This window comes from Channa argus, chromosome 6 (assembly GCF_033026475.1).
Source record: "Channa argus isolate prfri chromosome 6, Channa argus male v1.0, whole genome shotgun sequence".
Taxonomy (NCBI): domain Eukaryota; kingdom Metazoa; phylum Chordata; class Actinopteri; order Anabantiformes; family Channidae; genus Channa; species Channa argus.
The window spans coordinates 22,749,077-22,804,303 of record NC_090202.1 but is presented as its reverse complement, the minus strand read 5'-3'; the positions used below and the strand labels follow the sequence as shown (position 1 = coordinate 22,804,303).

At 40.8% G+C, this 55,227-nt stretch overlaps 1 protein-coding gene across 6 annotated transcripts; it reads right to left on the bottom strand.

Moving 5' to 3' along the window:
* Window positions 1-846: 846 nt before the first annotated feature.
* Window positions 847-44,699, bottom strand: frya (furry homolog a (Drosophila)). 6 transcript variants are annotated; one of them, XM_067507171.1, is made up of 62 exons: window positions 43,797-44,699; window positions 35,117-35,316; window positions 31,220-31,273; window positions 30,274-30,413; window positions 30,044-30,134; window positions 29,828-29,907; window positions 29,656-29,736; window positions 28,547-28,715; window positions 28,040-28,132; window positions 27,826-27,924; window positions 27,069-27,170; window positions 26,684-26,787; window positions 25,773-25,881; window positions 25,569-25,655; window positions 24,971-25,142; window positions 24,676-24,808; window positions 24,431-24,538; window positions 23,646-23,901; window positions 23,247-23,429; window positions 23,069-23,155; window positions 22,358-22,617; window positions 21,957-22,146; window positions 21,567-21,691; window positions 21,065-21,122; window positions 20,849-20,940; window positions 20,476-20,648; window positions 19,843-20,003; window positions 19,116-19,226; window positions 18,522-18,676; window positions 18,015-18,117; window positions 17,758-17,929; window positions 17,061-17,317; window positions 16,824-16,970; window positions 16,576-16,744; window positions 16,239-16,344; window positions 16,069-16,151; window positions 15,442-15,592; window positions 15,172-15,275; window positions 14,775-14,960; window positions 13,806-14,004; window positions 13,233-13,354; window positions 11,800-11,987; window positions 11,390-11,484; window positions 10,732-11,312; window positions 10,422-10,519; window positions 10,176-10,346; window positions 9,934-10,074; window positions 9,257-9,436; window positions 8,293-8,454; window positions 7,967-8,041; window positions 7,668-7,838; window positions 5,680-5,880; window positions 5,044-5,187; window positions 4,055-4,218; window positions 3,721-3,928; window positions 3,387-3,536; window positions 3,190-3,288; window positions 3,019-3,102; window positions 2,343-2,360; window positions 1,973-2,083; window positions 1,647-1,852; window positions 847-1,562 (listed from the first exon to the last, which is right to left on the bottom strand). In XM_067507171.1, the coding sequence occupies exons 1-62, from the start codon at window positions 44,011-44,013 to the stop codon at window positions 1,304-1,306; spliced, it is 9,195 nt and encodes a 3,064-aa protein (XP_067363272.1). In that variant the 5' UTR covers window positions 44,014-44,699; the 3' UTR covers window positions 847-1,303. The 6 variants fall into 6 exon arrangements, with proteins under 6 accessions (XP_067363272.1, XP_067363273.1, XP_067363274.1 ...); XM_067507172.1 differs by having other exon boundaries at window positions 16,251-16,344; window positions 43,797-44,698; XM_067507173.1 differs by having other exon boundaries at window positions 16,251-16,344; window positions 18,015-18,114; window positions 43,797-44,698.
* Window positions 44,700-55,227: the final 10,528 nt, after the last annotated feature.

Here is a 55,227-nt window from a genome sequence, read left to right as displayed (position 1 = left end):
TTGATTTGAGAAATTATTTTATTATTTTGAATATAATGAAGTTGTTGGTGTAGGATGGTTATTAATTAGTTTAATAAGTAGGCTTCAGCGTGCTTTTTTTCGTATGTAAGAGGACATAAACTTTAGCTTACTGAAGGATGTAAGGAAAAAAAAAATCACAAGAGAAACCTGTAGTTATAAATGTAAGTTTTATTTCCATTGTTACATAATTGTAGGGAACACCAAAGTACAGTACATGGCAAAGGCAGTAGTATTTACAAGGCCAGAGGCTACGCCACCATTTTTTTTTTTTTTTTGACGCTTACAAGTAAGCGTCCAGTAAGTTTTCCTTTTTGCTCTACTTTCCTTTCTAATTGCGAAATTCATAAAAATACAATCTTATGAGTCTGAACAAAGTTCCCATTGCACTATGTACAATTATTCAGGTAAAATAATTTTTTTCCCCCATTACTATTACACTTTATTGTACATAGATTTTGCAGCTTGGCAGGTTTAAAAGATTAAACTAAAATTTTTCTGTAAATCTAGCCTGATAAAAACATGTTCCTCCTGTAAATAATATAAATAATTCTCCTCCTAAAAGCTGCACAGTTAAAAGGTACAGTAAGGTTGGTTTATTAAGTAACAGATAACCCACATAGCTGGATATGGGTCTGGGAGACAGTAGATTTGCAGCATGTCAGAGTAGTTTAATGTGAACAACTTATTCAATCAATATCCAGAATTCCATCTATGATGGTCGTCATGTTTATATTCAGACTCAAGCACCCACACACAACACGCTCACACACAAACGCACAGACCGACTACATCAACAATGAAGCCTCCCTTTTTCTTTGCTAATAATGTTTATGTTTTCCAATGTTATATTTAAATACATTCTTTTACAGTAAATGTCTTCCACTTCTGTGAAGGATTGCACATTTTCCCTTGATAATTTAAACAACATAAAGAGAATCACTTAGCTTTGGTATGTAATTTTTAAATTTGAAAGTTGTTGACCTCAGTAGCAAGTGGTTGCTTTGTGACAGTTTCTATTATTAGTGCAATTAAAGCCTAGGTTTCTTTGCAATGGAAACATCTCTCATCCGTTAGTTAATACAACAGTATTGCTTCATTTCTGAGGATCTGACTTCCTGATGTACTTAAGAACAAGAAGCATGAACATGAGGTTTGGTTATTCCCAGGAGAGAGAAGAGTGCTTGTTAATAACTGATTTGTAAGCAACCCCAGGCAGGACCAAAGATTAAGCACGGCACTGGATGCTGCACAGGTACAGGTGTCACATGCTACCAGACCAACATCAGAGGGTTGAGCCTGAAACCCTGGAGTCTGGTAGAAAAGCTGTGATAGCTTGGTAGCACTGGGCTTGCCGGATCATGTTCCGAATCTCTCCGTTAACTTCCATCAGCTTGACAGAAATTTCTGTCAGGTCCTGCTTTGAGCCCACCAGAGCAAACGTTCCTGTTTGACCCAAAGTTTGATGTCTAAAGTAAATATTCAATAAAGTCTGGGTCTCATCCTCTGGATGGCTGCCAAAAATGTCATTAGGCCACATTATTCTGCAATAAAAGAACAGATTATTCATTAATACAAATAAATTTCACTCCCTATATACAGGGAAACAAGAATTTAGTTTTTCTCACCTGCACTCACGAATATAGCGGATGGCCACTAGAAACTCATTATTCTTCAGACCCTCCAGGATGGCCTGCACAGCAGCCTCAGAGGAGCAGAAGGTGGGCTCAGAACAGGAGCTCTTATCAGCAGCAATCTTATCATTTGCCACTGAGGCTGCTGCTGCCCTCAGGTTGCTCTTCAACTCATTTAGCTCGCTGGACATATTTGTTAGCTAAAGGTTGAGAGGGATTAATATTATTATCATTATTAAACAGGGGTATGGATTAGACAGTGGGTATGATGGTATGTCCAAAATGAGGTGACAAGCAAATGCATGATGTGCTGTACCTACCTCAGGAACAGAGCTTATTGCATGGACCTGTTCAATCAGTTTACAGTAGGACTGAAAAAGCAGCAGCAGCTGAAAGTGGAGTTTGTAGAGTCTTTGACAGAGCTCCAGTTGCTAAAAGTAAAAAGAAAAAAAGAAAAAACGTATTTAAGAAAGGTATTTGAATTGGCTAGGTTTCTTTTACTTAAACAGATAAATTGTTATTTTTGAGCTCGACATTTGGCTAATAATAGACTCAGAGTTTTGTTACTGACTAGAACTATTTGTAAATAGATGCCAAATTCTTTCGTGCTTCTACAAAAGGCTTATGTAATATCTAAAACAAATAGAAGATACATTTATTACAACAAAGAAAAAGCCTATTGCAACTTACAGCCAGATATTCCATTTGCTACAAAGCAAGCATGTTACAGGACAGAAGAGAAGTGAGGAAAGCAGACAGTCAAAAAGGCATGCAATTTACCATTGTTTCCTTTTAGAAGTGGGTGAAAAGCATTAGCAAAGGTGATTTATTGGCATGCACAGAGGAGCAAAAGTGAGGCTCGATGCATGTGTAAATTAGAATTGAAAGAAGGCTCGGTAGTGCCTATGAATTAATTAAAAAATCAAATAAAACAAGCCAAGCAAATTAACTATTTTGCCTGTTAATTAGCACAAATGCACTCACTTAAGCTATGAATTACCAAGATTTAACAGTAAATCTTTCTAACTTTGAGGTGAGTGTATTGTTCACTGCTAGATTAAGGAAACTTGCTCACATGCCCAACAGAGCTGAAAGTGACCACAATGTCCATTGCACATTAGTTAATTAACAAGACATGCAACTCAAGGTAATCAGAAACTTGACATTTATATAGTGGGAGAAAATTAGAGGTAACACTCACAGAGCTACAGTATCACACAGTAATGGCAAGGCAGGAAGTACAGTATGAAAGGTCAGTTGTAAAGAATTTCTTAGTATTATCAGTGATTTCTGTAAATAACCATGCTCACAGAATTAATACAGTTTTATTTACAGCAAATCATGTGTTATTGGTCAAAGTTTTTACCTTCTCATCATGCTCTGCTGGTTGGCATGTTATCACGTTGCCCCCAGCACTCCTAGGAAAGGTGATCTTACAGTTGCTTAACCACTGTGGATAACAGAGACAGTATAATTTCAAAACAGAGTGTCAATAGACAAGAAACATTTAGACAGGAAAGTATAATATTTTAGTTACAGTGAGAGCTGCCTCTTTTCTGTTGTTGTAAGTATCAAGATATTCCTGAAGCTCCAAAACGCTGAATTTCATTTTTTCCAGGAGTCCGTAACACATAATCTGGAAAAATAGAGTTATGTTACTGAATTAGTTCAACAACTACTAATGAGTCATCCCGTTAAAAACTACAAGAAACTGGAAAATGTCATATCACTCACGGTGTCTGCATCAATAAATAGTGTTGGGCACTCGGAGCAGGATGTAAGCATCTGAGAAGACGTCAGAAACTTTGATCCTAATCCCCTTAGTCCATCCCCCAGATAACTCACAGCATCACTGGTCAAGGAACAAAATTTAGTCTGGATACTCTGCAAAGCAAATGAAGAGATGGGCTGTGACTCCTCTGAAATAACCCAACTGTTGATATCAGACTGAGTCTGTAAATGCTTTAACATAGAGCACATGAGCATCTTATTCTTTGCCCCCAGGAGTTAATTCATTCTCTCTACCTTTCACACACTCTCTCCTGTTTTCTAATTGTTCTAATTGTACCTGAAACAGTGAAGAAAAAACATGGAAAGTGTAGACTGCACAGGATCCGTCTGAGTCAGACACAAGCTGGTTGATGTGACATCGCCAAGCCTCCTCTGCATCATCGCATACAGCTGGTTGAAAAGCTGCGAGGATGGCGGAGAAGAAGGGCAATGGTGGTGGGGAAGAACGTGAGTCCAGCGTGTCATCTCTGTCCTCCTCAGCCAGACTGAGCGCACATAAAGCCACGTTATTAGTTTTTTTATTTATTTTTTTGTCCTTATACCATGAGCCACCTTATTAGTAAAGTGATGTAAATGTAACTTTGTTAATGAGAAGCGACGTGAGCACATACCTGGGTAAGCAGCTGTCCAAGTCCAGTTCTCCTTTATAGACACTGTGAACCATGTCCACTGTCAAATGGTCGCCACAGTGAAATTCAGGGGGCAGTTCACTGATGGAAAGAGAGAGCTCGTCTTCGTGGACATAGGAGTCATCGTCTTCTTGTGACACCTCATGCTGTGCATGCAAGAAAACAAGACAGACAAATGCTTTTATTTAAACATTTGGCCAAAGTCAATACACACTGAGGCAACATGCAGTAAAGATTATTATTAACCAACATTTCTTCCCATTGTTATTGTTAATTGTCAAACATAATTTTGTACTGTAGGTAAAATGGATACAACTAACCTTGCCACGGGGCCCTATGGAAATTCCTTGTGGTGTTTTCTTTTATATGGCAAATTTAGTGTGCACAAATTGGGCCAATTCATTTTGAATAAAAATGATTTCTTTCAGCCATCACTGTGGCTCTGCACACTCATGTTTTGGGACAGGCAATGTGTAAACCGTCCTTGAAATCCCACATGCCGAGAGTTTTTATTTGTTGCTTAGAGCCACCCACACAGTAGCAACAGGTATACACATTGCCTTAAACAGACAGACACAGAAAGAGAGAGGCTTTTTTTTCTGCTGCTGACTACCACCCTCTAACACCCCCAGACAATCTGTGGCATCATCAAAGTGAGGCACCAACTAGCACATAGCCCAAAGCAGGTTGTATGCCGTTCTCCTTTAGCAAACCACTACTGAAATTGATTAGTAATTATTATAAAAAAAAACATCATGCTTTATTCTGAAGCAAGGAAATATAGAAAAGTCACAGCACCACGAAATAATACTTAACTACACCCAAAGCAAATATAACTTCCCAGACATTTTTCAAGGCAAAATACAACAGAGCAGCTCCTATTTGGCAAAGTTAGTAAAGAACTCAAGTATGGAATTGCGATAGGAGTTAGTAGTCCCCAGAATCTCAGACACTCTGAAGCCCTTATTCACCCGTTGCTTCGAGTCCTCTGGCAGTTGGACCTCGAAACTAGGATTTTTGGTGTTCACAGGAGTTGAATCAGCTGAAGTTGTGTCATAAAAGGTGGTGGAGGAGTCCATGTTAGTGATCTCAGCTGTTGGAGAGAGGGTGACAATCTGGAAAGAGACAGAGTGAAGACTAGTTGGAGTCCTCTCTAGGGAGGTACATGTGTTTTGTTTTTTTCTAAAGACACTGACAAAAATCATTGCTCGAGATGGTGGTTGAAAAGCTGTAAGACTGCAAAATCCACAACATTCCTGAAGTGCCTGTAAGCACAAGTCAGTAACTAGAGAGGAGTGGGGATGACAGCTGTAGGCACATGGGCTTTCTATCAGCTGCCATATTTACCACAAACTTTAGATGATACTGTTTGAGGACAACTGGTCAGTAGGATGATGCAAACAAGACACAGTTTTGTGCAAATATCTCAATGCAAAGAGTAGTGAATTTTAAGAAAAAAACTTGTTGGAATGAACAGCAAACAACAGCCACTTATAATTATGGGACATCATATTTGACCATTTTTGGTAAAATTATGGTTGAACGTCCAATGCTAATGGGCTAATAAGCTAAGTTTCCCCTACTGTACATCAAGCTGTTAAACTTACAAGCTGAGAGTGAGAGAGTATCTGGCTGGCGGTGAGGGAATCCTCCTCGGATGACTCGTCTGAGTCTTCACGGGCGATCTTGCTGAGGCTGGGCATGCTGCTGGACAGCTGACTCTCCTCCAGAGGCTGCAGGTCACTTCGGTCCAGACTATCTACAGAGCGTCTACGCACACCCCAGTTAAAGTTGTCTATAGTCTCCCCCTGCAACAGAGAATGGTCTTATTTACCAAGCCCCAAGAGGTAAACCACAATCACATCTCTAATGCAAACACATGCACACACACAGACCCATTCGCACAACCATGCGGCACAGGTTGAGGGAGGGGGTGGTCTCCAGCAGAGTTCTTCTCCACAAAGCCAAGAATGGAAAGAATACTGAAACTTCACAGTGTAACTACGCATAGAGACTTTACTCAAGCTCCTACCAAACTAGTCAAAGTGTAAGTGAAACTAGCAGAACAGAAAGGTTGTGGTTTGGCTGATATTTGGATTTAGTTTTAGTTATTCCATTTCTGCTGTTTTTTTTTCTTTAGGATGGAGAGTTTCTCTTCAGCTGAACATGATCTGGACATGTCGGCAGACTTCTACATTCCCCCAAAGCTCCACAGCAGCAGATCAAACAAGTAAAGAAAGAAAGCTTTGACTTTGACCTTTTAGCTTCTTTTTTAAAGAAACCCATATTACATTCGAGATTAAAAACTAGTTTCAGAGAAGAAAAGCTGACATCTGCAGCTTTGATCACACTGAGATAATTATATAGAATGTACTGTATATTATTCTAACAGCATTCGTTTGGTTAAAATGCCAAGATGTTAATGTTGTTGTTAAACTAAGTACTGAAATTAACCGAACAGTGCACAATGAGTGATGCTGAGTGCATTTACCACTTAAAGCAACATTATTACTGGTGTAACAGTGTGATAATGTGTATATCAGTAGCATTTTGGTCTTGGTGTGATTATAAAGAAGTGACTTGAACAAAGGCTGAAGAGTTTGAGGTTTTTTTTCTCAACAGAAAGACAAATCTATGCACAGTGGAATTAGTGTGTGTACTGCATAGCGTATTTTACAGAGGGTTGTATAACTACTGATTTAAGTATGATAGCACTGAAAAAAGATCTTTCCTTTTTTTCTGTCCCATCAGGGATGTACAATTGCAATACGAAATGTTTGTGGAAACAAATTAAACACAAATTACAAATGATTTGTATCGAGGAAAACTGCTCACAGACTGTTAGTATTATAATGTGCAACCATCTATCAAATTAACACGGGTGAAAATCAAACCATCTTTAAGTTAAGTACAGTAAACATGCACAGAAGCTACAGTATTATATAGTAATGCCATATTAAAGGGAGGATGTGTGTAAAATCTCCTAACTAATACTATACATGATTTCCCTTAAATACCAGGTAAAATGATTAATGAAAATGATTACATTCAACATCAGCCAAAAAAAAAACCCCTAATCAAAGATGCCTCATGTGGTGATTTATTTTTATCTCACTATTGATTCTTTGTTATGTCTGTAACATAAAAATATGCAGAAAATACAGTCTCCAATTCTATCAGTGAGTATCTGTCTGGTACTACCTGAACGGTGCAGAATCTGTTTTGTAATTTACATAACATGCACACACTATCAGTGTGTTCACTAAATAATCTGGAAAAGCAAACACACATTTCAAAGAAGCAAAGTAAAAATGTACCATGGCTAAATGACGTACCTGTAGCTCCTTGGTAATGGACAGAAAAAAACAGAAAAAAGAAACTCCATTACACAGAGCAGGCAACCCTGACCCAACACCGCATAGCACTTTTTGCTCTTTAGAGCATCTTCATGCTTGTCATATTTTTCTTACCGATGTGCTTTTTCTTTTCAGGTTTGACTACGTTGTTGTCTATCAAATACGAGAGAAGGTAAGAAGGAAGGACACTTTTTTCCTAACCACTGTTTTTAAACTGTGGTAAGGAAACTGAGACTCACCTCTCCATCTTCAAGTTCCACATCCAAGAAGTCAAAGTCTCTAAAGACTCTGAACTGCTGCTCCGAGGTAGTGTCATCTGTGTTTTCTGGTTCCCGAGTCCCATCATCGGAGGACACCGGGCTGGGCTGATGCTCCATAAGGTCCAGCTCCCCACAACTGGAGAAGATCACCTGCACAGAGAATCAAATACACAAAAATTAAAAAGGAATATAAAATCATTGGCTCTTACGGCTTTGAATAACTGTACAAATCAGTCAGGGAGTGTTGAAAATAATAGCACTGCCAGAACATATCTTACCGAAGGATTTTTTGTGAGTCCAACTTCTTGTCCACACAAAGACAATACATTCACCAGTTTCTCCCGTGTTCTTTTCTGCCAGAGACAAGAGAAAGAGACTTCACAATTCAATTCCACATGAACTACATCACAATTTTAGGCCCCATTTACTGTATATCTGGTATTAATTTGTATAACACCATTTAATTCACAAGTCTTTCACAACCTCGAAATGTCTTTATCAGGCAACATAACTCGTTTAATGTAAAAGATTAATAATGTGGTAGGCACTTCAAAAGGTCAGCCAATTTAGAAACGCTGATATTGGAATGGAAATAAGTGCTCACCTGTGAAGGCTGAGGCCTCTTCCAGCTGACCGGCACCAGGACATTGTTGGAAGTGGATCCAGACGAGGTAGAGGAGGTGCTGCGGGTTACAGCTGTGGTCCTGTTTACATCTTGGCCTGGGGAGTGCTGTAGGTCATCAAAACGCCGACCAATCACCGGTGTCTGAATTCACACGCAAGCAGACACGTGCAGACAAAAACCTTGGTGAGTCACAGAAAGTGTAAACAAGAGAAAGTCGTTCTCTGCTTAGCCAAGCACTGACTCAGGCTCTGCGGAAGCTCCTGCTTCTTGTTGGTTCAACAATTCCACAATGACCTTAAAAACATCAATGTTACCGCGTAAGCTGGCACTGAATTTATTTATCAGTGGTTCACAGTCTTCATTCCACTTGCTATTCCGGACGCACAGAGCAATTGAGTTAGTAGAAACCTGCATTTCTTCAGCTTTATCCCTTAGTCTAAAAATAACACTGTTTTAAGAAATATCAGTGGTTTGTCCAGTGTGTCTCAAGTTTAAATACACACGCTGTTGGCTGCCTGCTAGAGCTCCCTGAGCCACATACAAAGGACGGCAGAGTTGACATCATTTCCTGCCATTCATGAACTACACAAATAGCTCCCTGTTCTGTTCCCACAAATTTGCCGCTCTGTCTGCATCTTTGCCATTACCTTCCAGCTCTGCACTGCTTGGCTAATTGTGTTTACTTTTTGAGCTTTCATGCTAATCTCAAGGGCTTTGGTCAAAAAAGACATATCAGCATTAAGGAAGGGGGAGAGATGTTTCCCTTCCAGAAAAGCTTTAAAATATTCCACACAACCTCAACAAGCACCACACCCTGGAAAATACAGGAAAAAACATCAAGGCAAACACATAACCCGCATTAAGCTCTAATCATGAATCTGGGACTTTCAGGCCATCAACTTCCACACACATTACAAAGAAATTTAGAGGAAGACTCCCTTACCTCAGATATGTCAAAGTGGAAATCCAGAGTTTTTCCAGGCAAGGCCTTGGAGGAGCGGTCCCAGACACGGCTGATGTCTTCATAGCAGAAAACACTATGCAGAGATGACGGCTGCACCAAACTGGCCGATCGAGAAACCACCAGTTTGAGGATATTGAGCGCTTCCCTCCAATGGACAGTCTATGCACAGCACAGGCACGCACACAAATTTACCCATAAAGCCACACAAGAACAACTCAAGGGTCTTTTGTGTTTTATTTGCTGTAGTTTGTGGAAACAGAGGTGTTTTAGCAGATGCCATATAGTGATAAGATAAGGATATAGTATGGAAATAAGTAGAGTCTTAGGCTGTGGCAGAAACGCAGACTGTTTATAGTTTGGGTGTGTCTGCAAATGTACTGTCCTGACACCACAGCTTTTTCCTTTCTTTCCACATGAACAATTACAAAAGGAACACGGACCACTTTTATTCGGCTTTAGAGCATGATGCCTAAATATTTCTGCTGATAACATCAACTGTAACTTTCATATCCATGTTCCTCTGTAAAAGTCATCACAGACTTATCCTAAAACCATGCTACAGGATGATTAAGCTAAAAAAATGTCTACAGTCACTGCGTATTCAAACTAAATACCCACAGGATGTATTGAGGTGTAAATACTTTATTTGAAATTACCTGGACAAATTTCTCAATTGTCTTGAGCACCTCCACGTTAAAGGGTTTGGCTTGGATTCCACTCAGGTCCATGTGACTCAGGAGGCTGTAGATGATTTGTAAAAGGGTCTGCTGCATACTAGGGAGACCCTTGTCCAACAGCTGTTACAAAAGAATCAAACAGCACTCCCTTTATATTGAGCTCTCATTGAGAAGCTACCACATTATTATTTTCTACACAGCCAACAAACTTATGATTGAACCTCTGCCATGTGAGTGACCAGGTTGATGGTGATATCTGAGAAGGCTTCGTGAAGATATCGACACACCACGTTGACCCAGGAGAAGCAGTCTCGTGTGTAGGAGTGTGTTTTATACAGAGTCATGACATGAGCAAGATTGGAGAGCTTGGTATTTTTCTCCTCAAGGCATACCTACACACAGAAGATGCATTAGCTTAAAATAGGGAAATAAAACACAAGCAGGTAGAGATGTTAATAGAGCCAAACCTGAGCTATTCTCTCTGCAACATTTTGACAGAACTGTGAGGGGCCATCAAAGTTCTGCACCAGATGTGGAAGCAGACAGAGGACATTCAAGGGGAAACCTGGAACAAAACAGACAAATTAATTCAATTTTGCAGAGAAAAATCATCAAACTTACACATTTTGTTGGTTAAATTCTTTAGCTATGTTCCTAAGCATGTACGGTCTGAATATTAAAATGTGTTTTCTTTACCTTAGAAAATCCTGAACTGATACAAAACATCTTAGGCAAGCAATAAGCGTTTCAGTTTATATATTGATTTTTACAGTGTACCTATGGCTTGTGATGTGTCCACTACAGGCACTCGTGAAACAGGCGTGAGTTGGCAGAAGAGCTGCAGTGTGAGGTCAGTGGTGGCCACAGAGGTGAAGCCTTTCAGCAGCAGCTGCTGCAGTCCAGTGAATGTGCTCCATTTAAGCTGGTTCTGCAGCTTCTCCAGCTTCTCCCTGTTCTCCTGTTTGTCCAGGGATATGTGGCTCAGCAGCTTATTCAACAGTCTCAATGCCATCTGATACTCAAACTCAAAGTCAGACTCCATCAGGGACACTGCTACCCAGAAGACTGTGGCCAGCAGGTTGCTGGGGTGGTTAATGTTGGTCGGGTCAGTGATGTTGTCTCTGGATAAGGATGAGCTGCGGGTCTTGGCTAGAAAAACCTGCTGTTCACAGGCTTGTATACGGTCCAGTGTTGCACTGCGTGGTGGATCAGACCATCTGTCTGCCTCTCCAAACTTCTTGGGAACGGAAGAGCTCCTCTGATGTCTGCTCCCTTCTTCTCTTCTAAGGTTGAGCTGGCCCGTGCTCTTCCTGTTGGACAGCAGCTTAAAACTGGTCATAAAATCTGGAGAAGAGGCTCTGAAATTCAACAAAAAACAGATAAATGTTAGTCTTTATTCTAACAAAAAATACTTTCTTTGACAAAAATCACAAACCTTGTCAAGATTGCCATGAGATCATTGTTCTTGAGACATTCAGCCAAGTTATCCACCACAGATTCCAGCGTGAGTAACACTTCCATCACATAGCCCTTCAAGAGAGAAAAAGACACAACTGCAGATCTGTGGAGGATTTTATTTTATATATTTTAAGTTCAGCTCAATTATCGGGCAATATGATTTCTCAAAATATAATAGATGGATTTGGATAATATTTGATGGACAGATTGCATCATCAGATCAGCAGCACTTTTACAATAACCGTGTATTTTTGGTATTAGCTGTGATGATGCATTCACATACTCACGAAAGGGCCAAACATCTGGGAAATTCAAGTCATTGGTTCCATAGCACTAAATTCATGTGCTAGACAAAAGTGTGAACATGCTCACACACAAGACACTAACCTGCACTTCTTCTCCGTGTTCACCGACGACTTCCACCAGCCTTGAGAGCAGGTCAGACACCGCGTGGGCAGAGATGGGCTGGTGAAGGGCTCGAAACACTTGGAAGGAACGTCCAGCATAGTGTCGTGACGAGCTGCACAAAGCCGTCTGCAGAGCCACATCGCTGAGCTGCTGCTCCAGGTGGAAATCTTGGGCAGAGAGCAGAGCATGCAAACTGAAAATTGAGCGGTAAAGACAGAATAATGCAGTAGTCTTCTTCTCAATTCAGTTGTTCCCTTTCAGTGGTCGCCGCAGCAAATCATGCGCCTCCATCTAACCCTGTCCTCTGCATCCTCTTCACTTACACCAACTAACTTCGTGTCCTCTCCCACTACATCCATAAATCTCCTCTTTGGTCTTCCAGACTTAGTCGTCTTCATCTTCCTCACCACCAGAGTCATTTTATACACCACCATCCTGTGTTGTCTGGTTACACTCTCCCCTACCAATACTTTACAGTCACTGATCTCTTTCAGATTACAACATTGGCATAAGATCTAGTCCACCTGAGAGCTTCTACCTCTGCTCTTATATGTCAACCTATGTTCCTGCCTCTTCTGGAAGAAAGTGTTTACTACAGCCATTTCTATCCTCTTTGCAAAGTCTACCACCATCTGTCCTTCTGCGTTCCTGTCCTGAAGACCAAACCTACCCAGCGCATTCTTATCACCTCTGTTCCTTTCACCTACATGTCCATTGAAATCTATACCAATCACCACTCTCTCACCTCTGGGGATGTTCTGAATCACTTCATCCAATTCATAACCACTAACAACATTGAACAGCATGCCTTCAATTTCCAGCTTCAGACTCATTAACCTGTCTGATACTCTTTTCACCTCTAGAAAACTCCTCTATCAGGATAACACCTACTACATTTCTCTTACGTTCCACACCATGGTAAAACTACTTGAACGCTGCTCCTAAGCTTCGGGCCTTGCTACCTTTCCACCCGGTCTCCTGGAAACACAGTAAATACACCTTCCATCTCTGCATCATGTCAACCAACTCTCTAACCTTACCTGTCATAGTACCAACATTCAAAGTCCCTACTGTCAGTCCTACACTCTTGGCTTTCCTCTTCTCTCTCTGTCTACGAATATGCTTTCCTCCTCTTGTTCTTTGACCAACAGTAGCCCAATATCCACCAGCACCCTGTAGGTCAACAGCCCCGGTCGCGTCGTCGTTAACCCGGGCACCAATCGATCCGGTATGGAAGTAAGATTCGGTGTGGAATTCATGATTTGCATTTTTAATTTATCATGTGTTTTATGTAACACATGGGACTGGCACAAGAAGGCAATGTCCTTGTGTCCTGTTGTCATTGGATTAAAGACAGAATAATGCAGAAGAATATTTAAATTTTACTAGTTAAGACACGCTGCAAGAATTACCTGATTTGGACTCTTTGAAAACGGAAACCACATGCCGCAGAAAGTTTGTCAGCTGCCCAGTGCTTCTGGAAATTTGGCTCTTAGGTGAAATGTCTTCATGGGTCCATAATGGCCCATGCGTCCTAAAAAACAACAATGTCTAAATCACTAACAAGACACATTCTATTAACTACTGTGCTTCTGCTTATCCTACTAATCCACACTTAGACTGTACTTTAAATAGAATCCTAATTATTTTAAACGTTTGCAAATTACTCTTTGAATTGGAATATACAGTGGCTACAAGGATGTCTCTTAATCATAATATCAAGTCCTTTCCTTTAAGCATCTATTGCACTGTGCAGACAGAACCACTAGGTGGCAATGTATATAAAGAAATATGAGAAAGTACAGGAATGGGTCAGAAGTCTCTTTCTGGCTGTATCTTTAAAACTGCAGTGCTGTGTAAAATTAATTTCATGCATGGAATGCTACAAGTTATCCTTTAGATTTTAAAAGTAAAACTGCATAAACTTAGTTGCTGTCCTCACTGGAAATCACGCTACCAGTGTAACTACATATCAGTATCAGTACCTTGTTGTTAGAAACTCAATGAACTTGTTACTCTTCTCCTCCATTTTACTGGAGGCCATCAGCTCCTCCACCTTCTGTGAGATTTCAGGCAGGTTGCCGATGCTACCCCCCAGGCTCAGACTGGACGATGTAGAAGAAGAACTCAGACCAGAGTCTGGCACAGGAGACAATTGACATTCCCGCAGGAAGTCAAAACCTCCTGAATGATACAGAAGAAGTGTTACAGGTTACAGAGGGTCATAGTGATGTTTGATTTGGATGCAGGAAAGGTTGTGTCGGGAGCAACATGACTCATGTTTAATGTGTTTGGCATGAGAATACGATTCCCTATTGTCTATAGTATTTATTTAATATGGTGTAGTCTAGCATGAGTTAGAGTGTACACAGATCTCATTGTTAATTTACAAACTGATTCCTTGTGTCATGGCAGCACAGTGGTGGAGTGGTTAGTTAGGATGCGAGTAGGCATGTAACAAAGACTGAAAAGAAAATGTTTTCACTGGATCTGCACTGCAATGGTATTGTTTTGTGGCATTAATGTAAAAATCACAATTTTAATCATACAGGTTACATCAAAATGGTCAAATGGAAAAAGAATTCTCTGGACACGTCTAGACATTTGGAAAACAAAGAATTGACGGAGAGAGGGGGGAGCCGGCCGGCCTGTCCGAGCCCGAGCAGATGGCCCCAATTTGAACGAGAGGATAAAAATAGCAGGATGGAATGCTTTAATCAAGACCTTTGATGTCCTCTGTGCTTAATATTGCTTTTGGCACAGTGTCCAAATTTTTCCTCTCCAGATAAGAAACTTATCTATTCCCTGAAAGGAACGCTAGCCATTCCCTCCTGGTGTTTTGTGTTTATCTTAGCCACAGAGAAGAGCACCGTGTCAAATGCCAAGATGTACTGAGGTCTTCCTATTTCTGTAGTTGAGACAATGCACACAGATTAGTGTTACTTTATTTCTACCTGAAGACATATAGTCTGACTGGAGCGCTGGTTTACAGGTGAGAGTCTTAATGCCGTTGTTCTCATATGTCTGCAATAAAACTAAGGCAATGGCTTGGAAGTTGTTGTTGTTGGACAGCTTAATGAGCAGGTGGAGCAGGAGACGTTTGCTGTGCTCGTAGACCTCTGGACGGTAGTGATCCATACCTGCAGATACAGATAGACCAGTTTCAGCACCCTGAGAAGTCAAACACGGCTTTCATAGCAGTTTGAACTGCTTAAGAGCCACTAAGTGACTGAAATGAAAACTCCATGCGGTCATCTGTAGTACTTGAAAGTTGCAAGATTTATCTGATATTTCAATAAGTAAATACAAATCGTTTAATTGCACAGGTGACTGATTATAGTTTAAACTCACACAAAAACAGGGCATGAAGCAGTAAAGGAAGGTGCATGGCCCAGTCCTCTCCCACACTGTGGTCCACCACCATCTCTGTCATGAAGATGACTGCTATATTACACCTGTAACAAATAAATATTGTAAAGATGTTTTTAAAGATGTCTTTCTATTAAATGCTCATCAACTGTCATAATATTAATATAATATATTAAAAGTCATAATACTTTAAGACAAGACACACAAGTGTCTGACTAAGTTAATTTTGCATTGATGTCCCCACAGACTAACCTGTGCAGCGGTGCTCTGGGAGTTATGGTTTCTGGCAAAAAGTCAACCAGTGGAGCCCAGCAGCCTCCATTCAGTGGCATGGGCAGAGGATGGGGCTGGTTGGTCTCAAGGACAACCGTCAGCCAGTCAGCATAGAGGGGCATGGGTTCACCTACAGATCATTACAGCTTTAATATTTATCACAGGTGACACATGAAGTGAACCCCAGTCAAAGAATAAAGGTTTACAGATAAGAGTGACAAGGGAACAAATGACACATTTAAACACATGACACAGTGGGCTGCTGTTTTGAAGTCTAGTTAGACCGGGATAGATCAGGATACTTCATTTTCAGGTTATTCTTTCTCATATTAATCTGAAGAAGTAATTCAGCTCTGAAGGGTGTAACAAACCTGTTTTTGTGTCACTGGCAGTACTGCAGAAGCCCTGGGCTTGGCTTTTATTTCAGTGCCAGTTTTCACAGAAGCCTTTTAAGAGCCTCAGGCCACTCTGCACAGTTCATGCATTATCAATGATTCCATGCTGATCTGCATCTTAACCCTCCAAACCAGACTTTCTATTTCACTTTTGCCAGACTGTGACAACCATACTTTTTTTATTAGATACCGGGTATAGAAATACACTTACTCTTATCATCATCGTAGGATCCTCCTGAACTGCTACTGTAGCGAGACTCAAGACGGTTGTGTGCTTGCATTATGTGGCTATGCCTGTGGTCATTAAAAAAGAAATTCATTATGTTTCTTATGTTGGGCTAATTGTTGCAGTTGCTCAAATGACAAGCTAAAACATCTTAATGCCTGTTGTACCTTTCCTCATTCTCTTTCACAGTCTTGCTGTCCTCTGTGGCGGGAAAGCTCTCCTGGCCAACAACAACAACAGTATTGCTACTCGACGTGGTACCTAGAAACCAACAGGAAATTGGATAAACAGTTGTGATTTGCAGTATATTTAAGGAAAGCGAGGTGGAGCTTTAACACAAACAGTGTTTCACATTGGCTGATGGGATCTGACCACCTCAAACAAAGTTAATCACTTTGCAGTTCCACTGGAGCATTTGGGACTTTCTGGTTGGCTGATTTTTGTTTTTAAAAACAACAATTTTAACTGATGTTCACTGTGACCTTTACTGACCTGAAGCCGCTGCAGACGCCTTGCTTGTGGCAGTGAAGCGATAGAAGGGAGGGCTATCAGAGTGTTGAACAACAGGGTTGACTGGATCTGTTTGTTGTAACTCTAATATCAACTGCTCCATGATTTGCATGGTGTTGTTCCGGCACAGATAGATTACAACCCTCTTGATCTGAGTACATACATCACAAAATACCCGTGAGAAAATGGAGACAACAAAAATTTCAGCAGGCCTAAATGATATAGCTTACATATGGCAGGAGGGTGGTGTCACTGCTGACGCCACATAAGCTGATGAGAAACTGCAGAGTGGTTCTCAGATTGTTGCTCCACTTCTCATTGCTGACTAAAGCATTCCATACATTTTCCATCTCAGGTCCAGGTAGATCATCTCCATACTGGCCAGGAGGATGACAAAGTCATGTTAGCAGGTTTGACTTTAGATTATCAAAGCCCTATTTCAGTACTTTAGCCCGGCTTGACTTTACCTTGGCTGTCATGAACATGAGGTTATTGAGAACCAGAGCCGTGGCTTGTAATGAACCCCAGCCAGAGCCCCTCATCTGGTGTGCTGAATCTGTGCTGGTCGTCCGGCTAGATGCATCATAATCGGTGGTGCACGGCGTGAAGACTGGAAGCATCAGGCCACTGTCCACTAGTTCAATGTTACTGAGCCAGGGCAGGAGGTAGGTTAACATGATCTGCCTCCCATTGGGATGAGTGGTGGGGAACCTCTGGGTAACCTCTGAAACAAGCAGTCAGAACATCAGAATAACATCAGTGGGCACTGTGGTGGTTATATTTACGTAGGAAATCAAACACATACTGACTACTCCATTTTACCATAAATGCCAATTGGATCCTGATCCATATATATATATATATATATATATATATATATATATATACACACACACAGTCATTCATTTAGCTACATTCAAATTCATCGGGGGGACACCCTCAGTCAAGCTAAGCTCTCTGTTTTCTGTGGTCAGTGGGATCAACCACTGAGACAGTAAGTGTGTGGGTAGTGGGTGAGCAAGACTTTTTTAAAAGACGAGGAAGCCGTATTTAGTGGGAAACCAAGAGAAGATGACAGGCCTGTGAGTATTGAAGAAGAATGAGATGCCACAGTTAACCCTACTGTAGCCACATACTGAGCACACATTCTATACAAACAGCTACCTGAGAATAGAGGAAGTGTGAGTTCAGGGTACATCCTGGCCAGCTGGCTCGAGAGCTGAGTCAGCGACACACTGTACAGAGGTGGCAGTGGACCGTGGGTGCCATACAGAATACAATTCGATTTCTGCTCTGCAATTTTCTTAGAGTATACGGACAACCTGGATTCAAGAATCTGTTTAAAGAAAGAGAGGAAATATGTCTTAGACTGTGACTACACAAAACCAAACAGCAGCACAACAACTGGTTCGATTTCTCACCTGCATGACCTGCATTGAAATCTCATAAATTTCTCTGTTGGTGTCCGATGCCTTGAAGAGCACCAGATTCAGCAGTGTTACTATATCACTTGGATAGTTTCTGCTAATAAAGAAATAGAGAGAGAATAGAGGGTGATAATGTTTAGGCATCCTGTGTTCCACATGATACTTGGGTTAATGTTTATGTGATAAAGCTGCAGGAGAAAGGCCAACTTTACATGAATAGCAAGCCCTCTAAGAGGATTAGCTAAGGTGACACTCTGATGCCTTAGCTAATTTGTCAGTGGTTTCCTCACTTGCACCAGAAATCTGGATGACCCAGAGAATACAATATCTAATCTAATTAGGCAAATCATCAATAATGAGCACATGATTATAAATGAGCTCAGGATGATGCAACACAACTATACAAAAAGAAAATAATTGCAACTAATTAAATAAAGCTAAAGTATGTGCACAGACAGCTGATCTTGGCTAGGACAACAGATGCCAGAGATTTTTTTTCACCTGCTGCCACAGACTGTAGCGATGGCTTTGAAACAGCCTGAGGCGAGCTGACTGGAGCCTGTGTAGCAGCGGTCCACGGCCCAGTTGAAAAGGTTGACCTGGTCGGCATTAAGCTCCAAGAGCAAGATGATGACCTCACAGCCCAGTTGATGGACCTGAAACAAGATCAAACAGATTCATGAATTTCAGTTGTTTTTAAAGGCGCCTCTACATATCTGATTTCACATTAGATAAAATCTGAAGATTTGTCTATTTAGAAAGATTTGAAGTTCAGTGTAAAATGATTCCAATAGCTCGTCTTACTTTAACACAAACATATCATTAATTACATTTTATTCTCTACTGTCTGGTTAATGTTATTCAAATTCAGGTTACAAAGTCTAATTTGTCAATTAAAGATGCTGGTGTTTTATCTTAGCTCTCAATAAACTGGAATATCAGGGACATTTATTTCAAAACTAAACTCTCATTCACTACTTGCCAGGACTCCAGCATGATAATAGTAAGCTGTTGGCTACAGCAAGCTATCAGAGGGGCTTTCTGGGTCACACCATTGTTTAAATGTAACTCAGTGGTAAAGTATTGGCAACGTACCCGCTGATCCTGGCAGGCTAGTATGTTATCCAGCCACTTGTAGAGGTATCCATCTGGAGAGAGGCCAACGTTATCAAACACAGGCCCACAGCACAGCACAGCAGACATGGCCTAAAAGAGCAAACATCAGTCAACAAAATGCACATTTAGGATCCAAGAAACACTTGTAGTTGCATTGTAAGATTTGTCAGTCATCACAGATCAAGGCAAATGCTTCAGCTAACTTTTATCCAAACCAATTTTTAACATCTGACGTTAACATCTGTGTAGCAATAGGTAACACTTCACATAACGTAGTCAGGAAGGCATATGCCATATTATGTAACATTAAACTGCAGTGCTTATGTTTTCCAACCCACAAAGACCTAAATATAGCAGTGGGATGACAGATGAAAAACTGATGAGTTTCTGGTTGGAGTTTACTCCCTTGCATTTTAGGGAGAGTGTACTAACTTTTGTATTTGTCTCATGCATGAAGAACATTATATAGGGAACAAAAGAATTACATTCACAAAAAAGATCTAGGCGGATTTACTCTAATGCAGCACCACTCTGTGCATTAGAGGCACAGTTCATAATCAGGTGATCTGCGAGTACTGATTACACACAGACAGACAAAAGGTAGAGGTTTCCCATTTCACAAGCCTGTCCCAATTCTTTGACCTGGTGAAATGTTCCATTAGTTGGTGATATTAAAATATTAACAGACTGCAGAAAGTCTGCTTACCTTGAGGGCACAATATTGATATCTTGTGATCTGGTGATTCCTGTTACTGTATCGGTCCAGTGGGGTGAACATGATGCTGAAAGGGCCTGCCCACTGACTGAAGAGGATGAAGAGGTGATGCCGCAGGCTCTGCTGCGGAAATAGGAAGCGCCTGTGGTGCACTGGCAAGGGACATGAATAGTCAGCAAAAATATTCAAGGAAATTAAACTTCACTAACTAATTAAGTTGCACTTTCTGATATAATAATAATGTGTTGTTGTACCTTGACAAACCATGAGCCATTCAGTGGGGACTTGTCAATGCCTGGCAACCCATGACTCATCACCTGTCCTTGCTAGCTCTGTCCGTAAGCTATTCTATTTTTGGATCTATTCCCCTTCGGTTACATTTAAATCAAGATCAATGTCAAGCGTATTGTGCTCAATGTGCTGTGCTAATGGGTGCCTATTATATAATTCACAATGCACTGAAGAATGAAAAAGACTGATGAATTGTTTTAGAGATAAGAAATATATAAGAAATGCAAAATATATACAGTTTCTTCTTCTCAGTCTGACCTGTAGGGTTGTTTGTAACTGGCCTGACAAGAAAAGATTTTAAAGTTCATCTTCTTCAAGGAAATTACTACCTACCTGGAACACATTGGATGAGGTTTGCCACCATTGCACTGAAATGAGCGCGAATGTCCTTGAGGATTTCTGCATCTTTATCATTCTCAGCTTCCAGAAGCATCCGAGTTAGATCCACATACTCCAGGAACAGAGCGCCCATAGCGAGGGTGTCACGCTCCAGAGCGCCGTTCGTACTGTGGCGTTACAAACAAAACGGAGAGTGAAAAGTGTAGCCCAGCGACAAGAAGTCACAAACCAACTCTGTTAAAAGCCAATGTGTATACTCCTCTATACACATCTATTCAAACTCTAAATAGACTCTAAATAGTAAATAGTAAACTCTCCCTTAGAATTTTGGTGAAATAAGTACCTTGGTGGTGACATATTAACTAACCTGTCACTGATGACACCTGCGTCAGCCAACAGCTCAAAGATCCGCAGCAGCTGCAGTCTCAAAAGATCTCGCCGCTCACGACGCTTCTTGTTCTACAAAAAGTAATTAAGATAAATCTTTAACAACAGAATCTCAGTAATCACTATTTGTCTGTACATGCTCTCTGGTAAAGTTACTGAAGACATTTTGCTTGTGCTGCGAATACGATCAACCAACCTCAGGTCTTCTCTCCAACGCCTCTTTCATTAGAGGATGCAGCTCCTCAACAAGTTCCCTGCGTACAGACGGTAATCAGACAAACTCACACTCTTGCAGTTTTAAATGCTTTAGTTGGTGTAAGAGTTTGCTTAAGTGGACACAATCAAATTGCAATACAATTACTGTTATGTTGTCAAGCAAAAGAGATTTGCGCTGATTTCTAGAAAACACTTTAAATGCATCAGTAAACAGCAACAGTCCACGATTAAACTTTAATCCTCTGCTTATCTCTACTTTGATCCACACAAAATAGAGGTCAACATTGATTTTAATTAAGGAGAAATTAATGCACTGTGCTCTAACTATCTATTTGACTATTTCTATCTCGTTAAAAGACAAAAACAACAACAAGGCATCGCCCCAAGTGCTACTGATTAAATATCAGTGTCAATTGTCAACTATATGAAAGTTTCAGAGAGAATAAATTGAAATTGGACTGTGAACAGGAAAAAGTATATACCTGAACACAAGCGAATTAGTGCGCCCAAAGCCCAAAACCAATGACTCTGTCAACTCGATGCTCTCTGCCCTCATTAGTGGGACCAGCTGCTTCAGAAGCCAAGCCAGAGATGGGCTCCCGATAACCTAAAACATCAAACAACGATGATTAAATCACACAAAGAAATCTCTCACACTGCTTAAATGACACTAATTATACAGAACTGTACATACATACGTCCCTGTACATTTAAGATCATATTAGCTTCCTGTTTCTTTCATGTGAAGATAGCCCCTCTGTAATGTGATACTTTGAGTTTCGGTGTCAACAGGCTCCATGTACAAACACCTGACCCTGGAGAGACAAAGCACTGGGGGAACTAATAAGGCCGGAGGACAGAGAGGCAGCTACCTTGTTATCGTAGCTGGCACCGCTGTCAGGTGTGACGGCCGTGATCTCAGGTGTCGATGCTCTCAGATGCCCAGGGCTCATGATACTGGGCTTGGCCACACCAAAGCAAAGGATCAGGTAATTCCTCCACAGGGTTATGTAATTGTCCCCATTGCCAGAAGTGCTGGTCTTCTTTGCATATACTGGGTTACTGGTGAATTATACAAAAAGAGAAATACTGTTAGAACGTTATTTTTATCTGAGCTGTTTTAGCAGGGCCCCCTCAAGGAGAAGGTTTTAAATGCAACAGGGAACTGGTGACTAGGTGGCTATTTTTACAAAAACAGGAACACTAAATACGGATGTAGAGAAGATAGAAAATAGAAGTGTCTTATGGTCTCTGCAATGTTTAGGACACTTACTTTGGGTCTACCAGGGGCATGAGAGTCTGCATTCGAGTGAAGGCATAGGGCCATGCGTAGCTCAGAGCTGTGGGGCAGTGCTTGGGCAAGTTGTCCTGTCGAAGGAGGCTGTAAACACACAGAACCCAGGGGTCCTTCACAGATTGGCCAAAGATCCACACGTGTGAGGGGCTCTTAATGTCATAATGGCTGTTGATGAGCAACGCGTTCCACTCCACGAGCCACTGAAGGTCCACGTGATGGCCAGCTGGCAGTGCAGCCTGCAGACAAGGACTCAGTGAATTACGTATCCAATTAGCAGCATTCTCTCCCGTCCCTTTTTACTCTTAAAGAGTATTTAATAAAATGTGATAAGGCAATTATTAACACACACATCCAACTGTATTTACAGTTCCATAATACTTATAAGGGCATTTATAATATTATAACTCTACTATGAATAAAATGACAGCTTGATGATTACATAAATAGGGATCAAAAGGCCAATGGATACTTTGTTCCAGCTGTTCATTCAGTTTTTACTTTAGATGAATTAAAAGACCTTCTGTTTTTGGAAAACTCAATCTACATGTGTTTCAATGGTACATTTTTCTAATAAAGGGAAAAGTAATGTAAAAAAAATGGGAAAGTAGAACATAGGCAAATATACTGCAGTCTTGACTGAGAGTGTGCAGACCGGAGCCACAAGGTGAAACCACAACAACAACTCACGGTGTCAGAAACAGCGATGTTGACAAAACTATCCAGGATTAAAGGGCTGAGCTGGTCCATAATCTCAATCATGGGTCTTTCATCATCCTGCAAGTGACAAATTAAATCACAACCTGTCCACTGAAATATGAGTCCTTACTGAACTATTTGTAGCCACCTTAAATTGTTTTCATTTTACCTCAGACTGTCCGATCGTCATAAAGAGGCTTCGTATCTCTTTAAGTATGGCCACGGCGAGTCTGCGGGTGCTCAGCTGACAGGAGCAGAGCAGTACGAGCGCCAGGCCCTCAACGGCATGAAGCACAGTGGAATGAGGGCCTCGCTCTCCAGGCGTCCTGATAGTTGAGCTGGTCTGCAGCAGCTGTGATATAAACATTAAAGTAAAATAAATGCTGATTTTATGGTTCTGTGATTAGAATGACAGTTTAGCACATCAGGTTCTACAAGCGCTTCATGTCCCAGTTATTAGAGCAATAACAATCAGAAGGTTAAAAAAAACAAATGAGTCAAATCATAACTAGTCATTGCTGCTTGTTAAAGGCACAGAAGTTTGTCATTGTGGTACAAAGGTGTGTACCTCAGCAGTGTGTATCTTAGCAGTGTCATAGCTCTTCCCTGGGGCAGCCTGCGTTAGTTTCCACTGTGTGAGCAGCTGCAGCAGTAATTTGAGAGACGTGTCTAACAATCCCTGGTGAGTGTCTTGGACCTCACGTAACAGGAAGCTAGTGAATCCAAACAGGACGTCATCACGCCAGTCTGAGAAATCCACCAGCAGGCTTTGCAGGGAATTCTGGGCTATGAGTCGAAGCTCGTCATCCATGTGGATCGTCAATCTGATAAACAAGGCAAAGAATAACACAGAAATGGCAAAGGGTATAGGAATAAAGGGAGTCCATTATTTAGCCTGCATTTTTCACAGCCATATCTCATAAAATAAGCTGTCAAGCTTCAGGATGTTTTAAGTCTGGAAGACAGTTACCACTATTTCAGTTTTCTTAAGAAGCTAAATGGATCATAGACCGTAGTGTATTTTTCACTAGACATTTGTTTTATTGCTGGATTTCTACTATAATGGTTGATTAGGACTGTTAATGATCCAGCTTAGGCAATGCTGCTGGAAGCAATGATCATAATGTATGAACAGCTTATGAAAACAATATTATAATATTATTTTAAATAAAACATAAGGTTGAGGACCAACTGTGGTTACAGATAATTACATTACCCCACATGATAGTTGGAAATCTGTCAAGAGGTTTGGAGTTTTTCCAAACAAATATTAATAACAAGTGATTACATATGCCTTTTTTTGTTCCGTAACTTAATTTCTTATTCTGTCAGATCACATGATAGTTGACCTACCGAGACAGCAGGTCCATGAGCTCGGGCTTGGTCATCCCATCAGGCAAGATGCGAGGAATGGCAGCAACACATGTCCTGAACAAGTCAATTTTGGGTTTCCTTTCACCTCTGATAGGGTGAGATTAGAAGATTAGCTGCAAACATTCACTGTAAACTGATCAAGCATTGTGAAATGAAAACGGATTCTGTTCTATTTTTCCATCTTAAAATGGCAGTAAGGATGGCAGAGCATCGTGCGCACGTACGTGATCATGTCCTCAGGCTCCTTGTTCAGCATCTGAGCATTGGTCATCAACATGCAGCGTCCCACCTCCTTGTCCAAGTGTCTGAGGATGTTGTCAATGGCCTTCCGCACATGAAAATAATACTGTGACATCCCTGAGAGGTAGACAAAGAAAATAAAACTCTCTACATCATCATAAGTCATCTGCAAATGTGCATCTAATCCAAGTTTGATGCTTACGGTTGTCAGTTCTACAGTATGTGAGTCTGAAAAGCAGTAAATTATCAGCACTCCTGACCACTGGCTGTCTCACTCACCAATGACTTTGGCCTCCTCATCGGTCAGCGTTTTGTTCAGGTATGTCTTCTTCACTCTGAGCGTATTCCCAGAGGGCAAAGTGCAACCAGTGTTGGGCATGGGTGGTTCTCCGTCTTTTTGCTGCAGTTTATCGGCTATGACCAGGAAGGCTCTCAGACCAATATTCATTCTCTGCAGGAAAAGGAACTACGTTTAGCTACATGATACACATTTGAAACTGTAGGGACTGTAAAAACTGAAACACCACTTGTGTACCAGAAGTTTATTATGGGCTGTAATACAAATGCTTTGTTATAAAGTTGTATGTTCAGTTGACACAATTTTGACTTTATGTGACTGACATTCAAATGGTGTGTCAAAACCTAAGGAAAATAGATAATGTCTGAGTTTTGAGCATATTTTTTTTTACTTTTGCTGAAAAACAATTAAACTATTGTACATTTACAAATCAGTAATTTATAAATTTCCTTTTTGAACCATAAATGTCACAACCCAAAAAACTATTGGATGACATTTAGGAAATGTATTTATATCAAATTCTTCCACTTTAAACAGTTATAAATAAACAAAGCATTGAGCTGAAGGATGAATACATACCTCTGGATTAAGACTAAAGGCTTTGGAGGGCTTTCCAACATAAAGAAGGTCGTAGATAATTTCTTTCATTGCAAAATCAAGTCTTTCCTGTAATGATGAAAGAAAAAACACATGTAATATCATGTGTTGTTTTAAGGTCACATCAAGTATTATTAATGTAATAAAACTTGACTTCTCTGCAGTGTGTCTTGGCACTGTGTTTACCTGTGCTATAAACTGGATGATTTTAACAAAGATATTGAGAGGCATGTCCCTTGGTACCACACTGCGAGATCCTTTAGGGAAAAGCGTTGTTACAATGGTGTTGAGGCGACTGTGGACACAGAGAAAATAACACATTAAAAAGATTCCTTGTGCAAGCATTTAAAGAGTTTTAATAGGTTGTGTAAAGCTACACAGAGAATGGTTGTGTAAAGTAGACCATTGTTTGAAAGGAGGAATATATACAGAGCTTGTTTTGGGCCCAATAAACACATTTAAAAGTCTGGTTTGACCAGTTTGGGATTCCTCATGTGGGCTCAAGCTAATAACATCTGAACAGTTGACAAAGCTGTGGACAATCAGCATGGACAATCCTGTGTGGACTAACCTTATGACTTTACTCCAGTATAAGTACATAGAGAACAAAGCATTCTTCTCTCTCCAAACAACAATAAAAGCATCACCAACAACGGAGGGTTTGGTATAAATCTATCACTTAAATTAACCTTTTTCTTTTTCCCCTAAACCTTCTTCCCTATTTTTACAAAAGCTTACATGTATTTACTGATGCATTTACACAATAAAAAGGCAGTAAAATCTATAAATGGAGAAATCCCAGATGGAAGTTACAGCTACAATATGCAACTTTGTTGACTCAAAATCAATCAACCCAGGGCATCAAAAACTGACACTGTATCAAAGCTTGTTCTACTCAACGCACAAGGTTTGACCTTCTCTGATTGATTAGAATGGCTCAACAATCTTTAGATGGAAATATCTCAGCAAAGCTGCCACTGCACAATAATGGTATATACAAAAATTATATATAATAACATATAATATGATAATATATAATTATGCATATCTCATACTTCATATCCATTACATTATGAGACAAGTCAGAAGATACTTACCCCTGTGTTGCAGTGTTGCTCTCACACTTGATCCTAATCATGTAAACCCACAGCAGTCGATACAGAGACTCCAGGGCAACACGAGCCATTTTAGGGTCTCTACTCTGTAATAAAAGTACATTTATAGAACCAAATTCAGTAAAAAATAAAACAGTTGTGGCAGTAGATTATAGGTTATGGTACGATAACACGAATTCAAAATCATTTGAAACAATAGGATTAAATAGCCTAAAGATCTGTGTCTCTAAGCAGAAAAACACTAAATCAGAAAAGTATTAAATTGGTGATAAGTAAGCTGTGAGGGATGCACACTCATAACCTGTTTATTTCCATACATTGTAGTGTTCCGCAGTCTGTAACAGACAAGCACTGCAGGTTACATTACCTTCAGATTTGAGAGGCAGTTGTTTAGGAAGACATGCCATCTGTTGAGGAAGAACTGTTTTTGGCTGACACACAGCAGACATGTGACCAACGGATAAAAAGCCTGTGTAGACAACATAGTGTTTAGATCTCCTGTATTGTTAAAAACAGCTTTACACTGAATTAATAACAAGCTATAAAATCTGATGTTGTTCTTGCAGTGGATAAATTGAGGAATTATGCAACATCGCTGAGGTGCATCAGTGTAAGGGTAATTTAAGATGTGAACCACTTTGGTTAAAATATTTTTCTCTTTTGCCTTGCTTTTAGTGAAGAACATTGCACATAAAATGTTGCTTTGGGCCTAAATTGCTGCCTCAGGGGTTTGTAAACCTTCCGAAAGAGAAAACTGCTGTTCCGTGAGGGTTGTTGTCTTTTAATTTCAGCAGATTGCTGAGGTAAGATGCTTTGTTGAAGATACTTTAGCGGAAAGGGACAGTAGAAATGCTTATATACTGCATACTGCAGTGCATCAATGTACTTTTCTGATCTTTAAAGTGGCTTTCTGTATTCCCTCAAACAGTATTTCAAGTGTGGACTCCAGTGTTGTAGGAAAACATTAAAAGTGACCTTGAGATGCTTGCGGATTCACACAGCCCATAGACATTACAGCAATCCAAGCATGCATGTAGCAGAGGCTGTCTGAGTGAACACGGAGGTATACAAAAACAAACAGGCCCGACAATCACTGTCCATTGGTGCTCTGCAGAGGAACTAACCAGGGAGTGCTTCTTTCTGGAGGACAAGTCCAGGGTTGTGTCATACAAGCTGTCCACAAAGTTCCTCAAACAGGGCACATTCACCTCGTTCTTCACGGCCTAGGACAACATCACACATTGTCACATGACGTGATACACTCCTCTCCAGAGCAGTGTGTGATTTGATTTAAATACGGCATAATTAATACAACATGTGCACGAGGCAGAAACTTACTGCTGCAACAGGGACCAAAATCTCAACAAAGAGACCAGCCAACGCATGCTTTATGTCCTTATCTTTGACTTCCAGGAAATACTGGGCACAATCCTGCAGAAAAGAGAGAAGTGAATGGTTCAACACGCAATGAAAACTTAAATCACTTCAAATTTACTGTAGAGAGTGTTAAAAAAAGATTTACCAAAGAGATACAGTAAACAGATTTGATATTGTAAGGTCAAAACTGAATGTAATCCACAAACCGCATGCCAAGCTCATAGGAAACACAGTCAAGGTCAAAGGGCACCAAACCCTGACAATGCTGAGAATTTTTTGTACATGTTCCTCACATTGGTGACATAAGCCCACATTTGGGTAAAGTTTCAATACAAAAAGATCAAAAGAGCCAAGAGAATGAGAAGCTATACATATATACATATGAAGAGTTAGACAGTAGCAAGGTAGGTGCATTATTTTCTTGATGTCATTCAAAAAATATTTTTTAGTTATTGAAGTCATTTATACCTGCATGAACTGAAATGAGGCTTCGAAATCCTCAACAGGATACATCTTAACGCGGAAGAACTTGACACCCATGATGAGGCTAATGGTACTTTGGACGACATATGGAGTCTGCTCTTTCTGCCGCAGCTCTTTCAGCTCCATCATAAACTTTTTTTTCACAGCAGGAAACCTGAGAGATGGAAAAAAAAAAGAGCGCTAAATGAGATGCTATATAAAGACGTGCTTGCATAACTCCATCAGACAATTCCCAAATCAGCACTCCCACAAAAACGTTCCTCTGCTTGCAGTCGTGACATGGGGAGAATACAGAGACAACATATTCTGGGAGGGAGCACACCTCACGAAAATATCAGCCCCTCGTCTTATAATCTATGCGCAGACTGAAAGTCTGTGGCTCACGATGAACTCCTCGTATAGCAACTGATCCATGCCCAAAACGAAGCAGAGCTGGTATTCTTCAGCTAGTCTAAATTTAGAAGACAATTCATCATAGGAGCTCATATGAGCATCTCTTAGCCTTCTCCTCTACTTGGGCATGTGAGGAAATAAGGTTGATCATTTCTACAGACTCAAACCGTGATAGAGAAACCACTTTAAATAAACATTCAAATCAGCATCAATCTCTAATGACTATGAGTCCTGTTACAATAAATTACAATAACACTTTACAAGCAAACCCCTGACCTTTACCTTCCTCTCTTAACCTAAGAGAAAAATAAAGACATTTAGAAAAGCCTCTCAGTGAAGCTTCTCCTTTAGGAAATTAAGCAGACGCACTTTGGATAAGAGGCATGCAGGGTGCTCACACAACCATATCTCTATTTTAAGGGTTTGCTCCTTGCTGCAATGATGATCTGAAAACTTCAAATAAACCGACATTAATTTCCATTCCTAGTTTGGTATGAAGAGGACCTGTCCAAAAGTGTGTTGTCCCTGTGGTTTGTCCCAGTCTAAAGTGGGCAAGGTTTCCCAGAAAGACATCAGAAATGGTAACACACCATTCTGATACATCATAAATCCAAACAGAGGAGAAGAATGAACATTTAACAGCTAACAAAGACAAATGGAAACAGAATATAATAGATATATATTCATAGTTTGCTACTTACTTTGACTGGGCTAATACTCCTATGACTTCAGCATAGAGGTCTGCTACAGTGTGCATATTGCCAGTGTTAGGACCATGATACCTGTAGGGAAAATAATGTAAAATACACATTAGAGAAAATTTACAATGCGAAAAACAGACAAAAATGTGCAGGAAAAATAATGAGATCGTACCCCTCTTTGTATCTAAAGTGCTTAAAGGCCAAGTTAATTACTTCATTGACCAAACTGTCAAGAACTGGGTGGAGCGGCATCTGAATACAAGTCAGGAGATACAAAGATATGCATAAACTCACAGTCATGGTAAGATTATTTTTCATTAAATCTAGAGCTTAATACCATAAGAAAATAATAGCTTTGGGGCTATTGTGTCGTACAGAGCTCAGTTACCTGTTTCAAAACTTCTATAAGTACCAGAGAGAAGATAAAGTCAATGGCCAAATCTCTTCTTTCAAGTAGAAAATCTCTCTGCTGCTCATCGCTGTTAGAGTGAGACAGAAAACATAAACAGGTTTGCGACAATCATACACTAGATATTCTGTATGTATGTTTGCTTCTTCACATTTGTGACAGGTTACACATCTTTGCTGCATGCGAAAAAATAATCAAATAATTCATACTTTTTGGACTTCGTGTTGGCTCTCGGCCGGTATTCGTGCAGCTCCTCCTCGAGTCCATTTTGCCTTTTGTACCAATCAAACAAAGTGCGCAGGATGGATGGGAGACAGTACTCAGCCAAAGAGCTCATGGTGCTTATCAACTGGAAGAACAGGACATACTGTACATCGTGCAAATACATGTTTGTGTTTACCAGTTAAAATACTGAATGGAGAGATATCAATCAGTGCTTCCTTTGTTTATTTATACACCAATTTAAACAAAAAAAAAACAAAAAACAACACAGCAGCACAGTTTTCATTTATTTTCACATACTGTGTGTCTGCACATAGACAAAATGAGACGACTTTTAAGCAAAGCCCCAGGCTACATGACTAGAAAGACATTAAACTTCATATAAAGACAAGGTGCCCATAGGGCAGCCTCCCTCAGTCTTGGGGGAGGGAGCGGTAAAGGAAGGAACGGGCCGGGCACACAGGAAGGGAGGAGTGTCTGGCCGAGCCAGGGAACACAGCGAGCCCTTCATTCAGCACGAGGCTGCAGAAGAATCCTGGCTCTGTGTGGCTGCTGAATGCCCTCACGCAGTAGCACAAACACACCCCTGTGGCGGTCAAAGAGCCTTCTCTACAGAGCCACAGACCTGCTGGACACACCTAGTGCAGAGCCAGTGCCAGCTCTCAAGGTAAACACTCCTGCCCTTGACTGGGTGTAAAAGACCTTTTAGGATGTGAGCAGCCCTTTCACCCATTAGCCCCTTTATGTCACAGAGCAGCAAACTAGAGCAGTATTTAGACAGGCAAATTGTGTTGTCCTGTGGGACAGGCAAAGTAGGTAAATGTTGATCTTTTACATAATGTAAAATAAACATCATCTTATTATTATTATCTACTGGTCAAAAGAAAAAGATGTGTAGTAAACAGTCTCAGCACTATTTAATGCTGCACTTACTTGGTCAAACTGAGGATCCTCTCCCTTCTGTAGTGATTTTGTTAATGGCTTTTCCTGGAAAAAAACAAACAAATCACTTAAAAATCTTTCATAAATGTTCACTTTTTAAATTTGTACATATTCAAAGTGGTAAAGTTCTCAGAAGTTTGGTGTGAAGCTCATAACTCTAATCCACCCTGTCAGAAGAGTGAGGAGCATTTCTGAATTCAGGGACTCATTACAGACCAGCTAAGAAAAGAGCCATCAATCAGTCTGATGCCAGGCATGAGCAGGGTCAGAAATTAGAGATGGGGCTTTCGTGACAGCTCCCATTATTACAGCCTTCTATCATCTTAGATAAGGGCCTTCATGGGGGACTCGGGCTCAGTGCACTCGTCTCCTCCTGGATGAACAGTCTGGTAGTTGTAGCTCAACTTCTGTTGGGCCATAGTAGCAATTCATATTTGCAGAGATGGACATATCAGATACACTTACTCTTATTACAGTAACTTTATATTTTTGTGCACAAAAATTATTATACTTTTATTTGAGTTTATTAATAGTATTTTGTGTCATTGTGTTGTTGAAATGATGTTGAAATCATTTTATTAACAGTTCTTCTACAGTACTTTATGTTTAAATATTTATACACATTTCTAATCACGTTTCTAATACACACACAACAGAAATACGTTACTCTGTAACTACTGTGCCTGCTACACCACTACCATCTAATCTTTTTTTCCTTTTTCAGCTTATGCCGTAAGCTTGGGGTAAACACAGGCTGGTGCAGGTTTTTAACTTGTGAATGCCCTTCTTGATGTAACCCTCTCTAATTTTTACTGGGCCTGGGCAACATCAACGGCCAGGGTTGGTTCAGTGTCTTGCCCAGGGAGTTGGGCCATGACCCAATGACCCTGCAATCAATAGGTGGCCACTGCTGACCCCATTACCATCTAGTCTAACCTAATAAAAATCAAATCGTCTGCCTTCCTTCACCTTTTTTGCTCCTCTGCTTCTTAAGCCTTGCCCGTCTAGAGTCTCACTGTTCATAGAGCAAATCACTTACTGTGATTGTCTGATCTGTTTGCCATCGACACTGCGTGGGCTGATGATGGCAATGTCAATTACTCTTGTCAATTTCTCTTAGCTTGCAGCTAAAATGCCAGTTAAGCCTCATGCTCTGATGGTCTTTTAAGTCTTTGCACAAATGCGCGCATCAGAGGAGCCCATCTGTGCAGGAGCAACAGAAAAGTCGATGCTTCTTAAACTGTCGGTCTTTAGAGGATTTTACTGCCCTGTGTGACGGGCTGATACAGCAGCCCTGTTTATAGCATTTTTCAAAATCATTTTCTGCAACTCTGACGCAGGGATAAAGCAAATATGGTACATGCAGCAAGTTCTCCGCTGGGAGAACACATTCTCCCTACAGTTCTCCAGAAGGGAGCTACACTGATACGAGGGGTTTTACACTTTCCCTGTGGTAATTAACACTTCCCTCCAGACTGGTGACTAACAGCGTCCTAAATCACAGTGCCTGAAACTGGAGACTGCACTCACAGTATTTTAGACCTGTTCAACATACTGTAACTACAAGTGTAACTACATTGTATATGCAGCCTTTAATTTATTTATTTATTTAGGTCCTTTCGGCTTATCCCGTGAGTTCTGGGTCGCCACAGCAGATCATTGTCCGCATGTTGATTTGCCACAGTTTTTACGCCTGATGCCCTTCCTGATGTAACCCTCCCCAATTTCTGCTGTTAGGGGTTCAGTGTCCTGCCCATAGACACTTCGACATATACCGGGGGATTGAACCACTGACCCTGTGGTCCGTGGACGACTGCCTTAACAACTGAGGTACATCTTAGGACAAAAAGCTGCAGGTGTGATGATTACTACAGTGTTTTATGTGGGTTATGAGGTTTTCAGTTGGTAGATGTTAGTCGACTTTCAGAGGTGACTGTAAGGACACGGTTGTCCTGGGAGCAGGTGTTAAGCGGTGCACACACAGCAGCTCTTCTCTGTCTGCCGGACTGTCAGTGCATAGAACACAGCAGCTGTTGTTGGCCCTACTGATCCGTTTGTCTGTCAGAAGCTTTAGCTTTTACCTTCATTTTCCATAAATGAAGAAGATGAGGCAAAAAAAAACTAGAGAAAAGCTGTTACGAAATGTAAATTATTAACCACTGGATGAATAACCTAAGCCTTTTATGTGCTGCTTAATATTCAAGCCTGAAGTACTTCTGTAATTACAACATCGAGCATTTGACAGGTCCCAGAAATTCTCACAACTGAGTCTATTCAACTGTGATCAGGGCTGCAACTAGCAACTTGTTTCATTATTAATGAATCTTAATAAAGGGATCTTCTTTGAAATGTCAGGTAATAGTAAAAAATGCCTATCATATTTTTCCAGAGGGAAATTATAAAGGAGACATCTTCTAATGTCTTGTTTTGTCCAACCAACTGAAGTAATGATATAAAACTGAAAAAAGCTGCAGAGGCTGGAATGAGCATATAGTTAGTGCATTTGCTATGAACCATTTGCCTGCTGTTAAACTCCTTATGAAAATAGCTGCAGATCAAAGTCATGTGTTAACTTTATACACACATACTGTGCAATAGAAAGTCTGTTAAAAGGTTCATCTAGATTAGGTATTTGATTCATTTTTACTCCCAAAGAGTAAAAAAACTGCATTGTGCCAAATTATGTGATCTGCTGCAAACTAATATTAAAATATGGCACCAATGTCAGTAAATTTAGTTACAGCTCAACAGCAAAGTAGCAATGAGTCTATAGTGCAATAAAACTGATGTGATATGTTTTAAAAGTTCATACTGTAGTTCGTTGTTCAAAGTGATTAATGGCCAATCAGCCTTTTTTAACTACTCTATAAAGGAGTACACTAAAGAGGACAGGACTATGCTTCAAGCTTTGTAGCAGCAAAACACTGCATGTGCCAAACTCAGCTGAAGTGCACAATGGATCTGGCTAAAACATTCATGCAGCTTCATACTGCTGCCTCACACAAACCTGCCAAACTGTCAGCAGACAGCAAATAAACATGACAAGGTAGTTAACATCTGTGCCTCTGTGCCTGCGGCCTTGACGGTAATATATCACTGTGAAGTTTCAGCTTCATTAGCAGAAGTCGGGCTGCCTGTTCTCACAAAAGCTGTTTTATATAAATATATCATAAATCAGGTGACACTGTGGGTGCTTCTGTGTTTTGTTTAGGACTGGAGCCTCCTACTTCAGAGGCAACTATTTCTGTTTTGGCCTTAAATCAAAAGTTGTTCTTTATTTTTGTCACCAGCAATAGACAGAAAGAAAAATAAATCATATAATACTATAGATTTAAATGAGACACTCCACTAGTTGACAGCTATAGTTAGATTAGGATTTTATATAAGATACTATAATTCGACTATAATTAATTTTATGTGCACTGGAGTATTTTTAAATGGTTCCCTACTTACTTTACTCCTGTTTTAATCCCTTTACTGACAAACCAGCTATTGTGGGCCTGTCCATCAGGCTTCATGTCTGACCCTGTTATTGCAGTTCGCAGCCTGTGGGTCAGGACACCCACAAGAGGTCACAACATCATTAGCAACGTGAAAAAGACCCTCTTTCATAGAATAAAGGTTTATTTTTAAAACCTCTCTCTAGAACAACCTCTCTTGTTTTTTTAGGCCCTATTATGAATATTATTATGATTTAATACTGCTTAGTTTTACACTTTACAGCCTCTAATGGAGACAAACACAAAGGCTACAGAGCTCCAGTGTCATGACCTCACTTCCCATGATAACACCAATAGCCTTTAAAAACAGAACCAGGCCAACAACATCCAATCACCACAGCTCATAATATGCATCAACCCTCCGGTCTGTCGCTCTCCAATGACTCACCAGGGGCTCAGCCATGATGACGCGGATCTTCCGCTCGGACATGGTGGTGAAATTTGCAAACAGGCTCTTGAGGACATACTCCCCTGGTTTGCTCTCTGGATCGATGCTGATGGGCATCATGACCAGGGGACCCTTCTCTCCCTGAGGACAGCAGACTGGAGGGATTGGGGGTTTGCTGTATCCGTTCCCCACGGGCGAGGCTGCGTCATAAAAAGCACAACAGGGCAAACAGTTTTGTTAAGTCACACATTGCCAATTCAGGCAGGAATGAGTGCAACATGGACCAGCCACACGTCTGTTTACAAAAAGGCATCACCAAATAGGATATTGCAAAGACGTTTCCAAACATGGACATAAAGTTCCCAACATGCTGAACATTCCTGAGGGAAGACTGTCCAAAGGGCACCAGCTTGCCCCCATGTCTGTTCTTTCTTTCCTACTGCTGCAGCGAACAGAGCGCATGTGGAAATTAAAACACTGCGGCCAGCAGCTGGTGTTTTCATTTCCTACCAAAGATGTCATTGCCCTTTGAAGGAAGCAAAAATCTTGAGCATGTGACCATCCTTCAGCCACTGTTATGATGTGGCCCACGTTTAATTACAGATGGCCTGGTTACGGCCATAAACCTTACACACTAACACACAAGTTAATGTTTACCTCAGTGTGCTGAATATGGTGAAGGACAGAATACAACCATCTCATTAGAGCTGTGAAAGTTTTATTTAGCCTGAAACTCTACATATTGGAAATGCAAGTCCACCTGAGATTTAAAAGAATCAGATAGATCTTTGCCCTACAATGAATACCACATTTTCTTCAGCCACTGGATTCTGAGTGTTAAAGTGTGTGTGTTGTAATAAATAAATGTGACTGGACAGAAACCAGATCATCAGCAGCAGCAGACCCTGCACTGTGTCAGGGAACACGTCAAATTTGTCAAAGTCACGTATCCAAAACTGGATTTTGTGAACATCTTTTTAGTTTCGAGTTTTCGTTATAAAATTATGGATCCGAGTGCGATCCATAATAAGTAAAATCGTCTTGGTTATAGATTAACAAGGTTGTATATAACATAGCCGTGGAAAGCAGGGCGTGTAGGTGCTGCAGCTAGTAGCCCAGCTCCTTTATTGGTGAAAGTAATAGTTCATCCCAAATGTGAGGCTTGTTTTAAAGGAGAGTGTTGTTAAACTTATATTGTTATAAAATACAATTATTGGTACAATATTTAGCTTTTGTTCTGCTGATCTGTGTCAGACCTGCCTATCTCAGTACAACACATGTAGACCCCTGATGCATTTAATTCTAACTAATTTATGTTCATCTAGTCAAGTTCTGACAAAAAATTTTTTTTATGTTTAATAGACACTGCGTTACACACAGGAATTAAAAAAACAGTAAATAAATGGAAAGACCTCTGTCTGCCAAAGGAGGCATCAAATACAGAAACATTAATATTCTTGCGGATTAAATGCTGAGGGGAGGAAAAACAACTCTGATGAGTTGTCGAACCTGTTTTACTCATCATTATTATAAGTATGAGATTCTACACGTCAGCACATACACAGTGATCAACTAAACAAAGGAGTTGAGTAAATGTCTATTCAACAAGTTTTTAGAAGCTGATAAACCTGCACATAGGAAGCTGGCTTCTTCACCAGGTCTTTTCAGGACACGAGCCGTTTGGATGTGTTTAAAGGAATGTCCAGCATGTGTGACGATCTCCTACTGCTTTCAGAACATGCTTCCCTCACTCGTGGAAACCTACCCAGGCCCTTGATGAAACTTATGACGCTGGCCTTACTCCAGCACACAGCCGTCCTGTCCATAGTGGGGAAGGCGGACATGGTATCCAGGGTTGTCTTGATTTAAGACAAATGTTCGCTAATAAAATCCACCAACGTCCATATCTTGGGTGTCAGCTGGCTCTGTTCTGCTGGGCATAGTTTCCATGGCGCACAGAGCCAACTGCGGGTGTGTTTTAAAAAGTGGGAGTAGTGTCTGGTGGGAGAGACCACGCAGTATCTAGATCTCGCTCTCTCTCTTTCTCTGTGTGTGTGAGCTGCTGCAGCTATGGCTTCCTCTAGCCTTGTGACCAGCCGGTGCCTTCCAAGAGTGAAGGTCAGGCAGGAATTTTTAGCTGAGGAACAGCACAGTGATGAGGTCCAATATGCTATGGTGGCATAGTTTGTGTGACTATATTTATCCCAGGGTACACACTATACTGACAGGGCAGCCCTCCCCTTTCCACCACCTCTGTGATCCTGTAGCACGAGGCCCCGACCACCAGAGTGTAAACACCATTCTTGATCAGGCACTGCCTCGGCGGACTTCGCCCAAAGTCTGACTCAAAACTGGACCTAAAGCAAGATTTAAGGAAGGCTTTTTCAAGCACTGAGAAAAATCCCATTAAAGAAAATCTGTTAAATATCAGATTTTTAAATAATTTCACAGCAACAGAGGATGCACAAAGGCATTTGCTTAATAAAATGAGATATGTAACTCAATTTGACCATTTTATTGACTTTAAGTGGAGATGGGAGGTGAAGAAAGCCACCAGTATGCATATCAAGCCCGTTCTGTTGTGCTGGGTGCCGTATGAAGACGCAGACGTGACATGTGACTCTGCAAACAAGGAGCTTGGGCACAGTGTCCATTACATCATCGCCATGCTGGAAACACCCTGGGCATGGTGGTGCTCCCTGGAGGACAATGCAAACAGTCTAACAAGGGTTTCTCCTGCACACGCGTGCACACATAAACACATACACACACACACACACACACACCCATGTAGACAAAGAACACAGTCCCTTATACACAGTGCACAGAGACTATCCCAGTGAGTAAACAGCCACATTAGCAGCCGCTGATGAACACAGTGGGTGGATATTTGGATACCACTGAGCTCCTTAACTGTACCAGAGATTCCACTGTCAACATACTGTAGATCTCTGGGAGCGGCTGAGAGAAACACTGACAGCCCATTTGTGCGAGAGAGAGCAGGAATGCATGGTTTATAATGCTAATAGTCCTCCTGACAACTGTAAAATACAGTATATATTATTCTCCCAGAATAAAGGGTCACTGTTGTTAATATATGCCATGTAACATGCTTTATAAAACAGGAATTACATCATGTAGTTTAAGGCCAGAAGAAACAGAGTTATATGGTTGTCTTCAGGGTAAAAACCGGATGTGCCATATGCTTAAACCATATTTACACATTAATATGACACCAAGTTCATTCCTTAGATGGAATTTGAATATAGTTAGTAAAAGATAATTCCATAGATACCTACAATTCCACCAGTAATTGCTGGAAATCTCTTGAAATCATATCAGGACACTTCTGCTAAAACATTTAATCGAAAGAGGAGGCAACAGCTGGAGTCAATCACATGAGACAGTTTGAGTGTCTCAAAAACACTCAGTGTAAATGACTGATCACAGCCCTCAGTGAAACCCAGATTAAAATGTATGGTCTCATACTTCCAATCCACTTTTAGATCAGCACCCTTTTAGCAAGTTGACATCAGTTGCTGCAAACAACTTCCTTCTGTGAGGGAATGGCTATCAGGCCATTTGCAACGAGTCCGTGTGAAAATGCTGACGTCTTTCAAAAATGATGTATAACTTCCGCAATTTTTTTAAGCCGGTGTTGAAATACTATTTTCAGCTTTTCAACAGACAGAACATACTGCACGCTCAGCTGTACAAAGCTGAAAAAGTGGAAGTGGAATGATTTAAAAATGCTGTCATTATGAAACAGAAAGTGAATTCAAATTCAAGAATAGAAACAAACTGAACATCGCTACATGAAAAACAACACAAGAACGGGCAAGAAAATGAGCACATTTTCATTTCATTAGAGAAACTAAATGAGAATTGAACAACATGTTTGACTAGTCATTAGCTCACAATCTCTTGCTCCGATTGGCTGATATGGGACCGGCCCTCAGGCAATTTACGCACCAGACCTGACGCAGCTGCTGCACAATGCCAGTTAGTGCAGCTGGCAGTCACCGTTTTATTAGACTTAGGCAGACTGATTTATGGAAGAGCAGGCTCTAAAGGGCTTTGACTTTGTTTACTTTGTGGCCACAGTACAAACAGCACTGATAGACAGCAGGAAAACATACTGCTGGCTCCAGACAATAATACATTTTATATATGTGTGTATTATGTTCAGCCATAAAATGATTAATACATATTTTCTTAACGTCCATATCAGTGAGCAGAGAGATTAGATTAGAAGATCACATATTTAATGAAAATGTTAAATGCTCAGCCGTGAGCCACAGCTGGTACAGTATAATGACTGACTGTGCCTTTATTTCCAAAGTGTCCTACCGTGAGGATTATGCAACATCATCAGGAGATGGCTTAAAGTTGACTGTCTGTGTGGACAGGGACAGCATGTTCTACAGTATCTCTTTACATTCAGACTCAGAAGACGTATACAAACCATCTCCATATCTGAGAGGTGCAGCTGAATAGATCAAAACTTGCTTTAGCTATAGATTGTATTTGGGGAGGGTTAGAGGGGATTATATACAATATCTTACATGCTCAATATGCTAAGGTGCCTTTCCTGGGTTGCTTCGTGTTTTTCTACGTCTCAGTTTGCTGCAGGCCTCCACTCAAATCTTACGCACAAATATTTCATTATAAGAAGCAGGAAGGCATCCCATCCCGCCTTCATGGGCTGTAGACCTGTGAGCAACATGCAACCGACCTGATTCTCCACTAATCCTATTACTGTGTCCTTGCACTTGATAAAGAGGTCTTTCGACTCTGTCAGTCAACATTTAAAGAGAAGCTGCAGAAATTAAATGCTGAATCACTATTAGCTTTCAGTGCTTTCTCAGTGACTTTCAGTGCACATAACTATTATACCACAGCACGGTGTGTCTGTGTGTAATGGACAACTTTTCACAACCCGTACATCTTTTTAGATACTTGAGTTTTATCTGTCTGTTGCTACGAGACAACTGCAACCATGCTGTGTGGTGCAATGCTACTGAAAGTAAGATGCTTCCAAGTTGCTCCGGCAGTGCTGAACAATAAAACTGCCCTCGACTCTCTCCAACAAGCAACAGCACATCCACGTCATGGATCTTAACAGGTAAAGGAGGGTGTAAAGTCATGTTCCCAGTAGAACTGCACTCTCAGTGAGTCCATCAGTTCTGTCAGCTGAGCACAGCAACAGCAACAGCAACAACAACAACAAAAACAAGACACAAACTGCTACTCACTGCCGCTCCACGATTTCAGCAATGATTTGATGCTGATTTCAAAGAAGCCTGAGTCCTGCTGGCTGGTCATGACTGCAGCTTCCTGTTGACTGTCCCCCCTTTAGTTGTGGTTTCCCTCCAGTGGCAGCAGCAACAGCGGCTGAGCTGGGACCAGCAGGTAGTGCCTGCTGTCACCTCTCTGTGACGCACACAATCCTGGGCTGTTGAGGTCCTGAGAACACACACTAGCACGGCTTTAGCCCTCCTCTTGTGTCCTGTCCTTGGCTATCAGCCCTCTCTCTCTCCCTCACTCCACACTCTGACAACATCTCTATCTCTCTCTCTAAAGCTGTGGCAGGCAGTGGGCGGCATTGCAAGCTCCCTTTAAATAACTCAGCGGAGGCTGAGAGTGCAGGAAGCAATCCTCTTAGTGGAGCACAGTTAATAATAACTGTTAGTCTGCATGCACAGTCTAAAATGATGACAGTGCTGGACTTGTGCATCTTTTAGTGCAGGACCCTGTGCATCTGACAGGGTACCACAACACATAGTGGAGGCTGAGAAGCCAGGGTGTATGAAACATGACAACAAACATCTGGCAGAGCAGTTTAAAGAAGAAGGCACTGAAGTGATCAACAAGCAGACGGGATTAACTGCACGCAGAGCATCTGCATGGGAGCAGGCGCTGACTGTTGGCTTTTAACCCTTTTATTTCTGCACCGCTAACTCCTCTTTAAGGCTATTTGCATTACAGAAAATAGTAAATTGAATAAATAAAACAGAAACCTATTTGTATATCTGTATAATCTGAACGAATGTCAAGTTTTACATATAAGAGCAGACCTGAGTAAGACACTATGAGAGGGCTGCGCTAAATAAAGCCTTTACACAAGTTCAGATCAGGACGAGTGCAGTTTTGTCTAAAACAAATGTTGGCAAACAAGCAACATTTCCCTTTTTCATGGATGACACATTGTTTCAATGCATTCAGTCTAAAGGTTTTCATCTTCTCTTTCTGAGATGTAACTATAAAAAGATTTTGCTATGTAAAGTTGCATGTCACCATCCATATGGCCTTTAAAACACATCCTCCAATCCCTGTTCCTCTTCCGCCTCTCAGCACTCTTGGTATAATCCTGTTGGAACCTTGTGCTTCCATCAAGCGACAGCCACTTTACCTCCATTACATAACACGCACTATGATGGAAAAACCACAGCGGTGACTTACATTTGTTTTAATATTTGGCAGCACCAAATAAACCACCTTCTGTGATGTAAATGGTGTTTTTTTTGGAAATGATGTCACATGGGTTGTCATTTTTTAGGGCACATGTTTCCACATTGTTAACCTTCCTGGCAGAGTTGTTAAGTTTTGAACATGACAGCTTCTCATGCTAAAGATGATTTATGCCATAAAAAGGCCATTAAATTATGTACTAAAGAATGCGCAGAGGAAAACGTCTTCCTTTGAGTTGCTGCTGTTATTGTTCATGAAGAAACCAGCTCTCAGAGGTTAAATTACATGGTACTGACATTATCACAATTTACATGGATGCATTTAGTGAAAACATCTTTTACTATTTATTTCATCACTATTCATACACATTTCCATAGCATTTTCCATCCTATCGTCTTTAAACAAGTTTTAACAAGATCAATAAGAAAAAGTATAAAACTACAAACTAGGTGCCTGCCAAAAATTACACCTTCGTCTAATTATGTTTGAGTAAATCCTCAGTTGCCAGTGTCTTTGCCCTAGTAGTAAACATATAGACATAACATATCTAATCCTGTTCGGAAAGAGGTCTTATTGAACGTCTTCCGGTTTGCAGATAAAATTTGTTTCACATTTGAACAAAAAATCCATGCAAACAAAAATATGAATACAACAGTCTGATCAGAGCAAATATGGCAAATTGTATTTGTCCTATTATGGTCACAGCAGAACGAGCGGCTCATTACTGAAAAAAGACAACAACTCAAATGGATTCTTTAAACCCGGAACAAACACAGTTCACTTCCCTGACTTGTCCATCAGTTATAATCTGCTCGGGTTGACTTGTCCAGTTAGAGGCCCTCTGAAGGGCAAACAGTTACGTAATTCCCAAGTTGGGAGATTTTTTTTTCCTTTTTTTTTCCCCAACAGGGCTGCTAAACAGGAAGAAGGCGGTGAACCAACAGAGACTTATCATACTTGAGTTACTGGTCGTTTTTCTAACACTAAAATGTTTAAACAAAGGGGTTATGAGCGTATAATCAGGAGCACTGTGAAGCAGAAATGCTGTAAGAGTACACTTTAACTAGATGTGAAACTATATTTACTTTCAGGCCCAGTAAAAATGTTTTTGTTTCCCCTCTTTAAATTTTTCTAAACAGGACAACTGATGTTTTGAGTCACTACACTGCCTAGACACTGTCCTAAAATAGTTTCTATGATGCTATGACTCTCTCTTCTTGTTAAAAAAAATCCCTCCAATCAAAAGCTGTGAAGGTTTACAGGCCTCTCCTGTCCTGACAAGCAACATCTCAGATCATTTGAGAAGCAGTAACAACTTGTCTGATGTACCCGTCTTCGACATGACTGTAGTAGAAAGCAGTGAACAGATATCTTCACTGCCAAAGCAGATGAGAAGGCTAAATGCAATAAAACTGCCACAGAAGACAACACATTATTTGTACCCCATCACATCCTAAAAGCCGAGAAGCGGATATCATGAAAATCTCAGACTGAATGTCACTCTAAAGAAACTTAAATACAGTTTTTATGGCATAACACCATATGTGGAGATCTCTGAATCTGCCAAATGTTTAGACATGGAGCACTGACAGTTTGCTGGTGCACGGCACAGCATTAGTGTCACTTCCCAAGGTAGAAAACTGTACATCGGTAATGTTATCAGAGCTACCAGTTTGGAATGTTAATGGCATCAACTGTCACCATTTTCGTTAATTTAAGTGGAGAAAGGATCCAACACATTGAGCACGTATTAAGTACAATATCAAGCTCTGGTGAAGGTGAGGAATGTGAGGTATGTCTGTCCAGTTCGGTCATCCTGTGGTTATCAAACTACTAACTCACTCACTCTCTGGTGCCCCTCTTTTCTTTATATTCACCGTTTTGCTCAAGTTCTGGTCCTTAAATTCTCCAATTCCTTAATCCATTACTGTGTCTGTGCCATTTATTAAGATAAGAGGAGTGCAAAAATGTTCGGCAGGGACGTCAGATTTGTGACACACAAAATGAAAAACTGTGTGATGTAGCCTCCCACTGTCTCAGTCGAGTACTAACAAGACATCATATTCCTAAGTGACTATGTCAAATACGACAGGGAGGTGAGGAATTTCACAAAGTGATGGTAGGAGCAGCTGAAATGCTCCACATTTTTCAAATATCACATTTATCCCAGATTAAAAGCAGAATTCTGCAGGAGTCAAACACTACCTACTTTCCAGAATGGTGGGCCTCTTCTTGTAACGCATCTTTTTAAATTTCCCTCTGAAGTCCCTGGGTGGGAATGGATCCAGAGGTAAGCTGGCAATGCGCCCCAGGACAACTTCATCCAGTGCCTCAGAGCAATCTGTCTCACTCTCAGCCGTCTCCCTCACAGCACTCTCCTCTAGAGACATGTTGGATGGCAGGCAGCCCACACCTACTTCTATCATTCTTTGAAAGTCATTTGAAGCTGTGCCAGGTTTCCCCTCCTGTTTTTAAAGTGCAGTGTTTAATTTTTCTCTTTTCTTTCCCTCCTCACACACTGCTTTCTCTTGGACAGGCGGCAGACTTCTGCTGTGCAGAGCTGGAGCCGTGTTGCGGACGGTCTGCTGTAACCGCTCCACTTGTCGGGGCAGTTCAGCAAGTTACAGTAACATTATGAATTGTGCAGGTGTTGGATTACTTAGACAGCTCCTCCTATATTCAGCAAAAAGGCAGGGGGCAAAGAAGAGAGGGGAAAGTCATAACTAAAGAGGGTGGGAGAGGGAAAGAGCGTCCACGCTGACAGCTACAACATCCCCGCCTACTGTATGCCCACGAGGCATTCCTGAACAAATATCCTGTGTTTGTCCTGGAGTTTACACATCAAAGTCTAAACAGACACGTCTCACCCAGAGTAACGGGATGCAAACTAACTTCTGAGTTCTGAGTGCACTGAATGAGAACATTTGAGAACTCCTCATTCACTGTGATGTTAAACAAAGCACTGAAGCCTCCACGTGCTGCAGAAATCTTAAGTCCTCACTGGTTCATCGATATCTGCAAAGTCCCAGCACTTTCTTCTCCATCCAGTCCTACGTGTGGGCGCCTGTGTTGTCCTCCCCCTGCATTATGTCCTGACATTAACAGCTGACGTCACAGAGGAAATGAGTGAAAGGTGTAAAAACATCCAGTAAGAAGTGATACAAAAACCCACGTTCACACAGCTTCAGTCTTTTTCAGCCACTGCAGTGACACTTAGCAGACACACCTACCACATGAACCAGTTTTTCCTAGTCCGAGCTACACCAGCAGTACTGACGCCCTGTGTATGTAAATGAATCAAAGGCGTTTTCTGTTTTAGAAAAGAAACCACAGCTACAACATGGAACAACCAGCCTATACACTGTTTTTCCATGGCCTCCGTATGTAATTTTGAAAGACTTGTGTCGCTATGGGGAGGAAAATGTCAATCAATGAACACCTAAATGTGACCGGCTTCATGAATGACTGAACATAGGTTACAGAAAACAGCTGCAGAGCAGGGAGCTCCTGATTCACTCTAATGAGTCCAGCAATAATTTCACTTTTCGTCAAAAACCCGGGCACAGCAGAATTCCTCTGCAGCAGGACATGAGACAAACTGTCAAAATAGCAAAGTCATTCGTTCATCATGTTGTTACCACTGGGGCACAGTAGCGGTGTCTAAATTACTTTGGAGCCTTCTGACCTACTAAAAAAATCCTCGAGAACAGGAATCAACAGCATGTCTTCGCAACATCTGAAGACTCGCCATCTGTCTGTGGAGTTGAAGCTCTGACCCCGAGGCCGGAATCTAAATAATGAATAAATAACATACATTTATTTATGCCTGCCTGGGCTCACTTTGAATTCAGTTACAAATGAATCAGCCCGATTTTTTCTGTTTTGTCACTATTAGATTTTAACTTTATATTTCAAAATTTCTCGTTATTTTTTGTGTTTTGAAAACAAAGATGATAAAGAGAAACTAGAAAAGAACTGTAGAAAAGGAAACAACTAGGAAAGGTTGTAGTAGTAGTAGTAGTGCGCCATCTAGTGTGCAGCAAAAACTTAATGGAAACCTTAATTTCAGGAAACTTGGCTTCTGATGGTCATTTTGACAGTTTAGGACTCAACCTTCACAAATTAAATCAACCATACAGTGTACAAACACACACACACACCATGACATTATAGTCAGAACGGTTATTCTCAAACAACAACTTATAAGTGTATTCTATCCTCAAATCAAATGTAAACATTTAGACAGAAATATTATAATAAAGGCAGTTGTCCACGGACCACAGGGTCCCCGGTCCCGGATATATGTCGTGGTGTCTCTGCGCAAGACACTGAACCCCTAACAGCCCATTCCCATCTCCAGCTGTGCAGTGCCGGTCCAAGCCCGGTAGAAATTATGGAGGGTTGTGTCAGGAAGGGCATCCGGCGTAAAAACTGTGCCACAGCAACATGCGGACAATGATCCGCTGTGGTGACCCTGAACTCACGGGATAAGCCGAAAGGACAAAAAATAAATTAAAAAAGTTCTAATAAATGCACATTTATCAGTTATATTATCAGCTGCATATTGAACACCTAGTCCAACTAGTAGTACTAGTGTACCAACTAAATGCTAACAAACTAAACTAGTTTTTGTGCATGTATCAGGATATGTTGCAGAGCATGACTGGCTGGACCGAGCGAGGACAAGTGGCACGGCCACTGAAACCAAGACCCTGCGGCGGAGGCAGAAGGCTGTTTCCATGGTGAGAAACATTGAGATTGGTGCAGGCAGAGCCGAACATGATTAATAATTGATAGGTTTCAGACCCTCGTGTTAACACAAACCAGCTCAAGGTTACTTCCAGCTATGCTCATGGACTCAATAGCAACAGGTACACAACAGATGTTATGTAGCAGATTTAACCACAGATTTAAAATATGCGGCGTATGTACGTCCATCTGAAAACATTTCACTAAACTGTTTTCTCGAGAAGCTCTGAGAAGAAGCTGCATTAATCAGCTGCGCCCTGGGCTGTTTAATCATTTACAATATCTTGAATACCGAGCGTATCATGGCAACTTAATGTGAAATCAAGTCTGTCATCCGTTCACACTGGTTACAACGCCGTGGCACGTAACCGAACAATTTCATTCATCCATCTCCGCATAAAAGCTAAGAAACACCAGACAAGGAGCCAGCATCCACAGTCAGTAATTAATCAACAGGTGACATATTCTCCACACTGCTCTGAGTCTGGATTGGGTCAACTCACAAAAGGACCATTCAAGGGTTGCAAATAAGTCCACAGACGGCACCTGTTCACATCATCCACCTGAGCTGGGAGGGGCTTCACACTTAACACACGAAGTCACTGTGGCCCCTGAAAAGAGAAGCGGGTGAGGAGAACACCTTGCATATCTTGTTACAGCGAGACGACCGTGTTCTTCTACTGGTACATTACTGGTACAATCAATAATGCACAAATGTACATTATCGATTCTGAGTTTTTTGCCAGGTGGATAACACAAGGAGTTAATCTGAGGAACATTTTACCAAGAGCTGTACATTTCACAAAGGAAAGACATTTAGTAGTTGCCCACACTGCATGTGCGACATCTTAAAGATGGTTCAATTTGAAGCTGTAGTAGCTTAATCTGGAGACATGCTGTCAGAAGCTTCTATAAAACAGACTCATTGAAAAGCCCTGGTGGCAGCGCAGAGATATTTCCTTCTATTATTATTCCTTTTATTTCTATCTATTATTATATTTCTAAATCTGTCTACTTGGCAATTTAAAGAAAATTTTAAAAACGAAGCTTCAATTACATCTACATCATCTACATCATACATTTTAGTCTCATCCTACAGTATTACAGTATTACAGTACATGACTATTGTCAGAGGAATTAGTTGATAGATTTTTCTGGTTCATGTAGAAAAAACTGCATAGTTTATATATAACGTCAGTGACAATAATGTGATGTCTGTTCAAGTCTTTGTGCAAAAATGATTATGATGCAACTAACACTGCAACAGTCTTTTGAATATGGATCAGTAAATATACCAACATAGACACTGTTATACGCTCACCAGCCACTTTATTAGGTACACCCTACTAGCACAAGGTTGGACCACCTTCCTTTTTCAGAACTGCCTTAAATCTTCGTGGCATAGATTTAAGAAAGTGCTGAAAATGTTCCTTGGAGATTTTGGTCCACATTGACAGCATCACGTAGTTATTGCAGATTTTTCGGCTGCCCATCCATGATGTGAATATCCTGTTTCATCTCATTCCAAAGGTGCAGTGAACTCATTGTTATGTTCAAGTAATTAGTTTTAGATGATTTGAGATGATGTGGCATTTAATCAATGTTCAGTTGGTGCTGTGGGGCCTAAAATGTGCCAAGAAAATATCCCACATACCATCACACCACCAGCAGGTTCACCCATCCATGCTTTCACATTGTTTACACTAAATTCTGACTGATTCTGATTCTGATTCTGATTCTGATTCTAAGCAAGGATCTCACTCTCTAAACAGGAAACTGTTTCAATCAGTATTTTCTTCGGACACGATCCATCTGCCACCAACAAGGCATTTTCACCCCCAGAAATTCTGCGTTCCATGTGATTGTTTGATTAGATATAAGGATTCATGAGCAGTTGAACAGGTGTACCTAATAAATGGGCCTGAGTGTGTATTTACACCTTGTTTAAGTTATGTTTCCTTTTTGTCTACAGACATCTGAGCCCCCCTGGTGTCCCCAGAACAAAATGTCAGAGGGCCACAACAGGGGAATTTACATCTTAAAGCAATTGGTTACAATTACAGAATAAATGAGAATAACTTCTGTTTAGAGTGTAGATGGTTTAACTTGTCTGATGTTAACAAATTCTTCAAAACTCTTTGGACTTTCCCAACATAACAGCGCCCTCCACAGGTGACTCCATTACCAACCAGGGGCTCATTCAATATCGACACAGTGCATGAAAGCAAATTACTTTATGCTTAAATATTAACCTCGCTGCAACTTTCGGTTTCACCAAAATGAACTTTGGAAGTAAATGGTCTGAGAAGTGGTTGGGATTTCTCTTGGGAAACAACAGACTAAACATTTGCGACTTTTGCACGTCTTGTTTCTTTTTATTTTTTATTTTTTTTAAGTCCGTGTAAAACGTCTCACTGCTTGATTTTATGTTAAAACACCTCCAAACACAACATGAAAATGCTTTCTTACATGGTCCAACCCAGCAGAGAGCAGTTATAGCGGCTCTCATTTCAAGGTTAGGAAAGAAAGGCCTCAACTTACAGCAAAAACACAGAGACAGAAATACTAAAGACACACTGAGGGTTTGTGCTCACCTAAAGACATCTGCGACAAAAGATGAACTGCATACCTTGGACTACAGCAGGTACCTTTATTTTTGTCTACTCCATCCCCACCTGTGAGAGCAGCCCAAGTTTCATCCTCAGCTTCCCTCCAGGCGCTGCACTCGTCTGGATCCGCTGCTCTCTGCTGGTCTACACCCCCCTCCTACCCTCCCCCCCCCCCCTCCCCTCCCCCTCCCCCTCCCTTCCCCTGCTGCCTCTCTGCTCCAGTCCTCCTGAATAATGGACAAACGTGCAGCAACAGGCATCATGACTGGCCTTTGAGTTGCAGCTGTTGTCCTGCGGTGAGTTTTCCGCATATATGTACACAGAATATTACAATAGAGGCATTGGAGACTAAACATTTGGCAGAAATGTCCTGAGGTGACAAGGTCATTATCCTAGTGTTCAACAGAGTCAGACATTAAAACTGCACAAAACCTCTAAGACATTTTTAAAATACATAATGTAGGCTTACTAAATATAGTCACAAATCTACAAATTTAAATGAGTATGTTGCCAAAGTTTGTATTTTTATTATGCAGTTAGGATATTTATTTATTCAATAAATTAATTTGAATTGAGCAAAATGTATAATTGTTGTGTTTACACAGGCCCATAACATGTGCCACATACACTACAGCTGCATTAAGTTAGTTCATAATCATTTTCAATACAAAACACAATGTCACAAAAATGTGCCTCTGACCCCTCTATGAACACCATTTCATCATAATCCACTTTGTCCTCATATTAGGTCGACAGCTGTAACGAACACCACTCTGAATATATTCAGTACATAGTCAGACGTTTGCTATAGGGTAATAAACTTACTGGCTTGTGAACATGGCAACTCCACACTTTTGTTATTTCCTTGAACATGTTTTTTTAAACTTTTCACATGAAATCTATAATGAAGGAATATGAAATAACCAATCTTGCCTCCAGCACATACGCAGATTACATTGGTTATAAGAAAATGGGCACAAACAGAAATCTAACCGCTCACCCTTTCATTTTGGTCACTTTGAGTCAGTTTGTGTTTTTTTTTATTGATTTATTTGTAATTATGATTATTTTTTTAATGATTGATTTTTTATTATTAAAATTTTTTGTCATTCTGTGGCTATAAGATGTTTAAATAATTTATTTGTGCTTTATTATTATAGGTGGATTTTACTTGTTGCATGATTTTAGATATTTGGTGTCTATTTTTTTGGTGTCTATTTTTTAATGTTATATATATGTGTCTGCTAATTTTATTGATGAACAGTGGTGCGATTCCCAGTTCCTCCAAATGATATTATTTTTCAAACAAGAAATATGTACATTAACTTCAAAAGCTCTTTCCCTTGGACCCTCTGACCTCTCAGGCCCCTGGCACTGTGTAGGCCTGTTCAGTAATACATCCATGCCAACACATTGTTGAATAGTTGCCAATCACCTGCAAATGTAACATAAGGATACACAAGTTTGTTGTGTTGCACTGATGTGCACTGTGAGTGGGGCTGATGCTTTGAACTTTTAGTGAAATTATTTTAATAAGGGTCCAGCAGATGGCATCAAAGAACATGAAAAGAGCTGAAACACGGTGAACAGCCTCTTTAGTGCCATGTACATGTGTAAAAGATTTAGGTTTTGTGAAGTAGAGTGGAGAATGATTTTCAAAGAAACGAATTAAGTAATATAAGTGCACATATTACAGTTTGACAAGACTTGGTGTTTTCTTTCTTTACTGGAGCTTCAAACACACGCATGTCTTCACAGAGGCACACTTACCAACATCTCTCCGGGCTCTAAAAGACCTGTCAGTAGATGAAAGTTTAAGTCTACGATGCTTTTTGAAAAAGGCCTTTAAAGAGATACACAGCTGTTGATGATGAGAGAAGATTCCCTGACAGGGATAGACAGAGTTCACTGGCTGGTCTTCAGCCTCTCAGACATCACTCTTTTAGCACTCAGGGAGACCATGTTACTGATTCAAGATGATAGCCTGCCCACAAGGTCTGTCCAGACCAGAACAACAAAATTGCTTTGTCAACTGTATGCACACATCCGGATTCATCACAGTGACAACAGAGCCCTATAGTGCTGGTGAGCTTTAGAGCACCAGGTGCACAACAAAACAAAACGTATTTTTGAATTATTTAAAATCAACAGACATGTGCACGGTGTTCTGATAAAACCATTATGTAGATGATAAAAAGTAGCACAGATGCACTGCAGTCTGATTTGCAATCGAGTTTTGGGAAATGTGGCTTTCTTTTAAAGAGAGCCAGGTGTTCTTGCCTGCGACAAACTAGCCTCTATGATAATTCTGTCAGACAATCAAGGAAATAACACATCAGTGACACAGCGGAAAAGAAAGAAAGAATTCAAAGCAGTTGCATAACTCGGCACCACAGCTCCAACCTGCTCTAGGAGCTTCTTTGCTGGTTTCTTCAAGGAACAGAGGAAACGCAACATAAAACAGGATACGGGTGATTGTCACAGCACGGCACCTTGATGCACATGCAGGTAGTTTTCAGCTCACTTGAAAGTCTTGCAAACCAATTAAAAAGAGATTCCATAAACTGCTTGTGAGGGCTATCGCCCACACAGACATGCGTTAAATCACATTAGCCACATCTTCTTCAAAGTAGGCTGTGCTTCACTTTTCACTTGGGGCTGTGTAGGTGCACTGGCGCCTTTACATTTTTATAAGGGTACTTTGTGGCTGGTGACACTTCTCCACCGTCTCCATAAAGGGGAATTTTTCGGCTTGGAACTGGCCCCACAGCTCACAGACTGAAGCACGATGACCCTTGATTTGTGCTTAGGCTCTTTTAATGGAGAATATGGAACTGCCTTTGAAACCTCTGAGTAATAGCAAGAGATCAGTCCACCACGGGGGGCGACCGCTGAGGGAGAGAGAACTGAAGCGGCAGGTCAGGAGTGTGGATCAGAGCTCTTATGTCTCGCAGGGATGCTTGGATTGCATGGGTTGGGCTGTGCAGCACGACTACACAAACAATATTGATGAAGGCACGGATGAGCTGTGCATTTTTAGTGAGTTTTTACAAGTTGCTTGAACAAGGGCACACTGTGACGTTTTGGTGCCACAGTCCTGTGTTTAATGGATGATGCTGGGATAGATGGATGATGTGTCAGGTTTGTCTTTATTTTAGGAATATGATCCACATTCAACCAACATTCACAAAGATGCACTGAGCTGAGATTCATAATTTGAATTACCACTGAGACTGAATAATGAAAAATATCATTAACAATGTTGAAGTAATTGGATTTGACTGTGGCATTTGTAATTCTTACCAAAGAGAAACCTGGCATGATTAGTGGTTTCTTGGACAGAGGCTTGAAAGCAGCAGGTGATGTTGTTACTGGGAAGAAGGAAAATGAGAAATGAGGTGGGAGCGGATGTGTTTAAAGACTATACAAGAACTTCAAAGCTACTGGAGAAAGCCAGAGATTTGTGTCTGGTTTTAACAGCTGGTTGATGCCACTAATAGTTTTCAGACAGATGGAAACTGTATGGAATCCTATATGATTTCAATACAGGACCTGAGGAGGTGTAAAGCTGCCAGGACACACAACCGATGTTTTTATACCAGCATCTTAAGGGCTAAATACTCAAACAAGCCTTTTAATCACTGATTTTTGGACCGTGTCCAGTTTCTCATTGGCAAGTTGACAGCTCCAAATGGCAGCAAGAAGTTACTGTTTATACCCAGAATTCATGTATCATGAGTAAACTGCAAAGGGCATGTTTACTTACCCAGGCCCTGATTGCTTTATGCCAAAAGGATGCCAAAGAAACGAGGCAAAAGATCCAATAAGGCCAACTTTTACTCAAGTGTTTATTTTGCTTTTTTATTTGCTTATTTTATGTGAGCTGACAAGTGTTTGCGGCCTCTTTCAGCAGGCATGGGATGTTTGTCTCCACTGCAGCTAAATCTTTTTGAGCTAGGCTCCTAAAACAGTATTTCTCCATTAATATCTTACGTGGTGCCACCACAGCAAAGGCACGTTTAATGTGCACACTGTAAGAACAATGATGATCACTGCAAAATTAGTAAATGGATAATACATTCTTTAAATTAAAGCAAGAATCTAAATCTGGGTTCAACTAAACCTTCAGCTACACTTGCACTGCACATTAATGCATTCTCCTTCACACACAGTGGTCAGAGGCAAATCCCCCTTCAGTGAAGGGCCTGAATTTACATAGAAAGGTCAATGAGGGACACTGGATGGTAGGAAATTTAAGACAATATACCAGGGACCTGGAAGCTTCACTCTCAGCAATGATTTCCTTTTATGCACAGCGAGCCACTTGGCACACCGTGCACGGCACACTGCAGCCCCAGTGCTCGGAACAGCTAAGAGGACGTTAATGGTTTTTTTTTCCCCACTTTAAGTCTTGCAACAAAACCGACTGTCACTTGCTAGTCAGGACAACTGTGGGGTCACCTCTGTCTTGTTTAAGTGAACTTCATGTGGTCACAGTGATGTTGCTTTGTGGTGATTATTTTTAAGGAGGAGTTACACCCTGATCTGTAGCTTTTAGCTTTTTGGCATGATTACTGGATGTGCAGATGTCTGCCTTAGGTCAAGGCTGAAAAAGTTGGCATTCCCCAGTTTTTCAGAGGCACCGACAGTACTAATTTAAAAAACCTTACATGATATGTTGAATTGGTATGTTTCTTCTGGTGGCGTCACTTTTATTAAACTGTAAAATAAAATGAATGACTACACACTGTTCTGCATTATCTTACCATGAAAAAAATAGTTGACACTGCTGTTTCACTTAACGTTTCTAATAGAAAAGTAAAGACAACATCCATGAGTCTGGTTCTAGTTTAATTTGCACAATTACTGCATCTGATCTCTTTTCAACCTCTATGTTTTTGCTGTTGTTATGATGGCGCTGTGATTTTTATTGACTGTTCCACATGTGAGGCAGCAAAATTTAATGAAATTACTCTAAATGATTATGAGTTTATAGAGATAATGGATGGCTGTGAAAGCTGGACAGCAGCTGGAACATCTGTGTAGCATCCATCTCCCTGTTAGGGCTCCATGGGAAAGCAGAGGTGAGAACTGTGTATCATTTTCCTGGAACTGATGCTCCGATTCATCATCCCCTCCATGTCTGGTTTCAATCTATCCTAATCTCCCCCAGGAGGGGTAGTGGGCCTGAGCCTGCCACAATAGCTCACAAAAAGGCTGCCTGTTTATCTTTGATTTTATCAACAATCTGCTTCTCTGGAAATATAGCATCATGACGACACAGCTTCAACTTATGAGGGTATAAGAAATACAACTCAAAATTACAAAATAAAAAGCAAGAGGGTGCCCAGATGAGCCCACCAAATCGATTTTGGAAAGAGGATATTCTTGCGTATGGTATAACTCACAGATACAGCCTTGGAAGTTGCAAACCGGTGATTTAATCTGCCTGGATGCACATACTGTATATACCCTCCAAACTTATACAGGCCTGACATTCACAGACATGTTGAACTATGTTACACAGAGGCCTCTAATAATATTAAATCCTACATGTTCTTTCACTGATTGACAGGCTACTGAAGGAGCACAAACGTCTGTCCCGGTATCCCTAAATTCTGCCATGAGGAAACTGTTCTCTGCATGTAATTTTAATGTGAGGTGTAGAATTCATCCTCTAGTCGTGTCCTAATTTGAATAGAGCACAGAAAGGATGAAGGGCACACGTATCAAACTATTATTGCAGTTTTGTGTTGTACACATATTTGCCACACATAACGGGATTGGACAACTTCAATCAGAGCCTTTATCAGTGACTCTGAATCTCCAAGAGATGCCAAGATATATGCAAACTAATATTATCAAGAAACACAGTCACCCACACACTTGACAGACACACTAGCAGGGAAGCAAATGCAGACAAATGATAGAACTATATCAGAGACAATACATTCTTCATATGTTCATACAGCATATAACAGTGCTATTACTCATGAACATGATGTGTAATTCAATTTCATTAAACCCGAGAGAACTGAGCAATATTTTTAATCTTTACTCATCCTCATATGGAATTAGTTCATTCATATTCCTGGCAGTCCAATATCCTTTCCCATTAGCAGCATAAAATGCATTGCTAATTGCATCTGCGATGTGTTTTAATAATGCGTTAGATAAGTAGTTTGAACACTAAACAGACCACAAAGCCAGTCAGCCAGGGAGTCCAGAGATGACTGCAGTACAATAAAAATCCATTACAACTTTGGCAAAGCAATCATGTCT

Bases quoted from the DNA above. Each gene is read 5' to 3' on its own strand.
- frya (XM_067507171.1), bottom strand. From the start codon at position 44,013: ATGATAGAAGTAGGTGTGGGCTGCCTGCCATCCAACATGTCTCTAGAG. The intron at 25,882-26,683 runs GTAAGTATCTTC...CTGTGTCCACAG, and splicing joins AGCAACACTGCAACACAGGG to TCGCCTCAACACCATTGTAA. The intron at 24,539-24,675 runs GTACGTGCGCAC...TCACCCTATCAG, and splicing joins GAGCCTGAGGACATGATCAC to AGGTGAAAGGAAACCCAAAA.